Here is a 72,089-nt window from a genome sequence, read left to right on the forward strand (position 1 = left end):
TCAGAGCCATTACAAAACCTTTTACAACTGATTCATCACTGTCATACCTTATAGGGTCCAGAGTTTTCCTGGTTAGGTCAACAGATAAGGACAAACTGTTCCCATCATAGCCCTTACAAAACCTTTTAACCTGTTGGGTCTAGGGGGCAGCATTTGCACGTCTGGATAAAAAAAATGTACCCGATTTAATCTGGTTACTAATCCTACCCAGTAACTAGAATATGCATATACTTATTATATATGGATAGAAAACACTCTAAAGTTTCTAAAACTGTTTGAATGGTGTCTGTGAGTATAACAGAACTCATTTGGCAGGCAAAACCCTGAGACATTTTCTGACAGGAAGTGGATACCTGATGTGTTGTATTGACTTTAAACCTATCCCATTGAAAAACACAGGGGCTTAGGAATATTTTGGCACTTCCTATTGCTTCCACTAGATGTCACCAGCCTTTACAAAGTGTTTTGAGTCTTCTGGAGGGAGATCTGACCGAACAAGAGCCATGGAACGATGATGTCCCATTAGACACCTGGCGCGCGAGTTCATGTTGGGTACCCTCGTTCCAATACGTTATAAAAGAGTATGCATTCGTCCACCTTGAATATTATTCATGTTCTGGTTAAAAAAGGCCCTAATGATTTATGCTATACAACGTTTGACATGTTTGAACGAACGTAAATATATTTTTTCCCCTCGTTCATGACGAGAAGTCCGGCTGGCTTACATCATGTGCTAACGAGACGGAGATTTTTGGACATAAATGATGAGCTTTTTTGAACAAAACTACATTCGTTATGGACCTGTGATACCTGGAAGTGACATCTGATGAAGAGAATCAAAGGTAATGGATTATTTACATAGTATTTTCGATTTTAGATCTCCCCAACATGACGTCTAGTCTGTATCGCAACGCGTATTTTTCTGGGCGCAGTGCTCAGATTATTGCAAAGTGTGATTTCCCAGTAAGGTTATTTTTAAATCTGGCAAGTTGATTGAGTTCAAGAGATGTAAATCTATAATTCTTTAAATGACAATATAATATTTTACCAATGTTTTCTAATTTTAATTATTTAATTTGTGACGCTGACTTGACTGCCGGTTATTGGAGGGAAACGATTTCCTCAACATCAATGCCATAGTAAAACGCTGTTTTTGGATATAAATATGAACTTGATAGAACTAAAAATGCATGCATTGTCTAACATAATGTCCTAGGAGTGTCATCTGATGGAGATTGTAAAAGGTTAGTGCATCATTTTAGCTGGTTTTATGGTTTTGGTGACCCTGTCTTTGACTTGACAAAACATTACACACAACTCTTGTAAATGTACTGTCCTAACATACTCTAAATTTATTCTTTCGCCGTAAAAACCTTTTTTAAATCGTAAAACGTGGTTAGATTAAGGAGATGTTTATCTTTCAAATGGTGTAAAATAGTTGTATTTTTGAAAAATTTGAATTTTGACATTTATTTGGATTCAAATTTGCCGCTCTTGAAATGCACCTGCTGTTTATGGAGTGCACCACGGGTGGCACGCTAGCGTCCCACCTAGCCCCAAGAGGTTAAACTGGTCGATAAACATTGGGCAAGCTAATGCGCTTAGATCTAAAGGATAACTGATCTAGAGTATATTAGTGGGGAGGGGAGTCGAGATCTAACAGGGCGCAAAAATTGGTCTGACTATTCTATGGAAGGTGGAAGCACACACACATAGATTGTGAGAAGTGAAAAGCACATACACAGAGATCGTGTGCATAGAGTGTGAGCACCCACACAGAGAGGAGTGATAAACACATAGATTGTGATACACATAGAAGGTTTAACCTGTTAGGGCTAGGGGGCAGTATTGACACGGCTGGATAAAAAACGTACCCGATTTAATCTGTTTAGTACTCCTGCCCAGAAACTAGAATATGCATATAATTATTGGCTTTGGATAGAAAACACTCCAAAGTTTCTAAAACTGTTTGAATGATGTCTGTGAGTATAACAGAACTCAAATGGCAGGTCAAAACCTGAGAGATTCCTTTACAGGAAGTGGCCTGTCTGACCATTTATTGTCTTTCTTTGACATCTCATTCAATTACAAAGGATCTCTGCGGTAACGTGACACTTCCCACGGCTCCAATAGGCTCTCAGAGCCCGGGAAAAACCTGAATGTCGTCATTCCAGCCCCAGGCTGAAACACATTATCGCCTTTCTCAAGTGGCCGATCAAGGGACTGTGGGCTTAGGCGCGTGCACTGGCCGCCCCCGTCTTTGTGATTTTTCCTCTGTTTCCCGAAAAGGAGATTCCCGCTAACCACACTGTCCGATTTCAAAACGGCTTTACAGCGAAAGCAAAACATTAGATTATGTCAGCAGAGTACCAAGCCAGAAATAATCAGACACCCATTTTACAAGCTAGCATATAATGTCACAAAAACCCAGAAGACAGCTAAATGCAGCACTAACCTTTGATGATCTTCATCAGATGACACACCTAGGACATTATGTTATACAATACATGCATGTTTTGTTCAATCAAGTTCATATTTATATCAAAAAACAGCTTTTTACATTAGCATGTGACGTTCAGAACTAGCATACCCCCCGCAAACTTCCGGGGAATTTGCTAACAATTTACTAAATTTACTCACGATAAACGTTCACAAAAAGCATAACAATTATTTTAAGAATTATAGATACAGAACTCCTCTATGCACTCGATATGTCCGATTTTAAAATAGCTTTTTGGTGAAAGCACATTTTGCAATATTCTAAGTACATAGCCCAGCCATCACGGGCTAGCTATTTAGACACCCGGCAAGTTTAGCCTTCACCAAAATCAGATTTACTATTATAAAAGTTTGATTACCTTTTGTTGTCTTCGTCAGAATGCACTCCCAGGACTGCTACTTCAATAACAAATGTTGGTTTGGTCCAAAATAATCCATCGTTATATCCAAATAGCGGCGTTTTGTTCGTGCGTTCAAGACACTATCTGAAATGGTAAATCAGGGTCGCTCGCATGGCGCAATTCGTGAAAAAAAAAATATAAATATTCCATTACCGTACTTCGAAGCATGTCAACCGCTGTTTAAAATCTATTTTTATGCAATTTATCTCGTAAAAAAGCGATAATATACCGACCGGGAATCTCCTTTTCGGCAATCAGAGGAAAAAACACAAAGACGGGGGCGGCCAGGGCACGCGCCTAAGCCCACAGTCCCTTGATCGGCCACTTGAGAAAGGCGATAATGTGTTTCAGCCTGGGGCTGGGATGACAACATTCAGGTTTTTCCCGGGCTCTGAGCGCCCATGGAAGACGTAGGAAGTGTCACGTTAGAGCAGAGATCCTTTGTAAAAGATAGAGATGGCAAAGAAGTTCAAGAAATGGTCAGACAGGCCACTTCCTGTAAAGAAATCTCTCAGGTTTTGACCTTCCATTTGAGTCCTGTTATACTCACAGACACCATTCAAACAGTTTTAGAAACTTTGGAGTGTTTTCTATCCAAAGTCAATAATTATATGCATATTCTAGTTACTGGGCAGGAGTAGTAACCAGATTAAATCGGGTACGTTTTTTATCCAGCCGTGAAAATACTGTCCCCTAGCCATAACAGGTTAAAAGAGGAAGTAAACATAGACAAAGCTAAATTAAAATTGTCAGTCTAGAGCACCAGTGAAAGGGATTTCGAAATGGGAGAAGTTAGGAGCAATTTATATAAGGACGGTATTTGGTATCATGATAAGTTACCAATACTACCTAAGTCATTGTTTAGAGATGCGGCAAGATTGACACATGGGCAGAGCCATGTGTCAACAGGGGGATAGTAGTGCAGGTTCGGAAACACTTTGTGGCCTATTGGATAAGGAACTACTTAAAAAAACATTTTTTATAATAGATAAGTATATTAAATGGGAAGAAACGGTCCCAACGTACTGGGTGGACACGATTAGGGTAGTTGGTTTACTAGGATCTATCTCTTTAAATAATGGATTACATTTTAGCTGATCAGGTAAACCATATAGAATGCCAGAGTTAGGGAGGCCAGAACAGGTAGACATAGAAGTTGAAGATATACTAACAGAACACATGGTTAACCAAACCCGTATGTCCGAGACTTTGTGTCCAACAGGTGAATTACAGGAGAAGATGATTCACTCAATCCAACCAGGAGACTGGGTGTGGATCCAGTCCCTGAGGAGAAAAGAACTGGAAGCAGCCACGGTGGGAGGGCCCATACCAAGTGTTCCTGGTAATAGCCTTCGCGGTGAGAATAGCTGAAAGAGCTACCTGGGTTCATATCACACATTGCGGGAGGGTAAGACACACTGACACTGTCGAACAATCACAGAGTCAGGAGAAGAACCGAATACCAACAAGGTTCGGGGGTTACCTCTCTAACGAAGATTCCCTAACCCGCCCGATCCTCACTGTGTGCATTCATAGAAGTGAAAGCGTGGATTGGCCTCTAGCCAGTGATATATTCTCCGGGAGGGGGTGGGGCTTTACAGGGGTACTGGTCAGTCTGAGCTGTCTGATTGTAGGAGCCATATTCCTAATACACCATGAACCACTCGAGAAGTCAGAAAGTAGTAACTTGACCCATAGTGTAGAAGATGAGGAGTTTTTATGGCCTAGGTACAAAAGGTCACTCGATCTGGATAAAAAGGAAGTGAGAGTAGAGTTAGGGAAGGATGTCTCAATAGAGTTCTATGCAGACCAAATGGGGTCCCTAACCTCCTGGCAGTCTAGGACTCGGACTTCATGGGGAAGATATCTGTGTAGATCCCGGTGTAGCTCATGGAATCAGGTCATAGCTCACACAGAGAGAGAAGGCTATGTCAATCCACACACCCAATATAGAAACAGATGGAGTATAGTGAAGGCCAGGGTTTTTGACTGCAATCCAGAGCAAGGGAAGTATTGCTTGAAGATAGGAATGACCATTAAAAGCATAAAGAAAGAGGATTTAGGGTTATGGTATGTTGGCCTTGACCAGACCATTGTCGACACTGCGGTACCATTCCGAGTAGTAGAGGTTAGGACAGGAGATAGTTCTACCGCCAGCCAGAATACCAGTAGTACCCCTGATAAAACGGACATTACCCGTGTAGTCATCCAGAACCAAGGACCGGTGAGGATAGTTCAGACGAAAGATCTTAAAACCTCTTACATCTAGACGTTCCGCTAGCGGAACACCTGCTCCAATATCCAATGATAGGCGTGGCGCGAATTACAAATTCCTCAAAAATACAAAAACTTCAATTTTTCAAACATATGACTATTTCACAGCATTTTAAAGACAAGACTCTCGTTAATCTAACCACACTGTCCGATTTCAAAAAGGCTTTACAGCGAAAGCAAAACATTAGATTATGTCAGCAGAGTACCAAGCCAGAAATAATCAGACACCCATTTTTCATGCTAGCATATAATGTCACAAAAACCCAGAAGACAGCTAAATGCAGCACTAACCTTTGATGATCTTCATCAGATGACACACCTAGGACATTATGTTATACAATACATGAATGTTTTGTTCAATCAAGTTCATATTTATATCAAAAAACAGCTTTTTACATTAGCATGTGACGTTCAGAACTAGCATACCCCCCGCAAACTTCCGGGGAATTTGCTAACAATTTACTAAATTACTCACGATAAACGTTCACAAAAAGCATAACAATTATTTTAAGAATTATAGATACAGAACTCCTCTATGCACTCGATATGTCCGATTTTAAAATAGCTTTTTGGTGAAAGCACATTTTGCAATATTCTAAGTACATAGCCCAGCCATCACGGGCTAGCTATTTAGACAACCGAGCTAAGATCCTCACTCTTCAATAAACAGAGACAAGAAGAACGACACCTTGTCAGACAGGCCACTTCCTGCATGAAATCTTCTCAGGTTTTTGCCTGCCATATGAGTTCTGTTATACTCACAGACACCATTCAAACAGTTTAAGAAACGTTAGGGTGTTTTCTATCCAAAGCCAGTAATTATATGCATATTCTAGTTACTGGGCAGGAGTAGTAACCAGATTAAATCGGGTACGTTTTTTTATCCAGCCGTGTCAATACTGCCCCCTAGCCCTAACAGGTTAACCTGTATAAAAAAAACATACCCGATTTAAGGAAGTGATTGAGGTGGAGACTTGGTTTGGGGATTCCAACCTATGGCTGGAATGGATTCAGTATACAGCTAGATCAGTAGCTAAAGAAGAAGGTTATGCCCCCCCGAGAGGGGGAACCTGATCCTAGATCATAATGAATCAGATTACAAGGAGAGGGGGACCTGATCCTAGATCAGAATGAATCAGATTACATGGAGAGGGGGGACCTGATCCTGGATCATAATGAATCAGATTACATGGAGGGGTGGACCTAATCCTAGATCAAAATGAATCAGATTACATGGAGAGGGGGGACCTGATCCTAGATCATAATGCATCAGATTACATGGAGAGGGGGGACATGATCCTAGATTATAATGAATCAGATTAAATGGAGAGGGGGGCCTGATCCTATATCATAATGAATCAGATTACATGGAGAGGGGGAACCTGATCCTATGTCATAATGAATCAGATTACATGGAGAGGGAGGACCTAATCCTAGATCATAATGAATCAGATTACATGGAGAGGGGGGGACCTGATCCTAGATTATGATGAATCAGATTACATGGAGAGGGGGTACCTGATCCTAGATCATAATGAATCAGATTACATGGAGAGGGGGGGACCTGATCCTAGAACATAATGAATCAGATTACATGGATAGGGAGGACCTGATCCTAGATCATAATGAATCAGATTACATGGAGAGGAGGGGACCTGATCCTAGATCATAATGAATCAGATTACATGGAGAGGAGGGGACCTGATCCTAGATCATAATGAATCAGATTACATGGAGAGTGGGGACCTGATCCTAGATCATAATGAATCAGATTACATGGAGAGGGGGGGACCTGATCCTAGATCATAATGAATCAGATTACATGGAGAGGAGGGACCTGATCCTAGATCGTAATGAATCAGATTACATGGAGAGCCGGATATATACACTGCTCAAAAAAATAAAGGGAACACTTAAACAACACAATGTAACTCCAAGTCAATCACACTTCTGTGAAATCAAACTGTCCACTTAGGAAGCAACACTGATTGACAATACATTTCACATGCTGTTGTGCAAATGGAATAGACAACAGGTGTAAATTATAGGCAATTAGCAAGACACCCCCAATAAAGGAGTGGTTCTACAGGTGGTGACCACAGACCACTTCTCAGTTCCTATGCTTCCTGGCTGATGTTTTGGTCACTTTTGAATGCTGGCGGTGCTTTCACTCTAGTGGTAGCATGAGATGGAGTCTACAACCCACACAAGTGGCTCAGGTAGTGCAGCTCATCCAGGATGGCACATCAATGCGAGCTGTGGCAAGAAGGTTTGCTGTGTCTGTCAGCATAGTGTCCAGAGCATGGAGGCGCTACCAGGAGACAGGCCAGTACATCAGGAGACGTGGAGGAGACCGTAGGAGGGCAACAACCCAGCAGCAGGACCGCTACCTCTGCCTTTGTGCAAGGAGGAGCAGGAGAAGCACTGCCAGAGCCCTGCAAAATGACCTCCAGCAGGCCACAAATGTGCATGTGTCTGCTCAAACGGTCAGAAACAGACTCCATGAGGGTGGTATGAGGGCCCGACGTCCACAGGTGGGGGTTGTGCTTACAGCCCAACACCATGCAGGACGTTTGGCATTTGCCAGAGAACCCCAAGATTGGCAAATTCGCCACTGGCGCCCTGTGCTCTTCACAGATGAAAGCAGGTTCACACTGAGCACGTGACAGACGTGACAGAGTCTGGAGACGCCGTGAAGAACGTTCTGCTGCCTGCAACATCCTCCAGCATGACCGGTTTGGCGGTGGGTCAGTCATGGTGTGGGGTGGCATTTCTTTGGGGGGCCGCACAGCCCTCCATGTGCTCGCCAGAGGTAGCCTGACTGCCATTAGGTACCGGGATGAGATCCTCAGACCCCTTGTGAGACCATATGCTGGTGCGGTTGGCCCTGGGTTCCTCCTAATGCAAGACAATGCTAGACCTCATGTGGCTGGAGTGTGTCAGCAGTTCCTGCAAGAGGAAGGCATTGATGCTATGGACTGGCCCGCCCGTTCCCCAGACCTGAATCCAATTGAGCACATCTGGGACGTCATGTCTCGCTCCATCCACCAACGCCACGTTGCACCACAGACTGTCCAGGAGTTGGCGGATGCTTTAGTCCAGGTCTGGGAGGAGATCCCTCAGGAGACCATCCGCCACCTCATCAGGAGCATGCCCAGGCGTTGTAGGGAGGTCATACAGGCACGTGGAGGCCACACACACTACTGAGCCTCATTTTGACTTGTTTTAACCTCTTGGGGCTAGGTGGGACGCTAGCGTGCCACCTGTGGTGCACTCCATCAACAGCAGGTGCATTTCAAGAGCGGCAAATTTGAATCCAAATAAATGTCAAAATTCAAATTTTTCAAAAATACAACTATGTTACACCATTTGAAAGATAAACATCTCCTTAATCTAACCACGTTTTACGATTTCAAAAAGGTTTTACGGCGAAAGCATAAATTTAGAGTATGTTAGGACAGTACATTTACAAGAGTTGTGTGTAATGTTTTGTCAAGTCAAAGACAGGGTCACCAAAACCATAAAACCAGCTAAAATGATACACTAACCTTTTACAATCTCCATCAGATGACACTCCTAGGACATTATGTTAGACAATGCATGCATTTTTAGTTCTATCAAGTTCATATTTATATACAAAAACAGCGTTTTACTATGGCATTGATGTTGAGGAAATCGTTTCCCTCCAATAACCGGCAGTCAAGTCAGCGTCACAAATTAAATAATTAAAATTAGAAAACATTGGTAAAATATTATATTGTCATTTAAAGAATTATAGATTTACATCTTTTGAACGCAATCAACTTGCCAGATTTAAAAATAACCTTACTGGGAAATCACACTTTGCAATAATCTGAGCACTGTGCCCAGAAAAATACGCGTTGCAATACAGACTAGACGTCATGTTGGGGAGATCTAAAATCGAAAATACTATGTAAATAATCCATTACCTTTGATTCTCTTCATCAGATGTCACTTCCAGGTATCACAGGTCCATAACGAATGTAGTTTTGTTCAAAAAAGCTCATCATTTATGTCCAAAAATCTCCGTCTCGTTAGCACATGATGTAAGCCAGCCGGACTTCTCGTCATGAACGAGGGGAAAAAATATATTTCCGTTCGTTCAAACATGTCAAACGTTGTATAGCATAAATCATTAGGGCCTTTTTTAACCAGAACATGAATAATATTCAAGGTGGACGAATGCATAGCCTTTTATAACGTATTGGAACGAGGGTACCCAACATGAAGTAGCGCGCCAGGTGTCTAATGGGACATCACCGTTCCATGGCTCTTGTTCGGTCAGATCTCCCTCCAGAAGACTCAAAACACTTTGTAAAGGCTGGTGACATCTAGTGGAAGCAATAGGAAGTGCCAAAATATTCCTAAACCCCTGTGTTTTTCAATGGGATAGGTTTAAAGTCAATACAACACATCAGGTATCCACTTCCTGTCAGAAAATGTCTCAGGGTTTTGCCTGCCAAATGAGTTCTGTTATACTCACAGACACCATTCAAACAGTTTTGGAAACTTTAGAGTGTTTTCTATCCATATATAATAAGTATATGCATATTCTAGTTACTGGGTAGGATTAGTAACCAGATTAAATCGGGTACATTTTTTTTATCCAGACGTGCAAATGCTGCCCCCTAGACCCAACAGGTTAAGGACATTACATCAAAGTTGGATCAGCCTGTAGTGTGGTTTTCCACTTTAATTTTGAGTGTGACTCCAAATCCAGACCTCCATGGGTTGATACATTGGATTTCCATTGATTATTTTTGTGTGATTTTGTTGTCAGCACATTCAACTATGTAAAGAAAAAAGTATTTCATAAGATTATTTCTTTCATTAAGATCTAGGATGTGTTGTTTAAGTGTTCCCTTTATTTTTTTGAGCAGTATATAATATACCCTACTATTTTTTAATATTTAATATGCCATAAACTATTGTTTTTTTTAAGTTTCATTAATTCATTGTAATTAACTTAATCATTATGACACACCCCTCTCTATTATCATTGGTTGCACTAATTGCACTGTTTGTCTACATAACCTGGTTCAAGTATTGATGACATCACCCTGAAGAAGGCACAGTGATGCTGAAACGTTGGTAAATACCCAATAAATTACTGGGAGTTTATATATGAAGTGTGGGATTCTCTTTATTTTTATAGTTTATAACTCTTATGTATGTGCCACCTTTTTGTGTTTTTCAGGCAGCCTGGGAAAGAACTGAAAAAACTCACTAAAGAGTCAAGACAGAGACACCAGAAAGACCCAAGAAGACTTGGACGCAGCATCTGAGGACAGAGAGGGATGTTCAGAACTCACTCAGTCTGGTAAGTTGGTGAGGGTAGACTTGGAGGCTGCTTACCTGACATGGAGGAAGTCCCCCCCCCCCCCATTATGTTGGAACATCATGTTTATTTGTTTGAATCTTGTCTTTGTTTGTGATCAGGTTAGAAGAGAATGACTCCTCAACCCAAGAGGCCCTGGAGCAGCTGTGATCAGGTTAGAAGAGAATGACTCCTCAACCCAAGAGGCCCTGGAGCAGCTGTGATCAGATTAGAAGAGAATGACTCCTCAACCCAAGAGGCCCTGGAGCAGCTGTGATCTGGTTAGAAGAGAATGACTCCTCAACCCAAGAGGCCCTGGAGCAGCTGTGATCAGGTTAGAAGAGAATGACTCCTCAACCCAAGAGGTCCTGGAGCAGCAGTGATCAGGTTAGAAGAGAATGACTCCTCAACCCAAGAGGCCCTGGAGCAGCTGTGATCAGGTTAGAAGAGAATGACTCCTCAACCCAAGAGGCCCTGGAGCAGCTGTGATCAGGTTAGAAGAGAATGACTCCTCAACCCAGGAGGCCCTGGAGCAGCTGTGATCAGGTTAGAAGAGAATGACTCCTCAACCCAAGAGGCCCTGGAGCAGCTGTGATCAGGTTAGAAGAGAATGACTCCTCAACCCAAGAGGCCCTGGAGCAGCTGTGAGAGAGCATCAGTGTGGAAGCATTTGGGGAAATTTAAAGAAGGTTTCCTGGAAAAGAGGATTGACAGTTACGTAAAGGGTCAGAGCCACTGAGTGGACAAAATATTAAGGATACCTTCCTAATATTGAGTTACGCCTGGTCAGTTTGTCATGGAAAGAAAGGTGTCCTTAATGTTTTGTGTAAATTACATAATAATTATACATTTATGGATTGTTTTATGTAGCCTATTGTTTTCTCTTTATTCAACCTGCCATCTACCCACCTGGGGACTGAGGGTTATGAGAGAACCCCCACATCACTAGCTTCTCTTTATTCAACCTGCCATCTACCCACCTGGGGACTGAGGGTTATGAGAGAACCCCCACATCACTAGCTTCTCTTTATTCAACCTGCCATCTACCCACCTGGGGACTGAGGGTTATGAGAGAACCCCCACATCACTAGCTTCTCTTTATTCAACCTGCCATCTACCCACCTGGGGACTGAGGGTTTTGAGAGAACCCCCACATCACTAGCTTGCAGGTTCTGCAGCCTTGTAAAGATAGGGAGGGGACGACTGGGAGGCAGGTTGGCATTTATTGTCATGAATTACATTTTACATTTACATTTTAGTCATATAGCAGACACTCTTATCCAGAGCAACTTACAGTAGTGAATGCATACATTTCATACATTTTTTTTTTTTTTGTACTGGCCCCCACCTCTGGCGTTGCACACACCATGCTCTACCAACTGAGCCACAGGGAAGACTTGCCCTGGAGGTAGGTTGCCATTTATTGTCATGAATCTTGCCCTGGAGGCAGGTTGGCATTTATTTTCATGAATCTTGCCCTGGAGGCAGTTCAGCAAAGTATTCCCTAGCTGACACAGGCACAAAGTAATACAATCCGATTTTAATCCTAACCTCAACCCTAACCACACTGCTAATCCTTCCCTTAAATTAAGACCTTAAAACAACATTTTCCACAGCCAATTCTGACTTTGCAGCTGACATATCTAGAGGAAATCTCACAGTTCTGCCTCCAGGTCAAGATTCATGACAAACGTCAACATGAGACTGGGAGAAGCAATGTAAAATCAATAACTAAATTGTTTTCACAATTAACATGCTTTTTCTTGTTTCAAGTATGTTTTATTATGAAAAGTACAATATATCCATATATACTTGTACAACTATGGAGCGTATGTCCACATAATTGTACAATTAGTTTTTCCAACATAAAAGACAAGAAATGATCACATTGGTATTTTAACAGTGTTATTGTAAGAGTTTAAATGTTTAAACAGAGGATACATCTAAAACAGGATAAAACAAGTGCAGTATGTTGTGAGAATGTTACTTTAACGTCGACTCATAACGTCACACTATAACTTCATGGGAGTCTTGTGGAAAGACTGCATGTTGTTTTGGGTGGATTGAGTGACGTCTTCATCAACATTTTGCAGAATATTCCGGTAATATTTTCACCTCTTGTCGGCTGCAGACATTCATAAGGAGTTCCAGTAGTTTATTTGCCATTTGCAGGTATTAAAAGTAATACATACATTGTAATTCCTTGTTGGAGCTCTCTCACATACAGGACAGTACATACCAGAGGAGGCTGCTGAGGGGAGGACGGCTCATAATAATGTCTGGAACAGAGTGAATGAAATGGAACACATGGAAACCATGTGTTTGATACCATTCCACTTATTCCACTCCAGCCATTACAAGCCTGTCCTCCCTAAATAAGGTCCCACCAACCTCCTGTGGTACAAACACAAACAGTAAAATATATCATAATAAATGCAAAGTGGTAAAAGATCAGAAAATATTACAAGCCTGTCACGTGTGAGTGTCCAGTGTGTGTTTGTCCATTGTGTGTGTCCAGTGTGTGTGTTTGTATGTGTGTGTCCAGAGTGTGTGTGTGTATCCAGTGTGTGTGTGTGTGTGTGTGTGTGTGTGTATCCAGTGTGTGTGTATCCAGTGTGTGTGTGTATCCAGTGTGTGTGTGTGTGTGTGTGTGTGTGTATCCAGTGTGTGTGTGTGTATCCAGTGTGTGTGTGTATCCAGTGTGTGTGTTTGTGTGTGTGTGTGTGTGTGTATCCAGTGTGTGTGTCAAGCGTGTGTGTGTCAAGCGTGTGTGTGTCAAGCGTGTGTGTGTGTGTCAAGCATGTGTGAGTGTGTGTCAAGCATGTGTGTGTCCAGTGTGTTTGTCCAGTTTGAGTGGGTGGCCAGCGTGTGTGTGTGTGCCTAGTGTGTGTGTCTGTGTCCAGTGTGTGTGTGTTCCAGTGTGTGTGTGTGTGTCCAGTGTGTGTATGTCCAGAGTGTGTGTTTGTTCAGCATGAGTTCAGCGTGTGTGTGTGTGTGTCCAGTGTCTGTGTTCAGTGTGTGTGTGTGTGTTGAGTGTGTGTGTCCAGTGTGTTTGTGTGTCCAGTGTGTGTGTGTGTGTGTATCCAGTATGTGTGTGTGTGAGTCTAGTGTGTCTAGTGTGTGTCCAGTGTGTGTGTGTCCAGTGTGTGTGTGTCCATGTCCATTTTGTTTCCAGTGTGTGTGTGTCCAGTGTGTTTGTAAGTGTGTGTGTAAGTGTGTGTGTACATGTGTGTCCAGTTTGTGTCCAGTGTGTGTGTGTGTGTGTGCGTCCAGTGTGTGTGTGTGTGTGTGTGTGTGTGTGTGTGTGTGTGTGTGTGTGTGTGTGTGTGTGTGTGTGTGTGTGTGTGTGTGTGTGTGTGTGTATGTGTCCAGTTATTATTTCAGGGACACTGAAGAGCCAACATAATCAACCCTAAATCCTGGATAGAGGGGCTCAGTGAATGTGGAGGTGAATGTGATCAGGTGGGTCAGTGTGTCAGAGGAGGCTCTATAGAAGGACAAAGTGCCGGCTGACCAGTCCAGATACACTCCTACTCTGTGGGAGCTGGAGGAGGGGACATCTATGGTAGTGGGATTATTATTGTGCCAGGCTCTGTATCTGTTGTCAGAGCAGAACAGACACCAGGACTTGTCATTGTGTCCAAGCCAACAGTCATTAACCCTTCCTCTCCTGCTGATTCCTTTATATGTCACTCCTATAACAGCCCCCCCACTCCACTCTACCTCCCAGTAACAGCGCCCAGTCAGACCCTCTCTACACAGCACCTGTTCACAGTCCTCAAATCTCTCTGGGTGATCAGGATACGGCTGCTTCTCTGTCCTACATGTCACCTTTCTGTTCTCCTCAGACAGAGAGAGGCGTCTGTTTACTGTGTTTAGGTCCAGTGTGAGATCACAGACATCTGATGGATGAAACCAGACACAATATTAGAAATCATCATCATTCACATTAGAATGTTAACTCACTTTTCACTAATTCATTTAATGTAGATGTTTCTAGGTATCAAAAGGAGAAGTTAAGGTAACTTGAGACTTGTTGAATGATCATATGTTATACTGTATGGTAATATAATACACACTTATTCACAATAATTACACACACACACACTGTCATATCAAGTCTTTGTAAACGTTGGTGTCCCTGATTTCTGCTTCTGTAGAACTACAGATGATATTTAATATGACCAAGTCAGTAATGATGATGGTCTTTGACTTAACTTGAATTAAGACTTATTCTTAGTCATATTCTTCACAGCAGTCAACTTACATTTTCTAATCCCAGGTTTCATTCTGTTCTCTCCACCATGTTCCACACTGTAGCGGTAAGCAGAAAAACAGACAGTCATTGAGGGATACACCTGAACTCACACACACACACACACACACACACACACACACACACACACACACACACACACACACACACACACACACACACACAGTCAGCATATAACTTTGTCCAAGTGGTGGTCAGAATGTTTGTCTTAACTAGCCTGAGAAGTCAAACATGTCTGATATGAACATTGACATAAACCCTCTACATACTTGAGTTTCTCCAGTCTGCAGTGTGGATCCTCCAGTCCAGCAGAGAGCAGTCTGACTCCTGAGTCTCCTGGGTGATTGTAGCTCAGGTCCAGCTCTCTCAGGTGTGAGGGGTTTGACCTCAGAGCTGAGACCAGAGAAGCACAGCCTTCCTCTGTGACTAGACAGCCTGACAGCCTGCAAAGAGTCAAATCATATTAAAATCACACTGCTATTCTTTGGTGGTGAAAATAGTGGCAGTATATTTCTTCAACATATTCAGATACATCAGTGTCCTGAAAACTTCCACATCTATACATACATTAACGTACGTTAATATAAATTACAGATTGTCAAAGTTTTGCCTGCAGATAGAAACATGTAAAATACAAATATTTGAGTAGACTGACCAGACCAGTTTAAAAGCAGTATCAGTCAAAAGACAGACAGTGAGGTATCAGATTTAGATTGTATTGAGTATACAGTCCACACCATATCTATTTTGACAGTGAAGATAACATTTTAACCTCTTACATCTAGACGTTCCGCTAGCGGAACACCTGCTCCAATATCCAATGATAGGCGTGGCGCGAATTACAAATTCCTCAAAAATACAAAAACTTCAATTTTTCAAACATATGACTATTTCACAGCATTTTAAAGACAAGACTCTCCTTTATCTAACGACACTGTCCGATTTCAAAAAGGCTTTACAGCGAAAGCAAAACATTAGATTATGTCAGCAGACTACCCAGCCAGAAATAATCAGACACCCATTTTTCAAGCTAGCATATAATGTCACAAAAACCCAGAAGACAGCTAAATGCAGCACTAACCTTTGATGATCTTCATCAGATGACATACCTAGGACATTATGTTATACAATACATGCATGTTTTGTTCAATCAAGTTCATATTTATATCAAAAAACAGCTTTTTACATTAGCATGTGACGTTCAGAACTAGCATACAATTTACTAAATTACTCACGATAAATGTTCACAAAAAGCATAACAATTATTTTAAGAATTATAGATACAGAACTCCTCTATGTACTCGATATGTCCGATTTTAAAATAGCTTTTTGGTGAAAGCACATTTTGCAATATTCTAAGTACATAGCCCAGCCATCACGGGCTAGCTATTTAGACACCCGGCAAGTTTAGCCTTCACCAAAATCAGATTTACTATTATAAAAGTTTGATTACCTTTTGTTGTCTTCGTCAGAATGCACTCCCAGGACTGCTACTTCAATAACAAATGTTGGTTTGGTCCCAAATAATCCATCGTTATATCCGAATAGCGGCGTTTTGTTCGTGCATTCCAGAAACTATCCGAAATGGTAAATCAGGGTCGCGCGCATGGCGCAATTCGTGACAAATAAATTCTAAATATTCCATTACCGTACTTCGAAGCATGTCAACCGCTGTTTTAAATCAATTTTTATGCAATTTATCTCGTAAAAAAGCGATAATATTCCGACCGGGAATCTCCTTTTCGGCAAACAGAGGAAAATTCACAAAGACGGGGGCGGCCAGGGCACGCGCCTAAGCCCACAGTCCCTTGATCGGCCACTTGAGAAAGGCGATAATGTGTTTCAGCCTGGGGCTGGGATGACGACATTCTGTTTTTTCCCGGGCTCTGAGAGCCTATGGAAGACGTAGGAAGTGTCACGTTAGAGCAGAGATCCTTTGTAAAAGATAGAGATGGCAAAGAAGTTCATGAAATGGTCAGACAGGCCACTTCCTGTAAAGGAATCTCTCAGGTTTTGACCTGCCATTTGAGTTCTGTTATACTCACAGACACCATTCAAACAGTTTTAGAAACTTTGTAGTGTTTTCTATCCAAAGCCAATAATTATATGCATATTCTAGTTACTGGGCAGGAGTAGTAACCAGATTAAATCGGGTACGTTTTTTTATCCAGCCGTGAAAATACTGCCCCCTAGCCATAACAGGTTAAATGTGGCTCTAAACTCCAACATTTTGGATTTCAGATCAAATGTTTCATATGAGGTGACAGTATATAATGTCACCTTTCATTTGAGGATATTTTCATACATATCTGTTTCACCGTTTAGAAAAATGAAAGCACTTCATGTATCTAGTCCCCCTATTTAAAGAAGTCATATGCTTTCTGACCAATTCACTCATAGTGGCTTAAAGTAGTCACAAGTTGCGTATTTGATCCGATATTCCTTGAACGCAGCGACTACATCAAGCTTGTGACTCAAACTCGTTGATTGATTTTGCAGTTTGTTTTGGTTGTGTTTTGGGTTGTGTTTTGCCCAATATTAAAATGGTGGATGGTGTAACGTCTGCTTCCAGCTCACACTCTCAAACACGTAGATCCCCCTGAACGCAGCTCACTCTCCAGATCCCAGTCACCTGAATTCTGATCACCTGTTCACACACCTGTATGTCATTATCAAACTCTATTTAGTTCAGTTCTTTGCACCCCCATCATTGTGAAGTGTTGTTTGTTTTGTGACACAAGGCTGTTCGGAGTGCTGCATTTCCCGTAATTTACTCCTCCCGTGAATGATAGTTTTTGCCTGCCTCACTAATGATGCCTTTTGCCGTTTCCCTGCCTGTACTGTTGCCTTTTTGGACCCCCTGTGTATGACCTTCTGCCTGCCCCTGGACCCAGCTACCTGCCTCCTCCTGTGGTCCTTTACAATAAACACCTGCTGAGCCCTGCGCTTGAAACCAGCTCTCTGTCTCCCATCGTGTTCATTACAGATGGTGACTGGAGTCATTTTATTTACAAGTGAGTAGATAACATGTTTCTAAACACTACTAAAAGCATCCTGATGATGCCATGATTAAGAAAAATCATGAATGAATCATGAATAATAATAATGAGTGAGAAAGTTACAGAAGCTACAACAAAACATGCTAACCTCTCACCATTACCAATAACAGAGGCTACAACAAAACATGCTAACCTCTCACCATTACCAATAACAGAGGCTACAACAAAACATGCTTAACCTCTCACCATTACCAATAACAGGGGATAAAACAAAACATGCTAACCTCTCACCATTACCAATATCAGAGGCTACAAAAAAACATGCTAACCTCTCACCATTACCAATAACAGAGGATACAACAAAACATGCTAACCTCTCACCATTACCAATAACAGAGGCTACAACAAAACATGCTAACCTCTCACCATTACCAATAACAGAGGCTACAACAAAACATGCTAACCTCTCACCATTACCAATAACAGAGGCTGCAACAAAACATGCTAACCTCTCACCATTACCAATTTATTTATTTATTTCACCTTTATTTAACCAGGTAGGCAAGTTGAGAACAAGTTCTCATTTACAATTGCGACCTGGACAAGATAAAGCAAAGCAGTTCGACACATAACAACACAGAGTTACACATGGAGTAAAACAAATGTAACCCTCTCACCAGGCTTGAATATGACTCTCACAATATTAACATATGTAGAGTATCTCAGCAGCATGGGATGTTAGGTGAGAAGGACATCTCCAATAAGAATTCCTATTGTAAACTATCTAGGGTTATGACAATAGGGTATTAACTTCAGATGAAATGATTCTAGGTTTCTGTTATTGAATCAGGATAAACCATCCCATGCATTAAATTGAAACAATTAATGACTCCACCAAGGCAACATACATAACGTTCCATATGTGTATTAAAACATTTTCAAACACAAATACATGTTCAGACACAACATCAAAAGAAATAAAAAATAATAAACCCCAATGAGTCGTGCACAACCAGTGTCCAAATTAAGCACCTCACATTGTGGTTACTCACGACTTGGTAGATATTCCCTCAGCGAAGTATGGCAGTTCCATGCAGGTTTCCTCACAAACTCCAAGGCAAGCACAGCTACACATGCAGACAGTACTCCTTAGCCGTAACCGATATCCCCATGGCAACACGAAGTCGTTAAGCTTCCCAAGCAATTATCTCCCGGTGTCACACGATGCTAGGCTAACCTCTAGGCTGGCTAATACCTCCACGACGAGACGGTAGCTTCAGTCTTTACTAAGTTTTAGCTAAATTATAACAACTCTTTTATTAAATAAAACATGTATTTCCCTTCATGTCTTAGTAGCTATGGGTTTTGTTGTAGTTCTGTCGTCTTCTTTTATAATTTTTCTTCACCAACCGTCCTGAGGTAAAACGTCCATCCTTTCATCAACGTCTTTTTCCCTCCCGTTAACCAGGTCAACTCCCATTGGCCACAACTTAACAAGCGACCTTATTGCTCAAAACTTAAACTTCAAAGTAAAACAAACTATTCACTTATACATTAAATAAATATTTCTTCAAAAAGCATAATGCATTAACAACATTACAGTTTAGGAGCAATTCAATCATCTTTTAAATATAAAACCAATTAATTATAACAAATAAACTCAATACTTGGTTCAAACAAGAGTATTACACAAACATACAGTCAATAATACAGTAGAAAATAAGTCTATATACAATGTGAGCAAATGAAGTGAAATAAGGGAGGTAAAGGCAAAAAAAGGCCATGGTGGCAAAGTAAATACAATATAGCAAGTAAAACACTGGAATGGTAGATATGCAGTGGAAGAAAGTGCAAAGTAGAAATAATTGGGTGCAAAGGAGCTAAATAAATAAATACAGTAGGGGAAGAAGTAGTTGGGCTAAATTATAGATGGGCTATGTACAGGTGCAGTAATCTGTGAGCTGCTCTGGCAGCTGGTGCTTAAAGCTAGTGAGGGAGATAAGTGTTTTGAGTTTTAGAGATTTTTGTAGTTCGTTCCAGTCATTGGCAGCAGAGAACTGGAAGAAGAGGTGGCCGAAGGAGGAATTGGCTTTGGGGGTGACCAGAGAGATATACCTGCTGGAGCGCGTGCTACAGGTGGGTGCTGCTATGGTGACCAGTGAGTGGAGATAAGGGGGGACTTTACCTAGCAGGGTCTTGTAGATGACCTGGAGCCAGTGGGTTTAGCGACGAGTATGAAGTGAGGGCCAGACAACGAGAGCGTACAGGTCGCAGTGGTGGGTAGTACAGTGGGGGAAAAAAGTATTTGATCCCCTGCTGATTTTGTACGTTTGCCCACTGACAAAGAAATGATCAGTCTATAATTTTAATGGTAGGTTTATTTGAACAGTGAGAGACAGAATAACAGCAAAAAAATCAAGAAAAACGCATGTCAAAAATGTTATACAATTATTTGCATTTTAATGAGGGAAATGAGTATTTGACCCCTCTGCAAAACATGACTTAGTACTTGGTGGCAAAACCCTTTCTTGTAGTTGGCCACCAGGTTTGCACACATCTCGGGAGGGATTTTGTCCCACTCCTCTTTGCAGATCTTCTCCAAGTCATTAAGGTTTCGAGGCTGACGTTTGGCAACTCGAACCTTCAGCTCCCTCCACAGATTTTCTATGGGATTAAGGTCTGGAGACTGGCTAGGCCACTCCAGGACCTTAATGTGCTTCTTCTTGAGCCACTCCTTTGTTGCCTTGGCCGTGTGTTTTGGGTCATTGTCATGCTGGAATACCCATCCACAACCCATTTTCAATGCCCTGGCTGAGGGAAGGAGGTTCTCACCCAAGATTTGACGTTACATGGCCCCGTCTATTGTCCCTTTGATGCAGTGAAGTTGTCCTGTCCCCTTAGCAGAAAAACACCCCCAAAGCATAATGTTTCCACCTCCATGTTTGATGGTGGAGATGGTGTTCTTGGGGTCATAGGCAGCAATCCTCCTCCTCCAAACACTGCGAGTTGAGTTGATGTCAAAGAGCTCCATTTTGGTCTCATCTGACCACAACATTTTCACCAGTTGTCCTCTGAATCATTCAGATGTTCATTGGCAAACTTCAGACGGGCATGTATATGTGCTTTCTTGAGCAGGGGGACCTTGCGGGCGCTGCAGGATTTCCGTCCTTCACGGCGTAGTGTGTTACCAATTGTTTTCTTGGTGACTGTGGTCCCAGCTGCCTTAAGATCATTGACAAGATCCTCCCGTGGAGTTCTGGGCTGATTCCTCACCGTTCTCATGATCATTGCAACTCCACGAGGTGAGATCTTGCATGGAGCCCCAGGCCGAGGGATATTGAAAGTTCTTTTGTGTTTCTTCCATTTGCGAATAATCGCACCAAATGTTGTCACCTTCTCACCAAGCTGCTTGGCGATGGTCGTGTAGCCCATTCAAGCCTTGTAGGTCTACAACCTTGTCCCTGACATCCTTGGAGAGCTCTTTGGTCTTGGCCATGGTGGAGAGTTTGGAATCTGATTGATTGATTGCTTCTGTGGACAGGTGTCTTTTTTTAAGTTGCGGTTAGGAGCACTCCCTTTAAGAGTGTGCTCCTAATCTCAGCTCGTTACCTGTATAAAAGACACCTGGGAGCCAGAAATCTGTCGTGTCATTGGGGTACCATTAACCTGTTAGGGCTAGGGGGCAGCATTTGCACGTCTGGATAATTTTTTTTTACCCGATTTAATCTGGTTACTAATCCTACCCAGTAACTAGAATATGCATATACTTATTATATATGGATAGAAAACACTCTAAAGTTTCTAAAACTGTTTGAATGGTGTCTGTGAGTATAACAGAACTCATTTGGCAGGCAAAACCCTGAGACATTTTCTGACAGGAAGTGGATACCTGATGTGTTGTATTACCTTTAAACCTATCCCATTGAAAAACACAGGGGCTGAGGAATATTTTGGCACTTCCTATTGCTTCCACTAGATGTCACCAGCCTTTACAAAGTGTTTTGAGTCTTCTGGAGGGAGATCTGACCGAACAAGAGCCATGGAACGATGATGTCCCATTAGACACCTGGCGCGCGAGTTCATGTTGGGTACCCTCGTTCCAATACGTTATAAAAGAGTATGCATTCGTCCACCTTGAATATTATTCATGTTCTGGTTAAAAAAGGCCCTAATGATTTATGCTATACAACGTTTGACATGTTTGAACGAACGTAAATATATTTTTTCCCCTCGTTCATGACGAGAAGTCCGGCTGGCTTAGATCATGTGCTAACAAGACGGAGATTTTTGGACATAAATGATGAGCTTTTTTGAACAAAACTACATTCGTTATGGACCTGTGATACCTGGAAGTGACATCTGATGAAGAGAATCAAAGGTAATGGATTATTTACATAGTATTTTCGATTTTAGATCTCCCCAACATGACGTCTAGTCTGTATCGCAACGCGTATTTTTCTGGGCGCAGTGCTCAGATTATTGCAAAGTGTGATTTCCCAGTAAGGTTATTTTTAAATCTGGCAAGTTGATTGCGTTCAAGAGATGTAAATCTATAATTCTTTAAATGACAATATAATATTTTACCAATGTTTTCTAATTTTAATTATTTAATTTGTGACGCTGACTTGACTGCCGGTTATTGGAGGGAAACGATTTCCTCAACATCAATGCCATAGTAAAACGCTGTTTTTGGATATAAATATGAACTTGATAGAACTAAAAATGCATGCATTGTCTAACATAATGTCCTAGGAGTGTCATCTGATGGAGATTGTAAAAGGTTAGTGCATCATTTTAGCTGGTTTTATGGTTTTGGTGACCCTGTCTTTGACTTGACAAAACATTACACACAACTCTTGTAAATGTACTGTCCTAACATACTCTAAATTTATGCTTTCGCTGTAAAACCTTTTTGAAATCGTAAAACGTGGTTAGATTAAGGAGATGTTTATCTTTCAAAGGGTGTAAAATAGTTGTATGTTTGAAAAATTTGAATTTTGACATTTATTTGGATTCAAATTTGCCGCTCTTGAAATGCACCTGCTGTTGATGGAGTGCACCACGGGTGGCACGCTAGCGTCCCACCTAGCCCATAGAGGTTAAACTGAAGACATGTTTATCAATTAACTCCCTGTAATTATTATCACACGATTAAACTGATTAATCGTTTAATTGTAATTAACTCGGAGATCGAGGCACCAAGGAGAATATTCAGATTACAAAGCTATAATTGTCCTAATATAACTTTCCTCTACTATAATATTATATTCTATTATAGTATAGGCCGATTATCTTCTGGTTTAAATGGTGTATTTTACCTCGAGTCCAGTCTCATTCCAAACATCGTAAATTGTTGTATCTGCACGAACCCAGTCTTTACTAAAATCATCCATACATCAATTGTCTTAAAATCATTTATTTACTACACTAAGTAATTAACCTCTATGGGCTAGGTGGGACGCTAGCGTGCCACCCGTGGTGCACTCCATCAACAGCAGGTGCATTTCAAGAGCGGCAAATTTGAATCCAAATAAATGTCAAAATTCAAATTTTTCAAACATACAACTATTTTACACCCTTTGAAAGATAAACATCTCCTTAATCTAACCACGTTTTACGATTTCAAAAAGGTTTTACGGCGAAAGCATAAATTTAGAGTATGTTAGGACAGTACATTTACAAGAGTTGTGTGTAATGTTTTGTCAATTCAAAGACAGGGTCACCAAAACCATAAAACCAGCTAAAATGATGCACTAACCTTTTACAATCTCCATCAGATGACACTCCTAGGACATTATGTTAGACAATGCATGCATTTTTAGTTCTATCAAGTTCATATTTATATCCAAATACAACGTTTTACTATGGCATTGATGTTGAGGAAATCGTTTCCCTCCAATAACCGGCAGTCAAGTCAGCGTCACAAATTAAATAATTAAAATTAGAAAACATTGGTAAAATATTATATTGTCATTTAAAGAATTATAGATTTACATCTCTTGAACGCAATCAACTTGCCAGATTTAAAAATAACCTTACTGGGAAATCACACTTTGCAATAATCTGAGCACTGCGCCCAGAAAAATACGCGTTGCGATACAGACTAGACGTCATGTTGGGGAGATCTAAAATCGAAAATACTATGTAAATAATCCATTACCTTTGATTCTCTTCATCAGATGTCACTTCCAGGTATCACAGGTCCATAACGAATGTAGTTTTGTTCAAAAAAGCTAATCATTTATGTCCAAAAATCTCCGTCTTGTTAGCACATGATCTAAGCCAGCCGGACTTCTCGTCATGAACGAGGGGAAAAAATATATTTACGTTCGTTCAAACATGTCAAACGTTGTATAGCATAAATCATTAGGGCCTTTTTTAACCAGAACATGAATAATATTCAGGGTGGACGAATGCATACTCTTTTATAACGTATTGGAACGAGGGTACCCAACATGAACTCGCGCGCCAGGTGTCTAATGGGCCATCATCGTTCCATGGCTCTTGTTCGGTCAGATCTCCCTCCAGAAGACTCAAAACACTTTGTAAAGGCTGGTGACATCTAGTGGAAGCAATAGGAAGTGCCAAAATATTCCTCAGCCCCTGTGTTTTTCAATGGGATAGGTTTAAAGGTAATACAACACATCAGGTATCCACTTCCTGTCAGAAAATGTCTCAGGGTTTTGCCTGCCAAATTAGTTCTGTTATACTCACAGACACCATTCAAACAGTTTTAGAAAATTTAGGGTGTTTTCTATCCATATGTAATAAGTATATGCATATTCTAGTTACTGGGTAGGAGTGGTAACCAGATTAAATCGGGTATGTTTTTTTATCCAGCCGTGTCAATACTGCCCCCTAGCCCTAACAGGTTAACAGAAAACATACAAACAGTAATTATCGTCACAAAGGATTGGTATAGTAATGTGCCCTAATGGCTAACAGGCATGGCTGGTCTGTTAGACAATGGGTCATAAACGGTCAGCTGAGAATGTACACAGAGTTCATTAATATTAACAATTGACAATTGAAGGCTCGCTCATTCGGGAACAATTGCAATCAATATATATTAACGCTCATGTGTCGTCGTCGGGATCCTTGTTGGAGCGTCGTTCTGTGGAGAGTTTTGTCTCTCTCTCTCTCTCGGTTAGAATGGATCTTTCAAAGCGACATTCATTAATGTTGTTATAGAATGGATGTTTCGTTGGTCTTCGCGTTCGATGATATAATTTACTTAGCTGCAGACTAATAATTAATATCAAAGACTTGTTCTTATTCTGTCGGTATCAATAGTCTAAAAGTTAACCACATGGTATGGTTCACTTTCAGTAAAGGAATTGGATGGTAAAACCTATTGGCCATGGAGTGGAGGCCTGGTCTGAAGAAATGTAAATCAGGGTGGGTTTTATAGTGACCCTTGAACAGGCTTGTGAAATGACGCCTGGTCCTGTCTGTGTCCCTTGGGGGGCGTGCCAATGGCTGAGTGAAGCTTGGTACAGAAATCCAATTCTATCACATTAACATCAGTACATAGCATCTCAATGTATTACAAATAGCTTTATCCTTATTAATACATTTTATACAACCATTATGATGCAAGTCTTAAGCTGAGGCTATTATATAAACAGTTTTATGGTAATATGGCTATATTGTCTCTTCTGAGTATCACAAAATTGTACCAAGCGGACCAGTTCGTAGCTGGATTCTTCACCAATCTTCCATACCTTCTCCAGAACACAAATGTCGCTTGGCTCCCCAATTCTGTGAGTTGGAAGAATTTCCTGTGTCTCTCTATGGGCCATGTGGCCAGAGACTCCTCTTAGAGTTTTTACAACCCTTTCACACAGGGCCTGGGTGGTTGGGAAGGTAGGTTGGGGGATGATACAAAGGGGAGGGGGTCAACTGTCCTTCCTGTACCCAAAGAGGCCAACGTCATGACAAATCTTTCTGATTGAGACAAAACGGATGGCACTGTGATAGACTGCATCTAATTTATTGAGTAGGGTATTGGAGGCTATTTTGTAAATGACATCGCCGAAGTCGAGGATCGGTAGGATGGTCAGTTTTATAAGGGTATGTTTGCAGCATGAGTGAAGGATGCTATGTTGCGAAATAGGAAGCCAATTCTAGATTTAATTTTGGATTGGAGATGTTTAATATAAGTCTGGAAGGAGAGTTTAAAGTCTAACCAGACACCTAGGTATTTGTAGTTGTCCACATATTCTAAGTCAGAACCGTCCAGAGTAGTGATGCTGAACAGGCAGGCAGGTGCAGGCAGCGATCAGTTGAAGAGCATGCATTTAGTTTTACTTGTATTTAAGAGCAGTTGGAGGCCACGGAAGGAGAGCTGTATGGCATTGAAGCTCGTCTAGAGGTTAGTTAACACAGTGTCCAAAGAAGGGCCAGAAGTATACAGAATAACACCAATAACAGAGGGGGTCTGATCTTTGTGCCTCTGTAAATTTCTCATTCATCATCATTAATGATTCATTCCTGATTATTCATAATCATGGTAGCATCCACATGAATGTAGAAGTGTTCAGAAACATGTTCTATTCTTACTGACAATACAAGTGAAGTGACTCCAAAATGACAGGACATTATTCACCATTCAGTTTCTATTAGGAAAAACATCATCCAAAACACAACCAAGACAAACTGCAAATGCATTCAACAGGTTTGTAGAATCACAATTGATGTAATCACTGCAGGCATGGATCATGGGACTAAATACTAAACTTATGACAACTTTAATACAATATAAGTGAATTTGTCCGAATATGTACAACTTTTTCAAATGGGAGAACTAAATACATAAAGTGCTTTCCTTTCTTAACAGTAACACAGCTATGTATGAAAATACCCTCAAATAAAAGGTGACATTCTGTACTGTCACCTAATATGAAACATTCTATCTCAAATCCAAAATGCTGGATCATAGCACCACATTTAAAACTGTAAGCTTCACTGTCAGAACACATATGGTGTGGACTATGTGTGCCTGGTAAACACATGTGGATCTGGTGAACAGTTATCACTTGTTGACCAACTACAGGAATACTGACCTCAGCGTCTCCAGTTTACAGTGTGGATCCTCCAGTCCAGCAGAGAGCAGCTTCACTCCTGAATCCTTCAGGTCATTGTTACTCAGGTCCAGCTCTCTCAGGTGTGAGGGGTTTGACTTCAGAGCTGAGACCAGAGAAGCACAGCCTTTCTTTGTGACTCCACAGCCTGACAGCCTGCAACGAGATCATCATGACTTCACAAACACACTGGTAATTTAACACCAGTAGTGTAGAAGGACAAGGGTAGATGCATTTGGTTCATATTCCCAAACAACACATAGATTCATCTTCCATCAATGCATTTATTCAATATGTTTTTCAATATACATATTATAATACATATTTTTCTCTAAACATAATATTTCTTCCTGATGAATACTTCTTATATGTCATTTTATTTACTCACAGAGCAGCTCTGGAGGCTTTGACCACTGGCAGCAGCCTCAGAAGAGTTTCCTCTGATCTGGAGAATTTCTTCAGGTCAAACACATCCAGCTCCTTTTCTGAAGTCAGCAATACAAAGGCCAGAGCTGACCACTGTGCAGGTGACAGGTTGGGTTCTGAGAGACTTCCTGATCTCAGGTAGCTTTGGATCTCCTCCACTAGAGAATGGTCATTCAGTTCATTCAGACAGTGGAACATATTGATGCTCCTCTCTGGAGAAGGATTCTCCCTGATCTTCTTCTTGATGTACTTGACTGTTTCTTCATGGCTCTGTGAGCTGCTTCTTGTCTTTGTCAGTAGACCTCGTAAGTGCTTCTGATTGGATTCCAGTGAGAGGCCCAGAAGGAAGCGGAGGAACAGGTCCAGGTTTCCTGTCTCACTTTGTAAGGCTTTATCCAGGGCACTCTTGTAGACAGTAACTTCAGTAACTTCAGGCTTGTCTCTGAACAGCGAGAAAACGTATCTGAACATTGATTGAGGTTCATCCATTAGATTCTCATTGTTGTTGATGAATGAGAGGAACACATATACAGCAGCCAGAAACTCCTGAATGCTCAGATGAACAAAGCAGTACACCTTGTTCTGGTACAGCCCACATTCCTCTTTAAAGAGCTGTGTGCACAATCCTGAGTACACTGAGGCTTCATTGACATCAATGCCAGCCTCTTTCAGGTCTTTTTCATAGAAAATCAGATTGCCCTTCACTAGCTGTTGAAAAGCCAGTTTTCCCAGTGACAGAATGCTCTCTTTATTCCAGTGTGGACCTGTCTCTTCTTTCCCAAGATACTTTTCATTCTTCTGTTTGGTATGAAACACCACAAGGTGTGTGTACATCTCAGTCAGAGTCTTGGGCATCTCTTCTCTCTTATGTTCCAGCATGTGTTCGAGGACTGTTGCAGAAATCCAACAGAAGACTGGAATGTGGCACATGATGTGGAGGCTCCTTGATGTCTTTATGTGTGAGATGATTCTGCTGGCCAGGTCCTCATCACTGAATCTCTTCCTGAAGTACTCCTCCTTCTGTGGGTCATTGAACCCTCGTACCTCTGTCACCTGGTCAACACACCCTGAAGGGATCTTATTGGCTGCTGCAGGTCGGGTAGTTATCCAGAGGAGAGCAGAGGGAAGCAGATTTCCCTTGATGAGATTTGTCAGCAGAACATCCACTGAGGTTGACTCTGTGACGTCACAACAGATCTTGTTCTTCTGGAAGTCTAGGGGCAGTCGGCACTCATCCAGACCATCAAAGACGAACAGAACTTTGTACTTGTCGTAGTTGGAGATTCTTGATTGTTTTGTTTCCATTGAGAAGTGATTGAGAAGTTCAATCAAAGTGTTTTTGTCCCCTTTCATCAAATTCAGCTCCCGAAAAGGGAATGAAAATACAAATTGGACATCCTGATTTGCTTTTCCTTCAGCCCAGTCCAGAATGAACTTCTGCACAGAGACTGTTTTTCCAATGCCAGCGACTCCCTTTGTCAGCACAGTTCTGATACGTTTGTCTTGTCCAGTTAAGGGTTTGAAGATGTCGTTACATTTGATTGCAGTCTCTGGTCTTGCTTGTTTCCTGGTTGTTGTCTCAATCTGTCTCAGCTCATGTTCATTATTGACCTGTCCTGTTCCTCCCTCTGTGATGTAGAGCTCTGTGTAGATCTTATTGAGAAGTGTTGGGTTTCCTTGTTTAGCGATCCCCTCAAATACACATTGAAACTTCTTCTTTAGATTAGATTTGAGTTCACGTTGGCAAATCACGGCAGGATCATCTGAATCTAGAAATAACACAGAGGATATTAATATTACATCTGTTTTAATGTCTACAGTATTGTAGGACTGTTATAACATTTTAAATTATAATCATTTATTCTCTTAACTGACTGTATAAATGTTTTCATAATGCATTCCAGACTGGTGTGACTGATTATATTATTATTGGTATTATTGATGGTATTATTAATGTTGTCTCTCTCTCTCTCTCTAAATTAATCAACACAACACATCCCTGCTGCTACTTGATGAGGTCACTAGGTGTTGTGTTAAGGCTGCTACAATATCATTGAGTTACACAGCTACTTTAGCTGTACTTTAGCCACAGCTTTTAAATGTTATAAAACAGCATTCAACATGAGGCAGACAGATCTTACTTTTCTCCAGTGTGTCAGCAAGCTCCTTCTGGTTCATTTTCCTCAGGATGTGCAGTGTGATCTTCAGAGCCCCCTCTCTGGCACTGCTCTCCTGCTTCTCATCTTCAGCATCCACCACTTCCTCATCCTGCTTCTGACTCTCAAAGCCTTCTGGGAGTTCTGGACTAAGAATCCTCTTGAACATCTTCAGCTCGTTCTTCACAAATATCATCATTTTCTTTTCAAGCAACTGAAATAAATCAAGTAAATAAGTTAAGCAAGAGAAGAAATGCTTTCTCATTAACACATTAATGAATAATTGACAGATCAACTTTACTTGAGGTAAACAAAAACAAATGTACATAACAGGAACACATACACTGAATATAGAGTCCAGGTCTGTTTGATGACTCTGGGAAGACTGACCACTGAGAATCTCTGACTCTGATCTCTCCTGTTGGTTTCTGTGGACAAAACATGAGATTACATCTCCTCATCCAGGGAGTGAGTGAGTACGGACAGACAAACAGACATAGACAGAAAGCGGGACAGACAGTCAGAGACAGACAGAGACAGACAGACAGACAGACAGAAAGACACAGACAGAGAGACAAACAGACAGACAGACAGAGACAGACAGACAAACAGAGACACAGACAGAAAGCGGGACAGACAGTCAGAGACAGACAGAGACAGACAGACAGACAGACAGACAGACAGACAGACAGACAGACAGACAGACAGACAGACAGACAGACAGACAGACAGACAGACAGACAGACAGACAGACAGAAAGCGGGACAGACAAACAGAGATAGACAGAGACAGACAGAGACAGAGACAGACAGACAGAGACAGACACAGACAGACACATACAGACAAAGAGAGACAGACAGACTGAAAGCGGGACAGACAGTCAGAGACAGGCAAAGACAGACAAACAGACAGACAGAGACACAGACAGAAAGCGGGACAGACAGTCAGAGACAGACAGACAAACAGACAGACAGAGACACAGACAGAAAGCGGGACAGACAGTCAGAGACAGACAGACAGAAAGATACAGACAGACAGACAGACAGACAGACAGAAAGATACAGACAGACAGACAGACAGACAGACAGACAGACAGACAGACAGACAGACAGACAGACAGACAGACACACAGACAGAAACAGACATACAGACAGAGAAAGACACACAGACAGACAGAGACAGACAGAGACAGACAGACAGAAACAGACACAGAGAGACACAGAGACACAGACAGACAGACAGACAGACAGACAGACAGACAGACAGACAGACAGACAGACAGACAGACAGACAGACAGACAGACAGACAGACAGACAGACAGACAGACAGACAGACAGCGAAATACACACAGACAGAGAGACAGGCAAAGAGGCAGAGAGACAGATAGACAGACAGAGAGACACACACACACAGGGAGGGAATATTGTGTTTGTTTAATTAATATTGTTTTAGGACTATGAAAATGGACAAAAGTATTAGCCTATGGATTATGAAAACAACCAAAATAAATGTGAAAATGGGAGAGGAGAAATGACTAGAGACAGTGTTGTTTAACTCACTGACCATGACCCATGAGTTCTTCTTACCTTTGTTCAGTAGAAAAGTCTCCCTCTCTAAAGTATATAGGTGTACACATGGACCAGTCACTCTTCATGGACACACAGCTGGGTACACGGGAGGCTGGTCTCTCCTGTTTGATTAGACTTTAACACAACAGAGACAAACATTACATCTCTCATCTACTCTGAGCTCAGATGGGAAACATAAGAAGAGCTCTGGATCAGACAGACAGACAGACAGACAGACAGACAGACAGACAGACAGACAGACAGACAGACAGACAGACAGACAGACAGACAGACAGACAGACAGACAGACAGACAGACAGACAGACAGACAGAAAGCGGGACAGACAAACAGAGATAGACAGAGACAGAGACAGAGACAGACAGACACAGACAGACACATACAGAACAAGAGAGACAGACAGACTGAAAGCGGGACAGACAGTCAGAGACAGGCAAAGACAGACAAACAGACAGACAGAGACACAGACAGAAAGATACAGACAGACAGACAGAGACACAGACAGAAAGATACAGACAGACAGAGACACAGACAGAAAGCGGGACAGACAGTCAGAGACAGACAGACAGAAAGAGACAGACAGACAGACAGACAGACAGACAGACAGACAGACAGACAGACAGACAGACAGACAGACAGACAGACAGACAGAAAGCGGGACAGACAGAAAGCGGGACAGACAAACAGAGATAGACAGAGACAGAGACAGAGACAGACAGACACAGACAGACACATACAGAACAAGAGAGACAGACAGACTGAAAGCGGGACAGACAGTCAGAGACAGGCAAAGACAGACAAACAGACAGACAGAGACACAGACAGAAAGATACAGACAGACAGACAGAGACACAGACAGAAAGATACAGACAGACAGAGACACAGACAGAAAGCGGGACAGACAGTCAGAGACAGACAGACAGAAAGAGACAGACAGACAGACAGACAGACAGACAGACAGACAGACAGACAGACAGACAGACAGAAAGCGGGACAGACAGAAAGCGGGACAGACAAACAGAGATAGACAGAGACAGACAGAGACAGAGACAGACAGGGGAGGCTGGTGTCTCCTGCTTTATTGGACTTCAACACAACAGAGACAAACATTACATCTTTCATCTACTCTGAGCTTGGTGTGTTTTTCACTATCTAATCATGACATTGTGTTGTTCAATGACAGACATGTATTTGTTTAAAAATCTATAACTTAATGATTTCATTTCAGAGAAGACAAATAATAATATTTTTTTACAAAATTTTATATATCTGCCTGCCTCTCAACTGTGACCGTTTCAATTCGTCATATGTAGCAACATTTGAAATTGTGTTTTTTACGTTGGATAAAAGTAGAGACTCAGAGCTAGAAAATGGTATATCAGACACTGCAGTTGAGGAACAATGGGAAAGTAATTCTGCTTTGAATGATGATAAACTTGTAACCTCACTTTTGAGAAAAAGGTCCTTTGAATGTTTTGGTACCTACTGGAGAGCTCTTCTTTGTCTACAGGGCTGTTACTTTGGCAGATAATGTCACCCATCTAAATAAATAGTTTTATATATATAATTAACTAAATGTATGGTGTTTTTGTTTTATGTCAGTTTAATTGTTTGTTATGCTATAAACTTTTTATTTTATTATAAGTGGTAAAATGAACTAGAAAATGTTATATTTTTTTCAATTCTGAGTAATTACTACTTTAGTAAGGAATAACACATTACTCAGTACTACTGCAGTTGCTAAATAATTCCAATAGATGGCAGCATAAGACCACAAATGACATTTCAGAATATTAGTTTAGTTTTCTCCCTGGATACACCACCACTCCCCCTCACAGGAAAACTCCTGTGTGGCTTCTTTCTGTCCCTTTACACACTGCTAACACAAGAGGAAGGACTGAAAAAGCATTTAACAGACTACTGTGAAGTAATATAATGATGATTCATGTTTATTATTACCTGTTTTTATGCTCATGTTTTGAAATTATACTTCATTAATATAACGATTATCAATAAGTCTGAACATTAATTCAGTCACCTCTAGTTGAGAAAAACGTATTTTCCAGGTACATTCATTGTCAAATTCATCAACCAGCATCGAGCCACTCTGCCTTCTCTCTCTAGTAGTCAACTCAGCCCCGGTAAAAAGCTGGTGTCATCACTCTGCCTTCTCTCTCTAGTAGTCAACTCAGCCCCGCTAAAAAGCTGGTGTCGTCGCTCTGCCTTCTCTCTCTAGTAGTCAACTCAGCCCCAGTAAAAAGCTGGTGTCGTCGCTCTGCCTTCTCTCTCTAGTAGTCAACTCAGCCCCGGTAAAAAGCTGGTGTCGTCGCTCTGCCTTCTCTCTCTAGTAGTCAACTCAGCCCCGGTAAAAAGCTGGTGTCGTCGCTCTGCCTTCTCTCTCTAGTAGTCAACTCAGCCCCGGTAAAAAGCTGGTGTCGTCACTCTGCCTTCTCTCTCTAGTAGTCAACTCAGCCCCGGTAAAAAGCTGGTGTCGTCGCTCTGCCTTCTCTCTCTAGTAGTCAACTCAGCCCCGGTAAAAAGCTGGTGTCGTCGCTCTGCCTTCTCTCTCTAGTAGTCAACTCAGCCCCGGTAAAAAGCTGGTGTCTTCACTCTACCTTCTCTCTCTAGAAGTCAACTCAGCCCCAGTAAAAAGCTGGTGTCGTCACTCTGCCTTCAATCTCTAGTAGTCAACTCAGCCCCGGTAAAAAGCTGGTGTCGTCACTCTGCCTTCTCTCTCTAGTAGTCAACTCAGCCCTGGTAAAAAGCTGGTGTCGTCGCTCTGCCTTCTCCAGGGGCATGTTGAGGTAAATTTACTAACCGGTAGGGTTTAATGATGTAATTTATTGGCGGGCTGGAAGACGCACTCTTGTCTTTTCTATTCCGAGGTTGTTTACTCGCAATATCAGATATTAAGATTACTTTTTATAATGCATGTATACTGAGGTTGAGGTTTTGACTAGCGATTATTTACCCGGTGTTCAATACCTGCTATAATCACTATTTTGTTGCTCTCCCGAAAGCAATACAGGCCCATTACGAGATATATAGCTAACTAAAGTAATGAGTGACCATTTTAGAAAATCATGGGACATATAGTCTGTGGTTGCATGCTATTTTATGTCAATCCTATTGCTGCCTGTAGCCTATAACTGATGCTTCGTGGTCTTATGCTGCCATCTATTGGAAATCTTTAGCAATTAAAAGTTATTAATGCACATTCAGACGTTGGTGAGGCAGCTAAAAAAATGTTTAAAAAATTGAATGTGTCCAGCCTACTTTAGGCGCCCCGAAAATAATATTCAAAAGATTGGTCCTTGGATACAGAGGGGTTAAACACTAAAGTTACCGTCCATCTAGTGAAGAGAGGAGAACCGGACAGAGGTAGCCAGCATCCGTCAACGAGAGAGGGAGGATAGGATAACTAGGATGCTGCTGGTAGAGTAGCGAGCTAGCTTACCTAGCTGTACCGACTAGCTAGGATAACTAGGATGCTGCTGGTAGAGTAGCTAGCTAGCTTACCTAGCTGTACCGACTAGCTAGGATAACTAGGATGCTGCTGGTAGAGTAGCTAGCTAGCTTACCTAGCTGTACCGACTAGCTTGGCTAGCTAGCAGAACGTTCGTCTGTCGTTTGTCTCGATGATGATGACGAATCCGGTGAACCACAAAATGAAACAAGGATAGAGAGTGAAAAGGATCTGGCTACACTCATACTGTCCCTGACCGTAAAGCAAAAAGCAAATTCAACAATAAACTTCGGCGTCTCAACACTGTAGTGAACTCTGTAGTTATTCCCCAAGATCACCTCAGCCCACTCTGCTCGTAACCAGACAATATCCTTGGCGCCACACCGTACGGGGACGCGGACAGTTCTTTACGGGGACGGGGACAGATCCAGAACGCGGACATAAGCAGTGCCACACAATCAACTAAACCCAGTCTTTACAGTGGGTTACATTAGTGATATTCATTTTTTATTATTATGTTAAACAAACATTTATTATAACAATATTTTGAGATCTAGGCCCATATCCACAAAGCGTCTCAGAGTAGAGAATTGGTCATATAAGTGCTGAGAATAAAGACATTTGACACTTATGGGTATAAATTAAAGCTATGCATGAAGTCTCTAGTCCTACCTAGTCGGCAGATATTTAGGACACCTCGTGAGCTGTCCTAAGTAGTTAAGAGTTAACAGCAGGTATCTTGATAATACTATAGAATAATGCAGCGAGTCAGTGGTTCCTGCACCACATGTAAATACTTTGGAGTCGTAAAAATAATGTTTTATATTTCTATATGATCAATCCATAAAACAGTGTCCGGGTGCTGGAAAAAACATGAGGAATTGATCTGACCACTGGAGGGCTGCTGGGTTCACATCCTCAAAACATTCACCTTTCGTTGATCAGAACTCTAGAGGTTCTTCTTCACTGAACCCAAATATATATATAACTTTTAGTGGTTCCATATATTAAGGAAGTGATAGAAGCCTTTTTGGTTCTATAAGGAACCTTCTTTTCTAAGAGTGTAAAATTAACAAGTTTTTCTTTTGATTATTTAATTATCTACATCATGTTATTTCAAGATATCCCTTTGGAGCGCAACATCACGTTGTTAAGAAATTATCCTAAATTGGGCATGGCTTTAAAATGGGCAATTGAATGCATCTAGGGTGTTCCAGCAAAACAATGGATATATAGAGTTTTGCAATAAAACATTTTTTATACACAATCTAAAGAAATTCATAAATAATCTGAGAACAGTAATATTGAAGGTACCCATTAGCAACCATTTCTGATTAAAAAACAAATGTGAACATTTTTGGAAATATCATTTTTGAAATAAACTATTAATAATTCTTAAACAAAATTGTCATCTCACCTCTTAGATTTGGTGTCATGTTCCCCAGAGAGACTCATTTTAGAGAACTGACCCCTAAACAGAGATCCAGCATGTTGGTTGTGGTCAACACAGTGACAACTAAACAGAGATCCAGCATGTTGGTTGTGGTTAACACAGTAACTAAACAGAGATCCAGCATGTTGGTTGTGGTTAACACAGTAACAACTAAACAGAGATCCAGCATGTTGGTTGTGGTTAACACAGTGACGTCCTAAACAGAGATCCAGCATGTTGGTTGTGATTAACACAGGGCCAACTAATTATTGAAGGTCAATTGTTCTCTTTTATTCATTATCTCTTAGAAATAAAACATTTACTAACAGACATAGAAAGACACATCCAAACAGTTAGGTGATTTAATATTTTTCACAATTTCTCCATGTAGTGGAACTAATAATAATAAAACAATTTAACAACAACAATATGATATTAATAAGTCACTTTCTCTTTTAATAATTTCTCTCATTCTAGTGTGTTGCTTTGTTCAACAGGTATGATATAATTATGCTGTTACTGAATTCAGTTCATAATAACAATGTTAAGAAAAGTATGTTCAGTGGTTTCATACCAAATTACACAGGAAGCAGGAGCTCATTGTAGTTTAGAAAACAACAAATGTTCTGATATTCTGAAAGATGATTTAGAACTATGATACATTAAAATTTTTACAAATTGTAAAATAATCACGATAAACAAATCGTATAATACGATATATGAACAATATGTTTTTGAATTTGACTTGCCTACGCCCAGTTAGCGCCATTTTGTATGATTGAACTGTCACATAACTGTCCCAGGTGAAATGGACTTTTAGATCTGAGTGTTTTACTGTCAGTCACTATACTAAAAAAAACACCATACATTTAATTTCTCTACACACTTTACAATAATCACTGGGAAGATTCTTACCTTGTAGCCTGAATTCACAACCAGAACATGTCAAGTCATTGAGATATTTTCCGTTGTTCTGAGAGAGCACCTTCCTGATAACAAGTGTCTCTGTATCTATGTTCTAGGTACAGTTGATCTTTGGATGCAATAATATCTGGTCAAAGTCTAGTGACACAACACCATAGTATATCATAAACATAACAGCAGTTGGCCAGAAAAGGCCATGACATACTATAAAACAGGGTTTGTCAACTAGATTTGGCTTCGGGTGTCACGGTTGTCATAGAGAGGAGCGGACCAAAGTGCAGCGTGATTATCGTTCCACATATTTTATTGAACTGTGAAACTATGCAATACATACACATAAACTAAAGAACAAAAAAACAACAAACCGTGATGCAGAGGTGAAACATACACTACTCAAAAACAATCTCCCACAAACAAAGGTGGGAAAAACACCTACTTAAGTATGATCTCCAATTAGAGACAACGATGACCAGCTGCCTCTAATTGGAGATCATCCCAAACAAAACCAAACATAGAAACTAGAACTAGAAACTAGAAAACAACATAGAAAAACGAAACTAGAAAACCCCCCTGTCACGCCCTGACCTACTCTACCATAGAAAATAACAGCTTTCTATGGTCAGGACGTGACATCGGGAGAATTTTTTTCTGAGTTAAAGTCGGAGGGCCAGAACATAATTAGCATATAATATTAGCACAATTAATACGCCTACACTACAAATTTAACAACACGTTTAACACATTTGATTAGTACATAGTACATTGAGTGACAATAAAATAATTTAGATCTGATTAAGTTCATAAAATCACCAATATCTCTATTCAATTATATTTTTTTGTTTATATCTCTGTGTGTTGATTGTTGGGGAAAAACATGTCTACGTAGCCTACTGTAGTCTACACTACTTTATTAATATCAACATTCATTCAGAACAATTAGCTTGATAGCAAGAGAACATGTCGCTCTCAAAAAGTAGCAAAAGAAAGGTGGATAATGAAAATAAAGTTTCAGGGAAGAACGGACAGAGAGATATCCATTCATCTTACCATCTTTCTCCAATGCCAAGCCAGAGTGTCTTGTTTGCAATGAAAATGTCATTGTTTGCAAATAATTCAATCTCAGATGGCATTATGAATCTAAACATGGTACTTTGAAAGTGGCCTTCCCGCCCCAGACAGAGGCCTGAAGCAGAAACACTGAAGCATTAACTACAAGCTACAAACACGGCATTAGAATCCTCCTTCGTGGCCTGACCCAACAACAGAAGGTCACAAGTGCTTCCTAAAAGCATCCTGGGTTCTAACCAAACACAACATGCCCTTCACAGACGCAGAGCTGTTTAAAAAATGCATGGTGACAGTTTTGGAGGAATTGGCTACAGACAAGTCTATGGATAGCATAATCGCGTCTGTCAAACAGGTGCCCCTGTCTGTGACATCAGCCGGACGCCGTGTCTGTGCTCTGGCGGATGATGTGCATAGGATTGTTCTGGAGGGGCTCAGTCAGGCTGAGCATTTTCCCCTGGCTATTGATGAGAGTACTGACAACACCGATGTAGCACAGTTGTGTGTATATGTCCGTTATTTTCATGGGAAGGACACACCACCGGGGACGTTCCCCTGGATGGACACACCACCGGGGACGTTCCCTGGAAGGACACACCGCCGGGGACGTTCCCCTGGAAGGACACACCGCCGGGGACATCCTATTCACAAAGCTGGAACAATTGTTTACGTAGCATGGCCTGTCATTCGAAAAAGTCAACTTTGTGATCACCGTCAGGGCTCCTGCTATGGTGGACAGACACAGGGGCCTGGTCAGCAGGTTGAAGGAAATCGCCCCACAAATGAATGGCTTGCATTGTCTCATCCATCAGAGTGTGAAACCCTCTCTCTATACTGCACGAGGGAGAGAGTCTCCTCCAGGAATTTATGACCTGAGATAACAGAACCTGGGTGAGAGAGAGGGGGATGGAGGGAGAGAGAGGGGAATGGAGGGAGAGAGAGGGGGATGGAGGGGGAGAGAGGGGGATGGAGGGAGAGAGAGGGGGATGGAGGGAGAGAGAGTGGGAAGGAGGGAGAGAGAGGGGGATGGAGGGAGAGAGAGGGGGATGGAGGGGGAGAGAGGGGGATGGAGGGAGACAGAGGGGGATGGAGGGAGAGAGAGTGGGAAGGAGGGAGAGAGAGGGGGATGGAGGGGGAGAGAGGGGGATGGAGGGAGAGAGAGGGGGATGGAGGGAGAGAGAGGGGGATGGGGGAGAGAGAGGGGGATAGAGGGAGAGAGAGGGGGAAGGAGGGAGAGAGAGGGGGATGGTGCTCGCTATACCCAATGAGGGCAGCAGCTGACCACCATCGTTGTTGTAGTCATCACCATTCCTTTTATGTGCTAACTATGTTTGGATCAACTTCCACCTGTGAGTCCTCCTTTTCCTCTATGAATGCAATCGACTCACGACAGGAACCGGCTTTCACATAAGGCAACCGAGGACTGCCTGCTCATCAACATCACATCCCTCTCACCTGACATCCACAAGATCGTGTCCAAGGGGAAATGCAACTTTTCCCATTAAGTAAATAACTTAGTTTTTAATAAATAGTCATATAGGCTGCTAACATTATTATTATTATTATTATTATTATTATTATAATTGTTATTATTGTTATTATTATTATTGTGATTATTAGTGCTGATCAATGGCTATTTTAGGTGTCATGCTGACAGTATTTTCTGTTTGTTTTATCGTTACAGGAGCAGGTCATCCCAGACTCCTGATACAGGGCTACAGACACTCAGGTTATCCCAGACTCCTGATACAGGGCTACAGACACTCAGGTTATCCCCAGACTCCTGATACAGGGCTATAGACACTCAGGTTATCCCAGACTCCTGATACAGGGCTATAGACACTCAGGTTACTCTGGTCACTCTGATACAGGGCTACAGACTCTCAGGTTACTATGGTCACTCTGGTACAGGGCTACAGACACTCAGGTTATCCCAGACTCCTGATACAGGGCTACAGACACTCAGGTTATCCCAGACTCCTGATACAGGGCTACAGACACTCAGGTTACTCTGGTCACTCCTGATACAGGGCTACAGACACTCAGGTTACTCTGATACAGGGCTACAGACACTCAGGTTACTCTGGTCACTCTGATACAGGGCTACAGACACTCAGGTTATCCCCAGACTCCTGATACAGGGCTACAGACACTCAGGTTACTCTGGTCACTCTGATACAGGGCTACAGACACTCAGGTTACTCTGATACAGGGCTACAGACACTCAGGTTATCCCAGACTCCTGATACAGGGCTACAGACACTCAGGTTATCCCCAGACTCCTGGTACAGGGCTACAGACACTCAGGTTATCCCCAGACTCCTGGTACAGGGCTACAGACACTCAGGTTACTCTGGTCACTCTGATACAGGGCTACAGACACTCAGGTTACTCTGGTACAGGGCTACAGACACTCAGGTTACTCTGATACAGGGCTACAGACACTCAGGTTACTATGATCACTCTGGTACAGGGCTACAGACACTCAGGTTACTCTGGTCACTCTGATACAGGGATACAGACACTCAGGTTACTCTGGTCACTCTGGTACAGGGCTACAGACACTCAGGTTATCCCAGACTCCTGATACAGGGCTACAGACACTCAGGTTACTCTGGTCACTCTGGTACAGGGCTACAGACACTCAGGTTACTCTGGTCACTCTGATACAGGGCTACAGACACTCAGGTTATCCCCAGACTCCTGATACAGGGCTACAGACACTCAGGTTACTATGGTCACTCTGATACAGGGCTACAGACACTCAGGTTACTCTGGTCACTCTGATACAGGGCTACAGACACTCAGGTTACTCTGGTCACTCTGATACAGGGCTACAGACACTCAGGTTACTCTGGTCACTCTGATACAGGGCTACAGACACTCAGGTTACTCTGGTCACTCTGATACAGGGCTACAGACACTCAGGTTACTCTGATACAGGGCTACAGACACTCAGGTTACTCTGGTCACTCTGGTACAGGGCTACAGACACTCAGGTTACTCTGGTCACTCTGGTACAGGGCTACAGACACTCAGGTTACTCTGGTCACTCTGGTACAGGGCTACAGACACTCAGGTTACTCTGGTCACTCTGATACAGGGCTACAGACACTCAGGTTACTCTGGTCACTCTGATACAGGGCTACAGACACTCAGGTTACTCTGGTCACTCTGATACAGGGCTACAGACACTCAGGTTATCCCAGACTCCTGATACAGGGCTACAGACACTCAGGTTATCCCAGACTCCTGATACAGGGCTACAGACACTCAGGTTATCCCAGACTCCTGGTACAGGGCTACAGACACTCAGGTTACTCTGGTCACTCTGATACAGGGCTACAGACACTCAGGTTATCCCAGACTCCTGATACAGGGCTACAGACACTCAGGTTACTCTGGTCACTCTGATACAGGGCTACAGACACTCAGGTTATCCCAGACTCCTGATACAGGGCTACAGACACTCAGGTTATCCCAGACTCCTGATACAGGGCTACAGACACTCAGGTTATCCCAGACTCCTGGTACAGGGCTACAGACACTCAGGTTACTATGGTCACTCTGGTACAGGGCTACAGACACTCAGGTTACTCTGGTCACTCTGATACAGGGCTACAGACACTCAGGTTATCCCAGACTCCTGATACAGGGCTACAGACACTCAGACACAGACATCACCTGTTTTTCTTAAATTATTGTTTTATGTAGGATGCTGCCTTTTTGGCCATGTTGCAGTTGTAAGTCGGCCTAATAAATAAATACAAATCCCTCTTCTATCAGGCCATTTTATTTTCTTGTGAAAGATGCTGTTAAGCCACACAGCCTAGCACAGCCAGTTAAGTTATTTATATGGGCCTTCGCCCCCACACAGCCTAGCTCAGCCAGTTAAGTTATTTATATGGGCCTTCGGCACCACATAGCCTAGCTCAGACAGTTAAGTTATTTATATGGGCCTGCGCCCCCACACAGCCTAGCTCAGACAGTTAAGTTATTTATATGGGCCTTCGCCCCCACACAGCCTAGCTCAGCCAGTTAAGTTATTTATATGGGCCTGCGCCCCCACACAGCCTAGCTCAGACAGTTAAGTTATTTATATGGGCCTTCGCCCCCACATAGCCTAGCTCAGCCAGTTAAGTTATTTATATGGGCCTTCGCCCCCACATAGCCTAGCTCAGACAGTTAAGTTATTTATATGGGCCTTCGCTTCCACACAGCCTAGCTCAGACAGTTAACCTGTTGGGGCTCGGGGGCAGTATTGAGAAATTTTGAAAAAAATATGTGCCCAAATGTATTTTTACTGTTGTTTTATTTCTTTACTTACCTACACACACACACACACACACACATACCCTTTTTTCGCACTATTGGTTAGAGCCTGTAAGGAAGCATTTCACTCTAAGGTCTGTTGCTTTCGGCGCACGTGACAAATAAACTTTGATTTGATTTGAGACCTATTTATTAACATAAAGTCCACCACTGTAAGAGTCCTCAGTTGTAGTGAGAACATTGTGTCATATGTTTAAGGGGGGTTTCATGACTGTGATTCCAAAATGTTCCAATGCTGAGGAACTGTGTGTCATTTTTTTCCCAGTACGGGAAAATAAAAATGTATGAAATGTATGCATTCACTACTGTAAGTCGCTCTGGATAAGAGCATCTGCTAAATGACTAAAATGTAAATGTAAAACTGTAATGGTTTAAATACACCTGGGCTTTCTGTGAAGAACTACAACTCCCTGTTTCACGTTGCATCGCGTCCAGCGACGGCAACCGGAAATGGCGCCGGAATTGTAGTTCTAACCCCTTTGTGGTTTAGTAGAAAGAGGAGGAAGGGAAGCGCTACTAAGGTACACAATAGTAAATGTTGGTAGACAGAAGGTGCTCTTTGGTAAAAGGGGTGAGTAGGTCATCAAAAAGAAAGGAGGACCAAGACACTCTTCATATAATTGATTAAAATGCCTTTATTAGTATGGCATGTTCAATAGAAACAATGTTTTTGTTTAGAATAATTATTTATTAAATGTACTACTTTGACCCCACCATGGCCTCCAGTCTCCCCTCTCCTGCAAAGTGAATTTATCTGAAATGACAAGGCTTGATCTCTGAATGTGTTTCTCTGTAGGCTACATACTGAAACCTTAAAGCTACAATCCTTAGTTCCTAAACCCATTATTGGACCATTAAATGTTGCAGGAGGGTCACGACTTCCGCCGAAGTTCGGGCAGCGTTCGACGTCACCGATCCACTTTTCATTTTCCATTTGCTTTGTCTTTTTCTTACACACCTGGTTTCAATTCCCCAATCAAATCAAATCAAATCAAATTTATTTATAAAGCCCTTCGTACATCAGCTGATATCTCAAAGTGCTGTACAGAAACCCAGCCTAAAACCCCAAACAGCAAGCAATGCAGGTGTAGAAGCACGGTGGCTAGGAAAAACTCCCTAGAAAGGCCAGAACCTAGGAAGAAACCTGGAGAGGAACCAGGCTATGAGGGGTGGCTAGGAAAAACTCCCTAGAAAGGCCAGAACCTAGGAAGAAACCTAGAGAGGAACCAGGCTATGAGGGGTGGCTAGGAAAAACTCCCTAGAAAGGCCAGAACCTAGGAAGAAACCTAGAGAGGAACCAGGCTATGAGGGGTGGCTAGGAAAAACTCCCTAGAAAGGCCAAAACCTAGGAAGAAACCTAGAGAGGAACCAGGCTATGAGGGGTGGTCAGTCCTCTGCTGGCTGTGCCGGGTGGAGATTATAACAGAACATGGCAAAGATGTTCAAATGTTCATAGATGACCAGCAGGGTCAGATAATAATAATCACAGTGGTTGTCGAGGGTGCAGCAACAGGTCAGCACCTCAGGAGTAAATGTCAGTTGGCTTTTCATAGCAGATCACTGAGAGTATCTCTAGTATCTCAATGACTTGTTCATTATTTAACCCTCTGTTCCCCCATGTTGGTTTGTGAGTGATTGTTTGTTTGTAATACGGTCCGTTATTGTGGGCTCGTTTATTGCATTGTGTTTGTGATGATTTTGAGTAAATTACGTTTTATTACTCACATCTGCTGTCCTGCGCCTGACTCCTCTACACCAGCTACACACAGGCCATATTACAAGGAGCCAGGCGGCATCAGCTGCAGAAGTTATTAATTTATTTAAAGATGACAATGGTGATCTAGATATTCACATGACAATATTTACACAATAATCTACATTGATAATGGTGATCTAGATATTCACATGACAATATTTACACAATAATCTACATTGAGTTGCCTAGTTAAATAAAGGTTAAATAAAATATATTTACAAACTCCACAACTAACAGGTCAATAAAAAGCCAATACTTTAGAGGAAGCAAACCTGTCTATTCCATTAGACTCTTGGGGTATATCAGGCTCAAGTCAGGTTCTCCTCACCATGACACCAATAGTAAATGACCTGCAACAATGGCCTGTATCACATCTAACAATTAAACAGAAATGTGCTTCTTTCAACCCCAAAAGAGCAATAAAACATACCATTATAAACAAAGGTTCAGGAATACAATGACATCAATTAAAAAGCAATGGACATGTTAAAAACAACACACCATCAGCCTCATTCATCTATTCCTCCATCAATATCACCATCGTTGTTGTAGTCATCACCCTCAGCCTCATTAATCTATTCCTCCATCAATATCACCATCGTTGTTGTAGTCATCACCCTCAGCCTCATTCATCTATTCCTCCATCAATATCACCATCGTTGTTGTAGTCATCACCCTCAGCCTCATTCATCTGTTCCTCCATCAATATCACCATCGTTGTTGTAGTCATCACCCTCAGCCTCATTCATCTGTTCCTCCATCAATATCACTTTCTACTTTTAAACTCGGACAAAACAGAGATGCTTGTTCTAGGTCCCAAGAAACAAAGAGATCTTCTGTTGAATCTGACAATTAATCTGGATGGTTGTACAGTCGTCTCAAATAAAACTGTGAAGGACCTCGGCGTTACTCTGGACCCTGATCTCTCTTTTGAAGAACATATCAAGACTGTTTCAAGGACAGCTTTTTTCCATCTACGTAACATTGCAAAAATCAGAAATTTTCTGTCCAAAAATGACGCAGAAAAATTAATCCATGCTTTTGTTACTTCTAGGCTGGACTACTGCAATGCTCTACTTTCCGGCTACCCGGATAAAGCACTAAATAAACTTCAGTTAGTGCTAAATACGGCTGCTAGAATCCTGACTAGAACCAAAAAGTTTGATCATATTACTCCAGTGCTAGCCTCCCTACACTGGCTTCCTGTTAAGGCAAGGGCTGATTTCAAGGTTTTACTGCTAACCTACAAAGCATTACATGGGCTTGCTCCTACCTATCTTTCCGATTTGGTCCTGCCGTACATACCTACACGTACGCTACGGTCACAAGACGCAGGCCTCCTAATTGTCCCTAGAATTTCGAAGCAAACGGCTGGAGGTAGGGCTTTCTCCTATAGAGCTCCATTTTTATGGAATGGTCTGCCTACCCATGTGAGAGACGCAGACTCAGTCTCAACCTTTAAGTCTTTACTGAAGACTTATCTCTTCAGTAGGTCCTATGATTAAGTATAGTCTGGCCCAGGAGTGTGAAGGTGAACGGAAAGGCTGGAGCAACGAACCGCCCTTGCTGTCTCTGCCTTGCCGGTTCCTCTCTTTCCACTGGGATTCTCTGCCTCTAACCCTTTTACAGGGGCTGAGTCACTGGCCTACTGGCCTAAAATTCCTAAAACATAACAACAGTGACAGATGTGACAACATTTCTAATCAATACTGAAATTCTATGCTTAGATTATTGATACAATGGTTTACCTGGAAGAGACTGTGCAATTTCTTCCATTTCCCTTTTTGCCTCTGTTGCAACTTCTGTTGCTGGGGAAACCCTCTATGGCAGAGAGTCCACTACATCAAAACAACAGGAAATGTTAGGAACATCACTAGAGTCAACCAGCATCAAGTAAATGAATAACAATTCCAAGTGTACTAACGTAGCCTCTGGCGTTTTCCCATGGTGGAGAAGTGCATCAGTCAGGAGGTCAATAAGATGGGACGGCCTCATTTCTTTGGTGACCTTCCCAAAGCGCCTCAGATACGACCACAGCCTCTCCATCTGCTCCCCATCTGCCAGTCCAGGACCTTACACATATCGGGTGTTGAATTTCATCTAGAAATATAAAATCATGTCATACCATGGTAAAAGGGTTATTTGGTTAAAACCTTATAAAATATGAATTAATACCTACTGATAATATTAATGATCCTGTTCAAGTACCTGACATGGCAAGTCATGTCCATCAGCATGGAAACCTGGAACAACCAATTTGGTCCCATGATTCAATTCAGGAAAGTTTCTCTAAAAAGTTCTGGACAAAATGTTCATGTTAAAACTATTGTTGGAGAAACTGCTTTTCAAATGTTAAAGTCAATGAGATCTTGAATAAAAAAGATGAATTACTTGCACATGTGGCTGCATCTGGCATCAATGTCCTCCATGAAGATGAGGTTGATGTTCTGGCCTCTCATCCCCTCCTTCATCTCTCAGCAGGTTCACTGCATCTGGCATCAATGTCCTCCATGAAGATGAGGTTGATGTTCTGGCCTCTCATCCCCTCCTTCATCTCTCAGCAGGTTCACTGCATCTGGCATCAATGTCCTCCATGAAGATGAGATTGATGTTCTGGCCTCTCATCCCCTCCTTCATCTCTCAGCAGGTTCACTGCATCTGGCATCAATGTCCTCCATGAAGATGAGGTTGATGTTCTGGCCTCTCATCCCCTCCTTCATCTCTCAGCAGGTTCACTGCATCTGGCATCAATGTCCTCCATGAAGATGAGATTGATGTTCTGGCCTCTCATCCCCTCCTTCATCTCTCAGCAGGTTCACTGCATCTGGCATCAATGTCCTCCATGAAGATGAGGTTGATGTTCTGGCCTCTCATCCCCTCCTTCATCTCTCAGCAGGTTCACTGCATCTGGCATCAATGTCCTCCATGAAGATGAGATTGATGTTCTGGCCTCTCATCCCCTCCTTCATCTCTCAGCAGGTTCACTGCATTTGACAAACTACAGAAGAAGTACATCATTATCTGCACTAAATAACTAAATACAATTTACTAAATTAACTAAATTAATCAACACTGAAATAAAATACTGAAAAAGAAACTGAAAAAAACTCCTTATTACTGCATCCCACCTTTCAGCCTTTTTCATGTTCAGGAAGTGAAGCGGGTGGTCATGCTGGCAGGGAACCCCAACACGCCTGTCTCCTACAATTTCCTTGTTTTGGGTTTGGACCTGATGGCATTGCCTGCTTGAAATCCATGGCAACCCTAAAATATCTATAATAATATAAAGTACAATACAAGTATTATGTACTGAAATGCTTCCTTGCAGGTTAACCTCTTGACAATGCAACAACAATAGAACAAGTCAGTAGCTAAGTTAATAAAAAGAGTACTACAATAGTAATAAACCCTTCATTCATCAGTACCCTGAACATAGCTGGGTGTTTCTGGGGTAGAGGGTTGATATTAAAGTCAGTACTACAATAGTAATAAACCCTTCATTCATCAGTATCCTGAACATAGCTGGGTGTTTCTGGGATAGAGGGTTGATATTAAAGTCAGTACCACAATAGTAATAAACCCTTCATTCATCAGTACCCTGAACATAGCTGGGTGTTTCTGGGATAGAGGGTTGATATTAAAGTCAGTACTACAATAGTAATTAACCCTTCATTCATCAGTATCCTGAACATAGCTGGGTGTTTCTGGGATAGAGGGTTGATATTAAAGTCAGTACTACAATAGTAATAAAACCTTCATTCATCAGTACCTTGAACATAGCTGGGTGTTTCTGGGATAGAGGGTTGATATAAAAGTCTGTATATTCAGCAATAAAAGTCTATATATTCAGCAATACAGTAAGATTCTGAGACACAATCACTTCCTATTGGTCAGCTGCAGGGAACCGCCCACGTCTCTGAGACACAATCACTTCCTATTGGTCAGCCGCAGGGAACCGCCCACGTCTCTGAGACACAATCACTTCCTATTGGTCAGCTGCAGGGAACCACTCACGTCTCTGAGACACAATCACTTTCTATTGGTCAGCTGCAGGGAACCACTCACGTCTCTGAGACACAATCACTTCCTATTGGTCAGCTGCAGGGAACCACCCACGTCTCTGAGACACAATCACTTCCTATTGGTCAGCTGCAGGGAACCGCCCACGTCTCTGAGACACAATCACTTCCTATTGGTCAGCCGCAGGGAACCGTAAACGTCTCTGAGACACAATCACTTCCTATTGGGCAGCTGCAGGGAACCGCCCACGTCTCAGGAGATATGTATTTTAGGCAGTAAGTAAAACTGCCTAGGCCTTAGTGAATCTGGCCCAAAAAGACAGACCATCTGTTTATCTGTAATGTACTTATCCTCATACAGTTTATCTCCTGGATTAATCTTTGTGTTTTCCGGTTGTGTTGAGTGGGACAATGGAACATAGTGTTTAACATGATCCTATTGTCTATTGGCTTCAAGAAGATATTCACTTTATCCATTACAACAATCTGAGCCCCCTTATCTACTGGTTTAATCACTATATTTCTAGAGCTTGATTTTTAACCATTTGTAAGGTTAAGGTGATAAAAAAGGTCTGGTTCTGAATTGTGAAAAGGAAGCCACATCCCTACGTATCAGAGTCTGTATAGTTTCTGACTCCAACTGAGGTTCCCAATGTGAGGGGTTTGGAAATAGTATCTGAGGAAAATCTGTTTCATATTCACAATGATCTGATAACTTCAATCTTCTATGATAGACGTGTAGATCCCCTCCGGAGCTCCTCCCAGTCCACCTGTTTAGGAGTTGGTATGAAAGTCAGTCCACCTGTTTAGGAGTCGGTATGGAAGTCAGTCCACCTGTTTAGGAGTCGGTATGAAAGTCAGTCCACCTGTTTAGGAGTCGGTATGGAAGTCAGTCCACCTGTTTAGGAGTTGGTATGAAAGTCAGTCCACCTGTTTAGGAGTCGGTATGGAAGTCAGTCCACCTGTTTAGGAGTTGGTATGAATGTCAGTCCACCTGTTTAGGAGTTGGTATGAAAGTCAGTCCACCTGTTTAGGAGTTGGTATGAAAGTCAGTCCACCTGTTTAGGAGTTGGTATGAAAGTCAGTCCACCTGTTTAGGAGTTGGTATGAAAGTCAGTCCACCTGTTTAGGAGTTGGTATGAAAGTCAGTCCACCTGTTTAGGAGTTGGTATGAAAGTCAGTCCACCTGTTTAGGAGTTGGTATGAAAGTCAGTCCATCTGTTTAGGAGTTGGTATGAAAGTCAGTCCACCTGTTTAGGAGTTGGTATGAAAGTCAGTCCTCTTTCTAGAACCTCACTCTCGGCTTGGTTGAGCCCAATGGGACATTGCTGGTCAAGACCTCAAATGGGTTGTGAAGTAGTATGGACATATTGATGGAACAAGGTCACTAAACTGGTGGATAGACAGGGTAGATCCAAGAGCCTCTGCTGCCATCTAGAGGGGGTTTCTCTGTACTGCTTGACACATGGAGACTCAGTGGAGGCCCAGTGCAAGTGCTCAAAGTAGACTAGTGATTAGAGTGGTGGGTCAGTAACTGGTATGGTCTGATAGACTAGTGGTTAGAGTGGTGGGTCAGTACCTGGTATAGTCAGATAGACTAGTGGTTAGAGTGGTGGGTCAGTAACTGGTATGGTCAGATAGACTAGTGGTTAGAGTGGTGGGTCAGTAACTGGTATGGTCAGATAGACTAGTGGTTAGAGTGGTGGGTCAGTAACTGGTATGGTCAGATAGACTAGTGGTTAGAGTGGTGGGTCAGTAACTGGTATGGTCAGATAGACTAGTGGTTAGAGTGGTGGGTCAGTAACTGGTATGGTCAGATAGACTAGTGGTTAGAGTGGTGGGTCAGTAACTGGTATGGTCAGGTAGACTAGTGGTTAGAGTGGTGGGTCAGTAACTGGTATGGTCAGATTGACTAGTGGTTAGAGTGGTGGGTCAGTAACTGGTATGGTCAGGTAGACTAGTGGTTAGAGTGGTGGGTCAGTAACTGGTATGGTCAGATAGACTAGTGGTTAGAGTGGTGGGTCAGTAACTGGTATGGTCAGATAGACTAGTGGTTAGAGTGGTGGGTCAGTAACTGGTATAGTCAGATAGACTAGTGGTTAGAGTGGTGGGTCAGTAACTGGTATGGTCAGATAGACTAGTGGTTAGAGTGGTGGGTCAGTAACTGGTATGGTCAGATAGACTAGTGGTTAGAGTGGTGGGTCAGTAACTGGTATGGTCAGATAGACTAGTGGTTAGAGTGGTGGGTCAGTAACTGTTATGGTCAGATAGACTAGTGGTTAGAGTGGTGGGTCAGTAACTGGTATGGTCAGATAGACTAGTGGTTAGAGTGGTGGGTCAGTAACTGAAATGTTGCTGGTTTGAATACCTGAGCCGTCAAGGTAAAAATCTGTTGGTGCCCTTAAGCAAGGCACTTACACCTAATTTGCTCCAGGGGCGCCGTATGGTTGACCCTGTAAAACAACACATTTCTCTGCATCTATCTGGTGTCTGTGACAATAAAACATTTTAAAAGCTAGCTAACATAAAGAAAATGACAGCATTGATTTTTTTATATAACAACAGTTAATTTAACAATGCTGGTTATAAATCTTGTTGACATACATCCAAGGACAGCTTGACTTGCATTACACTCTCACTGCAGAAAAAAATTCTCATTAAATCACATGACTTCTAGTTAGAGAAAAGGATTCCGGTAAACACGGCCTGCTACAAGCAGGAAACAATTTATGGACGAACCAGAAATGTAACATATATGTTTGATAGTAACCCTGGATGATGAATGTGTGAACTATCTTGTTATCTTTGTGGGTAACCACAATGGAACATTCTAGTCTTTAAGGACATGATCTGGCAGAACAGGTTTCAGCAAAGTATGGAGTCATTGTTTTCAGGAAGGTGTACCCGTGGCCAGTGGTATAAAGTACTTCAGTAAAAATACTATAAAGTACTACATACGTAGTTTTGTGGGGTATCTGTACTTTACCTTTGAATTTATATTTTTTGATAATTTTACATCCCTACATTCCCAAAGAAAATAATGTACTTTTTAATCTATACAGGAAGGTGTACCCATGGTGGTAGGAGAGACAGGAGGCAGACTAAGGTACAAGGGAAGCCAACTACTGCCCTAGAAAAGACAAGGAGCAGTCTACACAAACAGCCACCTGAACTACTGCCCTAGAAAAGACAAGGAGCAGTCTACACACACAGCCACCTGCACTACTGCCCTAGAAAAGACAAGGAGCAGTCTACACAAACAGGCCACCTGAACTACTGCCCTAGAAAAGACAAGGAGCAGTCTACACACACAGCCACCTGAACTACTGCCCTAGAAAAGACAAGGAGCAGTCTACACACACAGCCACCTGAACTACTGCCCTAGAAAAGACAAGGAGCAGTCTACACAAACAGCCACCTGAACTACTGCCCTAGAAAAGACAAGGAGCAGTCTACACACACAGCCACCTGAACTACTGCCCTAGAAAAGACAAGGGGCAGTCTACACAAACAGCCACGTGAACTACTGCCCTAGAAAAGACAAGGAGCAGTCTACACACACAGCCACCTGAACTACTGCCCTAGAAAAGACAAGGAGCAGTCTACACACACAGCCACCTGAACTACTGCCCTAGAAAAGACAAGGAGCAGTCTACACACACAGCCACCTGAACTACTCCCCTAGAAAAGACAAGGAGCAGTCTACACACACAGTGAATCTGAGAAAAATGGTTTCAAGTTTGTTTTTTAGTCCATGCATATCAACCATGACCACTGATCTGACCTATGACCCCTAAAACGCAAAAGAAAAGTGTAATATCTAGAAATCTGAATGTGTTTATCCAGATTTCTTGTTGTTTTTCTGTTTGATGGAACTAGTTGAGAGTTCTGTGTTATTTCTTATTTTATGTACCTTTATTTAACCAGGTAGGCCAGTTGAGAACAAGTTCTCATTTACAACTGCGACCTGGCCAAGATAGAGCAAAGCAGTGTGACAGAAAAAACACAGTTACACATGGGATAAATGTCACGTCCTGACCAGTAAAAGGGGTTATTTGTTATTGTAGTTTGGTCAGGGCGTGGCAGGGGGAAGTTTGTTTTGTGTGTTTCGGGGTTTTGATGTATGTTCTATATTTTCTATTTCTATGTTTATTCTAGGTTTCTCTTTCTATGTTGTGTTTTTTCAATGACCTCCAATTAGAGGCAGCTGGTGGTTGTTGTCTCTAATTGGAGGCCATATTTAGTGTGTTCGTTTTCACTTGTGTTTGTGGGTGGTTGTTTCCGGTTTAGTCTGTGCACCTTACTGGACTGTTATCGTCGTTATTTTGTTTGAGTGTGTTTACCTTCAATAAATACGAAGATGAGCAATATACCCGCTGCATATTGGTCCGATGATTTCTCCTCTTCAGACGACAAAGTTTATGACAATAAACCAACGTACAGTCAATAACACAATAGAAAGGTCTATATACAGTGTGTGCAAATGTAGTAAGATTAGGGAGGTAAGGCAATAAATAGGCCAGAGTGGAGAAATAATTACAATTTAGCAATTAAACACTGGAATGATAGATGTGCAGAAGATGAATGTGCAAGTAAAGATACTGGGGTGCAAAGGATAAAGGAAATTACAAAATGGGGATGAGGTAGTTGGTTGGGCAATGTACAGATGGGCTATGTACAGGTGCAATGATCGGTAAGCTGCTCTGACAGCTGATGCTTGAAGTTAATGAGGGAGATATAAGATTCCAGCTTCAGTGATTTTTGCAGTTCGTTCCAGTCATTGGCAGCAGGGAACTGGAAGGAAAGGCAGCCAAATGAGGAATTGGCTTTGGGGGTGACCAGTGAGATATACCTGCTGGAGCGCGTGCTACTGGTGGGTGCTGCTATTGTGACCAGTGAGCTGAGATAAGGCAGGGCTTTACCTAGCAAAGGCTTATAGATGACCTGGAGCCAGTGGGTTTGGCGATGAATATGAAGTGAGGGCCAGCCAACGAGAGCATACAGGTCGCAGTGATGGGTAGTATATCGGGCTTTGGTGACAAAACGGATGGCACTGTGGTAGACTACATCCAATTTGCTGAGTAGAGTGTTGGAGGCTATATTGTAAATGACATCGCCGAAGTCAAGGATCGGTAGGATAGTCAGTTCTACGAGGGTATGTTTCACAGCATGAGTAAAGGATGCTTTGTTGCGAAATAGGACGCCGATTCTAGATTTAACTTTGGATTGGAGATGCTTAATGTGAGTCTGGAAGGAGAGTTTACAGTCTAACCAGACACCCAGGTATTTGTAGTTGTCCACATATTCTAAGTCAGAACCATCCAGAGTAGTGATGCTGGACAGGCGGGCGGTGCAGGCAGCGATCGGTTGAAGAGCATGCGTTTAGTTTTACTTACATTTAAGAGCAGTTGGAGGCCTCAGAAGGAGAGTTGTACGGCATTGAAGCTCGTCTGGAGGGTTGTTAACACAGTGTCCAAAGAAGGGCCAGAAGTATACAGAATGGTGTCGTCTGCGTAGAGGTGGATCAGAGAATCACCAGCAGCAAGAGCAACATCATTGATGTATACAGAGAAAAGAGTCGGCCCGAGAATTGAACCCTGTGGCACCCCCATAGAGATTGCCAGAGGCCCGGACAACAGGCCCTCCGATTTCACACACTGAACTCTATCTGAAAAGTAGTTGGTGAACCAGGCAAGGCAATCATTTGAGAAACCAAGGCTGTTGAGTATGCTGATAAGAATACGGTGATTGACAGAGTCGAAAGCCTTGGCCAGGTCGATGAAGATGGCTGCACAGTATTGTCTTTTATCAATGGCGGTTATGATATCGTTGAGGACCTTGAGCGTTGCTGAGGTGCACCCATGATCAGCTCTGAAACCAGATTGCATAGCGGAGAAGGTACGGTGGAATTCTAGATGGTCGGTGATCTGTTTATTAACTTGGCTTTCGAAGACTTTAGAAAGGCAAGGTCGGATAGATATAGGTCTGTAACAGTTTGGGTCTAGAGTGTCACCCCCTTTGAAGAGGGGGATGACCGCGGCAGCTTTCCAGTCTTTAGCGATCTCAGACGATACGAAAGAGAGGTTGGACAGGCTAGTTATGTAGTTGTGTTTTCATGTTTTGAATGTTGTATTGTAGTAGGCCTAACCCTCACCAATTATTCTGGTGATGGAGAGAGACACCAGACAAGACACAGAGACAGCAACAGACGACACAGAGAAAGTGATGGAGAGAGGCAGAGGAGGGGAGTGTACAGTAGACTGTATTACTTATAGCTGCTATAGGGGTTCTAATTACTGCACTGTTTGTGAGTCGGTGTGTGTGTGTGTGTGTGTGTGTGTGTGTGTGTGTGTGTGTGTGTGTGTGTGTGTGTGTGTGTGTGTGCGTGTGTGCGTGTGTGCGTGTGTGTGTGTGTGTGTGTGTGTGTGTGTGTGTGTGTGTGTGTGTGAGTGAGAGGGTGTTTAAGTACTGTAGGATTCTTTAATCAATGTGGCTCATTGGACAGGTCAGAGTCTCAACACAATTGAAAACTTACCATCAATAAAACACCAAATTATGTAATTTCTTGTGGAAGAATGGTTTCACATCCCTCCAATAGACTTCCAGACAGTTGTAGAATGTTTGCCAAGGCTCATTGTAAGAGCTGTAAAGAGAGAGGGACTCGGAGAGAGAACAGGTAGAACCTGATATGTAAATGAGCAGAGCAAACGAAAGTAACTTTCAACGACCGAATTATCATTCAGACTCTGTTTCTATTGAGAGATAAAAGGTAAGATGACGATTGTTATGTGTATTAATATAGTTGATGATATTGTTATGTGTATTAATATAGTTGATGATATTGTTATGTGTATTAATATAGTTGATGATATTGTTATGTGTATTAATATAGTTGATGATATTGTTATGTGTATTAATATAGTTGGTGATATTGTTGTGTGTATTAATATAGTTGATGATATTGTCATGTGTATTAATATAGTTGATGATATTGTTGTGTGTATTCATATAGTTGATGATATTGTTATGTGTATTAATATAGTTGATGATATTGTTGTGTGTATTCATATAGTTGATGGTATTGTTATGTGTATTCATATAGTTGATGGTATTGTTATGTGTATTCATATAGTTGATGATATTGTTATGTGTATTAATATAGTTGATGATATTGTTATGTGTATTAATATAGTTGATGATATTGTTATGTGTATTAATATAGTTGATGATATTGTTATGTGTATTAATATAGTTGATGATATTGTTATGTGTATTAATATAGTTGATGATATTGTTGTGTGTATTAATATAGTTGATGATATTGTTATGTGTATTAATATAGTTGGTGATATTGTTGTGTGTATTAATATAGTTGATGATATTGTTATGTGTATTAATATAGTTGATGATATTGTTGTGTGTATTCATATAGATGATGACATTGTTATGTGTATTCATATAGTTGATGGTATTGTTGTGTGTATTCATATAGTTGATGGTATTGTTGTGTGTATTAATATAGTGATGACATTGTTATGTGTATTAATATAGTTGAGGATATTGTTGTGTGTATTAATATAGTTGATGATATTGTTATGTGTATTCATATAGTTGATGATATTGTTATGTGTATTAATATAGTTAATTATATTTTTGGTGGACAGTGTTATAATAGTCCTTCTCTCCTTAAAATGTTTTGATATAAATTAGATGCGTGGGGTGAATTCGTTCTGTACCCATCTGTGTGCCCCAGGGTGATCGCTCCTACACTATCTACAATCTAAAAGGGTTCTTTGGCTGTCCCCATAGGAGAACCCTTTGTAGAACCCTTTTTGGTACTAGGTAGAACCCTTCTGGGTTCCGTGAAGAACCCTTTCCACAGAGGGTTCTACATGGAAGCCAGAAGGGTTCTACCTGGAACCCAAAAGCGTTCTCCTATGGGGACGGCCGGAGGACCCGTTTGGAACCCTTTATTCTAAGAGTGTACTGTATCATAGGTCTATAGACTTGTCTTCTCAAAACAGGCTTAAAACACAACAAGCAACAAACAAACATGTTCTCTTTATAATCTACAGTTAACTCCTTTCACTCAGGAAGGTATGTTGTGTGAAAGAGAGACTAATAAATATTGTTTGAGAGACTAACAACAACTTACACTTCCTCAAAACAGGCTGAGTGTATTCATTAGTGCCCACCGTAGCAAAACGTTTGGCAACAGAAACCGTTTAGGTCACATTGTACAGCGTTTAGAGTAAACGGTTTATGTTTTATTTAACATCTTAAAACTGTTGGCTGTGGAGTAAACTAATGAATACAACCCAGGTTGTAGCCTACGACTCGGCATGTTGATACCTGCCTCTTGCTGAAACCTGAACGTAGCCTGAAGGGTATACTATGATACAGGCTTGATATACTGGTTTTCTAAAGCTAGCCAGCTTCAGTTAGCTTCACATTCCAGCTCAGGCCTCATCCATCAGAATATACACAACAGAACAGAAAAAAATCTCAATGAAGTTTCAAGGTGAGAATCCTGCCTGGGATTATTGTAAAGTGTGTAGATAAATAAATTTACATTTACATTTAAGTCATTTAGCAGACGCTCTTATCCAGAGCGACTTACAAATTGGTGCATTCACCTTATGATATCCAGTGGAACAACCACTTTACAATAGTGCATCTAAATCTTTTAAGGGGGGTTAGAAGGATTACTTTATCCTATCCTAGGTATTCCTTAAAGAGGTGGGGTTTCAGGTGTCTCCGGAAGGTGGTGATTGACTCCGCTGTCCTGGTGTCGTGAGGGAGCTTGTTCCACCATTGGGGTGCCAGAGCAGCGAACAGTTTTGACTGGGCTGAGCGGGAACTGTGCTTCCTCAGAGGTAGGGGGGCCAGCAGGCCAGAGGTGGATGAACGCAGTGCCCTTGTTTGGGTGTAGGGCCTGATCAGAGCCTGAAGGTACGGAGGTGCCGTTCCCCTCACAGCTCCGTAGGCAAGCACCATGGTCTTGTAGCGGATGCGAGCTTCGACTGGAAGCCAGTGGAGAGAGCGGAGGAGCGGGGTGACGTGAGAGAACTTGGGAAGGTTGAACACCAGACGGGCTGCGGCGTTCTGGATGAGTTGTAGGGGTTTAATGGCACAGGCAGGGAGCCCAGCCAACAACGATTTGCAGTAATCCAGACGGGAGATGACAAGTGCCTGGATTAGGACCTGCGCCGCTTCCTGTGTGAGGCAGGGTCGTACTCTGCGAATGTTGTAGAGCATGAACCTACAGGATCGGGTCACCGCTATGATGTTAGTGGAGAACGACAGGGTGTTGTCCAGGGTCACGCCGAGGCTCTTAGCACTCTGGGAGGAGGACACAAGGGAGTTGTCAACCGTGATGGCGAGATCATGGAACGGGCAGTCCTTCCCCGGGAGGAAGAGCAGCTCCGTCTTGCCGAGGTTCAGCTTGAGGTGGTGATCCGTCATCCACACTGATATGTCTGCCAGACATGCAGAGATGCGATTCGCCACCTGGTTGTCAGAAGCGGGAAAGGAGAAGATTAATTGTGTGTCATCTGCATAGCAATGATAGGAGAGACCATGTGAGGATATGACAGAGCCAAGTGACTTGGTGTATAGCGAGAATAGGAGAGGGCCTAGAACAGAGCCCTGGGGGACACCAGTGGTGAGAGCACGTGGTGCGGAGACAGATTCTCGCCACACCACCTGGTAGGAGCGACCTGTCAGGTAGGACGCAATCCAGGCGTGGGCCGCGCCGGAGATGCCCAGCTCGGAGAGGGTGGAGAGGAGGATCTGATGGTACACAGTATCAAAGGCAGCAGATAGGTCTAGAAGGATGAGAGCAGAGGAGAGAGAGTTAGCTTTAGCAGTGCGGAGAGCCTCCGTGACACAGAGAAGAGCAGTCTCAGTTGAATGCCCAGTCTTGAAATGTAATGTTAGTATAGTGAATGAAAGTAAAACTCTCCTAACAGTCTACTACTACTGAGACAGGTTGGTGTAATGTTAGTATAGTGAATGACAGTAAAACACTCCTAAGAGTCTACTACTACTGAGACAGGTTGGTGTAATGTTAGTATAGTGAATGACAGTAAAACACTCCTAACAGTCTACTACTACTGAGACAGAAAACTCAAGTCTGAAATTTCTAAGTGGAAATTACAGACTTCAGAAGCCTTTTTAAACCTCAAATACACTACAAGTTTTACATTTCCTGCATTGCTGGAAAGTTCTTCTGCAGTGGGGGGTGATCAAATTAAGATCCTACATCTGTACACATAATTGTACATGGGGATATGTATGGGGGTCTATAACATCCAATCACAGAGGTTTACATCAGCTGACAGTTGCAATGTTATTCCTAATAACTCAAACTGCCCTTTTCAGATAAAGACATAAAATCTGTACAGATGTAGGATCTTAATTTGATCACCCTGTTGCAGAAAAACTAAACTTGTAGTATATTTGAGTGTAATTAAACTTTAGAAAAGGTTTCTGAAGATGATAAATTCCACTTTTCCATTTTAAAACTGTTCATTAATTATAATCCACACAATAATTCAAATGTCCTGTTTCTGCAGGATTATTTTCCTGGTGTAGCAAACTGGCTCAAATTAAGATCCAACATCTGCAGCAATATACCTCTCTAATGAATATGGCTCTATTGAGATTCACTTTTGACCATTTGACATCTTGTATTTCCTGTTGTTTAGGCTGGTTGAATGAGCTGCCTGTGAAAGCTACTTCATCTGCAAGAAAACAGGCGGCTGCACCAGTGACTGTCAGAAGTTTTGTGATTTCCTCATATGAACGTGAAAGTAAGTGTGTTGTCTACGCAGTTACAAAAATGGCTGTTGAAACTGTGGCACATATTTCTCGGTAACATTGAATAAATGTGTTGGTATGTAGGAAAGACGGGCAGACTCTCGTACTGTTGGTCTAGACTACCTACAAACTATTATAAGGCTATGATCACTTATCATGCAGACAAACCTGATGTTCTCTGTGAACTGATCTGAACAGGTTTAGGCTGGTCATCTATGATATGTAGGTTATATACAGTACATTCTCTGTCCTGCTACTGGTAGGACTATAACATTATGTTGATCTGAACAAGTTTAGACTGGTCATCTATGATATGTAGGTTATATACAGTACATTCTCTGTCCTGCTACTGGTAGGACTATAACATTATGTTGATCTGAACAGGTTTAGGCTGGTCATCTATGATATGTAGGCTATAGCCGAGGTATAGACCTTGATCTGCATATCACAAACAAACTGCTATTATACATTATAACCTAGTCTACTTTACATAATATAACCTCTCTCACTTGATGCAAAAAACCTTTCTGAATGGATCAACAATTTCCTCCTCGGATCAATCATGTCCGTTTTAGCCCTTCTGTCTACATTCTCAGATACGTTTAGAAAAGAACAGATTGAAAGACAATAAATAGCCTACTGTTAGTGAATACAAATACGTGTGAGACATGGCCTTGTGTTGCTGTACTGTCTATAACTACCTTAACAAACAGTGACTTATTATTATTATTATTATTATTGTTGCTGTTCTGTCTATAACTAACAAACAGTGACTTATTATTATTGTTATTATTATTATTATTATTATTGTTGCTGTACTGTCTATTACTACCTTAACAAACAGTGACTTATTATTATTATTATTATTATTATTATTATTATTATAATTGTTGCTGTACTGTCTATAACTAACAAACAGTGACTTATTATTATTGTTATTATTATTATTATTATTATTGTTGCTGTTCTGTCTATAACTACCTTAACAAACAGTGACTTAATATTATTATTATTATTATTATTATTATTGTTGTTGTTCTGTCTATAACTACCTTAACAAACAGTGACTTATTATTATTATTATTATTATTATTATTATTGTTGCTGTACTGTCTATAACTACCATAACAAACAGTGACTTAATATTATTATTATTATTATTATTGTTATTGTTGTTGTTCTGTCTATAACTACCTTAACAAACAGAGATTTATTATTATTATTATTATTATTGTTGTTGTACTGTCTATAACTACCTTAACAAACAGTGACTTATTATTATTATTATTATTATTATTATTATTATTATTATTATTGTTGTTGTTCTGTCTATAACTACCTTAACAAACAGTGACTTATTATTATTATTATTATTATTGTTGCTGTACTGTCTATAACTACCTTAACAAACAGTGACTTAATATTATTATTATTATTATTGTTATTGTTGTTGTTATTGTTGTTGTTCTGTCTATTACTACCTTAACAAACAGTGACTTATTATTATTATTGACAGTTACCATGAAGATGAAATGTCACAACTACATGTTCATGTGATGCATTAAATCACCTGACTGTTTCTATGTGTCTGTTAGTAAATGTTTTATTTCTCTAAGAAATAATGAATACATGAGAACAATTGACAGTCAAGAACTAGTTGTCACTGTGTTAACCACAACCAACATGCTGGATCTCTGTTTAGTTGTCACTGTGTTAACCACAACCAACATGCTGGATCTCTGTTTACAGGGGTCAGTGCTCTAAAATGAGTCTCTCTGGGGAGAGAGAGGAGGGGGGCCCTGCCTCTAAAATGAGTCTCTCTGGGGAGAGAGAGGAGGGGGGCCCTGCCTCTAAAATGAGTCTCTCTGGGGACAGAGAGGAGGGGGGCCCTGCCTCTAAAATGCATCTCTCTGTGGAGAGAGAGGAGAGGGGCCCTGCCTCCAAAATGCATCTCTCTGGGGGACATAACACCAAAGCTAAGAGGTGAGATAACAATTTTATGAATAATTCATTAAGTTTATTTCCTAAATAAATATCTATCTTAATAAGGTGAATGCACTTACTGTAAATCTCTCTGGATAAGAGCATCTGCTAAATCAGGGGTTCTCAATCCGGGGTCTGCGGAGGTACTGCAGGGGTTCTGCAGGAAGCGTCGGGAGTGGTGGTGTATCCAGGGAGAAAACTAAACTAATATTCTGAAATGTCATTGTGGTCTTATGTTCCCATCTATTGGAATTATTTAGCAACTGCAGTAGTACTGAAAAAATGTGTTATTCCTTACTAAAGTAGTAATTACTGAGAATTGAAAAATATACCATGTTCTTGTTAATTTTATCACTTACAACCATAAAAAAACAATTTATAGCATAACAAACAATTAAACTTACATAAACCAAAAACACTATATATGTAGTTATTCAGTTAATTACCAAATTGAGCCGGTCGGTCACATTTGAGAGTGAGGGAGATATATAGCATTTTGCATAAAAAAACATGATTTTTGTCTCTCTGCAATGAAACCATCAAGTGATAGATTTTAAACAAATCCTTGTCTGTGAGAGATGTAATAATTAATACATAATTTCTTTAAACAATAAAAGCTCATTTCTGTAAAGAGATATGTAGCGTTTTGGAACTCTTCTTATGTTTCCCCATCTGAGATCAGAGTAGATGAGAGATGTAATGTTTGTCTCTGTTGTGTTGAAGACCAATCAAGCAGGAGAGACCAGCCTCCCCTGTACCCAGCTGTGTGTCCATGAAGAGTGACAAGTCTATGGAGCCTCCTATATCCTTTAGAGAGGGAGACGTTTCTACTGAACAAAGGTAAGAAGAACTCATGGGTCATGGTCAGTGAGTTAAACAACACTGTCTCTAGTCATTTCTCCTCTCCCATTTTCACAATTCTTTTTGTTGTTTTCATAATCCATAGGCTAATCCTTTAGTCCATTTTCATAGTCCTAAAACAATATTAAACAAACACAACGTTCCCTCCCTGCGTGTGTGTGTGTGTGTGTGTGTGTGTGTGTGTGTGTGTGTGTGTGTGTGTGTGTGTGTGTGTGTGTGTGTGTGTGTGTGTGTGTGTGTACTCCCTGGTTGAGGAGATGTAATCTCATGTTTTGTCCACAGAAACCAACAGGAGAGATCAGAGTCAGAGATTCTCAGTGGTCAGTCTTCCCAGAGTCATCAAACAGACCTGGACTCTATATTCAGTGTATGTGGTCCTGTTATGTACATTTGTTTTTGTTTACCTCAAGTAAAGTTTATCTGTCAATTATTCATGAATGTGTTAATGAGAAAGCATTTCTTCTCTTGCTTAACTTATTTACTTTATTTATTTCAGATGCTTGAAGAGAAAATGATGACATTTGTGAAGAACGAGCTGAAGATGTTCAAGAGGATTCTTAGTCCAGAACTCCCAGAAGGCTTTGAGAGTCAGAAGCAGGATGAGGAAGTGGTGGATGCTGAAGATGAGAAGCAGGAGAGCAGTGCCAGAGAGGGGGCTCTGAAGATCACACTGCACATCCTGAGGAAAATGAACCAGAAGGAGCTTGCTGACACACTGGAGAAATGTAAGATCTGTCTGCCTCATGTTGAATGATGTTTTATAACATTTAAAAGCTGTAGCTAAAGTAGCTGTGAAACACAATGATATTGTAGCAGCCTTAACGCAACACCTTGTGACCTCATCAAGTAGCAGCAGGGATGTGTTGTGGTGATTAATTTAGAGAGAGAGAAGAGGAGAGACAGAGGACAGAGAGACAATTAGAGAGGGAAAGAGAGAGAGAGAGGAGGGAGGGACAACACTAATAATATCATCAATAATACCAATAATAACATAATGGAAACATTTATACAATCAGTTAAGAGAAGAAATTATTATAATTTAAACTTTATAACAGTCCTACAATACTGTAGGCATGAAAACAGATGTAATATTAATATCCTCTGTGGTATTTCTTTATTCAGATGAGCTTGCTGTGATTTGCCAACGTGAACTCAAATCTAATCTAAAGAAGAAGTTTCAATGTGTATTTGAGGGGATCGCTAAACAAGGAAACCCAACACTTCTCAATAAGATCTACACAGAGCTCTACATCACAGAGGGAGGAACAGGAGAGGTCAATAATGAACATGAGCTGAGACAGATTGAGACAACAACCAGGAAACAAGCAAGACCAGAGACTGCAATCAAATGTAACGACATCTTCAAACCCTTAACTGGACAAGACAAACTTATCAGAACTGTGCTGACAAAGGGAGTCGCTGGCATTGGAAAAACAGTCTCTGTGCAGAAGTTCATTCTGGACTGGGCTGAAGGAAAAGCAAATCAGGATGTCCAATTTGTGTTTTCATTCCCTTTCCGGGAGCTGAATTTGATGAAAGGGGACAAAAACACTTTGATTGAACTTCTCAATCACTTCTCAATGGAAACCAAACAATCAAGAATCTCCAACTACGGCAAGTACAAAGTTCTGTTCATCTTTGATGGTCTGGATGAGTGCCGACTGCCCCTAGACTTCCAGAAGAACAAGATCTGTTGGGACGTCACAGAGTCAACCTCAGTGGATGTTCTGCTGACAAATCTCATCAATGGAAACCTGCTTCCCTCTGCTCTCCTCTGGATAACTACCCGACCTGCAGCAGCCAATAAGATCCCTTCAGGGTGTGTTGACCAGGTGACAGAGGTACGAGGGTTCAATGACCCACAGAAGGAGGAGTACTTCAGGAAGAGATTCAGTGATGAGGAGCTGGCCAGCAGAATCATCTCACACATAAAGACATCAAGGAGCCTCCACATCATGTGCCACATTCCAGTCTTCTGTTGGATTTCTGCAACAGTCCTTGAACACATGCTGAAACATAAGAGAGAAGAGATGCCCAAGACTCTGACTGAGATGTACACACACCTTGTGGAGTTTTATACCAAACAGAAGAATGAAAAGTATCTTGGGAAAGAAGAGACAGGTCCACACTGGAATAAAGAGAGCATTCTGTCACTGGGAAAACTGGCTTTTCAACAGCTTGTGAATGGCAATCTGATTTTCTATGAAGAAGACCTGAAAGAGGCTGGCATTGATGTCAATGAAGCCTCAGTGTACTCAGGATTGTGCACACAGCTCTTTAAAGAGGAATGTGTTCTGTACCAAGACAAGGTGTACTGCTTCGTGCATCTGAGCATTCAGGAGTTTCTGGCTGCTGTATATGTGTTCCTCTCATTCATCAACAACAATGAGAATCTAATGGCCGAACCGCAATCAACGTCCAGGAACCTTTCTGTGATGTTCAGAGACAAGCCTAAAGTTTCTTTCTACAAGAGTGCTGTGGATAAAGCCTTACACAGTGAGATGGGAAACCTGGACCTGTTCCTCCGCTTCCTTCTGGGCCTCTCACTGGAGTCCAATCAGAAGCACTTACGAGATCTACTGACAAAGACAAGAAGCAGCTCAAAGACCCATGAAAAAACAGTCAAGTACATCAAGGAGAAGATCAGGGAGAATCCCTCTCCAGAGAGGAGCATCAATCTGTTCCACTGTCTGAATGAACTGAATGACCATTCTCTAGTGGAGGAGATCCAAAGCTTCCTGAGATCAGGAAGTCTCTCAGAACCCAACCTGTCACCTGCACAGTGGTCAGCTCTGGTCTTTGTGTTGCTGACTTCAGAAAAGGAGCTGGATGTGTTTGACCTGAAGAAATACTCCAGATCAGAGGAAGGTCTTCTGAGGCTGCTGCCAGTGTTCAAAGCCTCCAGTGCATTTCTGTGAGTACATAAAATGACATATAAAAACTAATCATCAGGAAGAAATATTCAGGTTAAAGAAAAATATGCATTATAATATGTGTTTAATATTATATTGAAAACATTGAATAAACGCATTGATTTTCACATTAGTATAACAATATGACCATACAACTCTAGGAGACAGAAGAAGAATCTATATGTTGTTTGGGAGAATTAACCAAATGCATCTGCCATTGTCCTTCTACACTAAATTAACAATGTGTTTGAAGTCATGATCTCTTTGTCAGGCTGTGGAGTCACAGAGGAAGGCTGTGCTTCTCTGGTCTCAGCTCTGAGGTCAAACCCAACACATTATTTGTAAATGGGTAACAGCGTAAACAGAGAAAGCTAAGCGTATCATTTTAATACAACCTGTCTGTCATTGTATTTCTTCTGTGTTTGCAGACTCACTGGCTGTAAACTCACAGACACATCCTGTAAAGTGTTGGCCTCAGTTCTCAGTTCAAACCCCTCACACCTGAGAGATCTGGACCTAAGTAACAATGACCTGAAGCATTCAGGCGTGAAGCTGCTCTCTGCTGGACTGGGGAATCCCCACTGTAAACTGAAGACTCTGAGGTCAGTATTATCAGATATGAAAGTACTTTATGCATGTAGTTCTCCCATTTGAAAAAGTCGTAATTATTCGGACATATTACTTATAGTGTATTAAAATAGTCATAAGTTTAGCATGTTGTCCCATATTCCATGCCTGCTGTCACGTTTCTCTAAGACAGAACCCAGAAGCAGACCAGGACAAGGTGAGTAAAATGAAGGTGAGTATTTATTGGTGGTCTTGATGTGTAATTTGAGTGATCCAGGAGACGGAGCGGCAGCGGAGGTGAGTTGATGAGAGTAGATGGGTGGATTCAATGACGTCACTGTATCCACCGACGGCCAGGCAAGGGAGTTGAATGTTCCGGGAGGATGACTGTAGACAGAGTAAACGGGGGGGGAGTAACCAGTAACAAGAACAAAACAACAAGACTAGCTCAGGAAACATGAGGCTGTTCATTGCTAACGATCCAGCAGGGAATGGATGTCAGCTCAGGGCTTATGAAGAGGTGATGATCAGGACCAGGTGTGCAGAAGGTTGATGAGATGCAGGTGTAGGGTAATCACTAGATCTCCCGCCTAACTTCGTTGCCTGGCAACCAGACAGGGTAATAATATCACTAGATCTCCCGCCTAACTTCGTTGCCTGGCAACCAGACAGGTTTCTGAACGAAACCTTAGACACCAAACAAAAAACAGTCAGCTCAGGCAGAAACAGACTCAGGAAGCGGGATTCCTGACACCTGCAGTGAGGCTTGTGATTCTACTAACTTGTTGAATTCATTTGCAGTTGGTCTTGGTTGTGTTTTGGATGATGTTTTTCCTAATAGATACTGAATAGTAAATAATGTCTCTTGTCATTTTGGCGTCACTTCACTTTTATTGTCAGTGACTTCTACATTCATGTGGATGCTACCATGATTATGAATAACCATGAATGAATCGTGAATGATGATAAATGAGAAACGGAGGCACAAAGATCAAACCCCCTCTGTTATTGGTAATGGTGAGAGGTTAGCATGTTTTGTTGTAGCCTCTGTTATTGGTAATGGTGAGAGGTTAGCATGTTTTGTTGTATCCTCTGTTATTGGTAATGGTGAGAGGTTAGCATGTTCTGTTGTAGCCTCTGTTATTGGTAATGGTGAGAGGTTAGCATGTTTTGTTGTAGCCTCTGTTATTGGTAATGGTGAGAGGTTAGCATGTTCTGTTGTGGCTTCTGTAACTTTCTCACTCATTCTGATTCATGATTTATTCATGATTTTTCTTAATCATGGCATCATCAGAATTTAATTTTTAATCGTCAATCACATACAGTTGAAGTCGGAAGTGTACATACACTTAGGTTGGAGTCATTAAAACGTGTTTTTGAACCTCTCCACAAATTTCTTGTTAACAAACTATATAGTTTTGGCAAGTCGGTTAGGACATCTACTTTGTGCATGACACAAGTAATTTTTGAAACAATTGATTACAGACAGATTATTTCACTTATAATTCACTGTATCACAATTCCAGTGGGTCAGAAGTTTACATACACTAAGTTGACTGTGCCTTTAAACAGCTTGGAAAATTCCAGAAAATTATGTCATGGCTTTAGAAGCATCTGATAGACTAATTGACATAATTTGGATGTATTTCAAGGCCTACCTTCAAACTCAGTGCCTCTTTGCTTGACATCATGGGAAAATGAAAAGGAATCAGCCAAAATCTCAGAAAAAAAAATTGTAGACCTCCACAAGTCTGCTTCATCCTTGGGAGCAATTTCCAAACGCCTGAAGATAATACGTTCAATCAATAGTATGCAAGTCTAAACACCATGGATCCACACAGCCATCATACCATCCCAACTGTGAAGCACGACGGTGGCAGCATCATGTTGTGGGGGTGCTTTGCTGCAGGAGGGACTGGTGCACTTCACAAAATAGATGGCATCATGAGGCAGGAAAATTGTGGATATATTGAAGCAACATCTCGAGACATCAGTCAGGAAGTTAAAGCTTGGTCACAAATGGGTCTTCCAAATGGACAATGACCCCAAGCATACTTCCAAAGTTGTGGCAAAATGGATTAAGGACAACAAAGTCAAGGTATTGGAGTGGCCATCACAAAAGCCTGACCTCAATCCTATAGAAAATTTGTGGGCAGAACTGAAAAAGCGTGTGCGAGCAAGAGGCCTACAAACCTGACTCAGTTACACCAGCTCTGTCAGGAGGAATGGGCCAAAATTCACCCAACTTATTGTGGGAAGCTTGTGGAAGGCTACCCAAAACGTTTAACCCAAGTTAAACCATTTAAAGGCAATGCTACCAAATACTAATTGAGTGTATGTAAACTTCTGACCCACTGGGAATGTGATGAAAGAAATAAAAGCTGAAATAAATCATTCTCTCTACTATTATTCTGACATTTCACATTCTTAAAATAAAGTGGTGATCCTAACTGACCTAAGACAGGGGACTTTTACTAGGATTAAATGTCAGGAATTGTAAAAATTGAGTTTAAATGCATTTGGCTAAGGTATATGTAAACTTCTGACTTTACTGTATGTATTAAAATATCCTCAAATAAAAGGTGACATTATATACTGTCACCTCATATGAAACATTTGATGTGAAATCCAAAATGTTGGAGTTTAGAGCCACATTTAAAATGTCATCTTCACTGTCAAAATAGATATGTGTGGACTGTATACTCAATACAATCTAAATCTGATACCTCACTGTCTGTCTTTTGACTGATACTGCTTTTAAACTGGTCTGGTCAGTCTACTCAAATATTTGTATTATACATGTTTCTATCTGCAGGCAAAACTTTGATAATTTGTAATTTTTAATGATGATACATTCATTTACGAATAGATATGAAAGGTTTTAGGACACTGATATCTGAATATGTTGAAAAATGATACTGCCACTATTTTCACCACCAAAGCATAGCAGTGTGATTTTAATATGATTTGACTCTTTGCAGGCTGTCAGGCTGTGGAGTCACAGAGGAAGGCTGTGATTCTCTGGTCTCAGCTCTGAGGTCAAACCCCTCACACCTGAGAGAGCTGGACCTGAGTAACAATGACCTGAAGGATTCAGGAGTGAAGCTGCTCTCTGCTGGACTGGGGAATCCCCACTGTAAACTGGAGACTCTGAGGTCAGTATTCCTGTAGTTGGTCAACAAGTGATAACTGTTCACCAGATCCACATGTGTTTACCAGACACACATAGTCCACACCATATGTGTTTGGACAGTGAAGCTTACAGTTTTACATTTGGTGCTATGCTCCAGCATTTTGGATTTGAGATAGAATGTTGGATATTAGGTGACTGTACAGAATGTCACCTTTTGTTTAAAGGTATTCATACATATACAGTCGTGGCCACAAGTTTTGAGAATGACACAAATATTAATTTTCACAAAGTCTGCTGCTTCAGTGTCTTTAGATATTTTTGTCAGATGTTACTATGGAATACTGAAGTATAATTACAAGCATTTCATAAGTGTCAAAGGCTTTTATTGACAATCACATGAAGTTGAAGCAATGAGTCAATATTTGCAGTGCTGACCATTCTTTTCCAAGACCTCTGCAATCTGCCCTGGCATGCTGTCAATTAACCTCTGGGCCACATCCTGACTGATGGCAGCCCATTCTTGCATAATCAATGCTTGGAGTTTGTCGGAATTTGTGGGTTTTTGTTTGTCCACCTGCCTCTTGAGGATTGACCACAAGTTCTCAATGGGATTAAGGTCTGGGGAGTTTCCTGGCCATGGACCCAAAATATCAATGTTTTGTTCCCAGAGCCACTTAGTTATCACTTTTGCCTTATGGCAAAGTGCTCCATCATGCTGGAAAAGGCATTGTTCGTCACCAAACTGTTCCTGGATGGTTAGGAGAAGTTGCTCTCGGAGGATGTGTTGGTACCATTCTTTATTCATGCTGTGTTCTTTGGCAAAATTGTGAGTGAGCCCACTCCCTTGGCTGAGAAGCAACCCCACACATGAATGGTCTCAGGATGCTTTACTGTTGGCATGACACAGGACTGATGGTAGTGCTCACCTTGCCTTCTCCAGACAAGCTTTTTTCCGGATGCCTCAAACAATCAGAAAGGGGATTCATCAGAGAAAATGACTTTACCCCAGTCCTCAGCAATCCAATCCCTGTACCTTTTGCAGAATATCAGTCTGTCCCTGATGTTTTTCCTGGAGAGAAGTTGCTTCCTTGCTGCCCTTCTTGACACCAGGCCATCCTCCGAAAGTCTTCGCCTCACTGTGCGTGCAGATGCACTCACACCTGCCTGCTGCCATTCTTGAGCAAGCTCTGTACTGGTGGTGCCCCTATCCCGCAGCTGAATCAACTTTAGGAGACGGTCCTGGCGTTTGCTGGACTTTCTTGGGCGCCCTGAAGCCTTCTTCACAACAATTGAACCGCTCTCCTTGAAGTTCTTGATGATCCGATAAATGGTTGATTTAGGTGCAATCTTACTGGCAGCAATATCCTTGCCTGTGAAGCCCTTTTTGTGCAAAGCAATGATGATGACACGTGTTTCCTTGCAGGTAACCATGTTGACAGAGGAAGAACAATGATTCCAAGCACCACCCTCCTTTTGAAGCTTCCAGTCTGTTATGCAAACACAATCAGCATGACAGAGTGATCTCCAGCCTTGTCCTCGTCAACACTCACACCTGTGTTACCGAGAGAATCACTGACATGATGTCAGCTGGTCCTTTTGTGGCAGGGCTGAAATGCAGTGGAAATGTTTTTTGGGGATTCAGTTCATTTGCATGGCAAAGAGGGACTTGGCAATTATTTGCAATTTATCTGATCACTCTTCATAACATTCTGGAGTATATGCAAATTGCCATCATACAAACTGAGGCAGCAGACTTTGTGAAAATTAATATTTGTGTCATTCTCAAAACTTTTGGCCAAGACTGTATTTTTTACCGTTTAGATATGAAAGCACTTTATGCATCTAAACTCAACAAAAAAAGAAACATCCCTTTTTCAGGACCCTGTCTTTCAAAGATAATTCATAAAAATCCAAATAACTTCACAGATCTTCATTGTAAAGGGTTTAAGCACTGTTTCCCCATGCTTGTTCAATGAACCATAACCAATTAATGAACATGCACCTGTGGAACGGTCGTTAAGACACTAACAGCTTACAGATGGTAGGCAATGAAGGTCACAGTTATGAAATCTTAGGACACGAAAGTGGCCTTTCTACTGACTCTGAAAAACACCAAAAGAAAGATGCCCAGGGTCCCTGCTCATCTGCGTGAACGTGCCTTAGGCATGCTGCAAGGAGGCACAAGGACTGCAGATGTGGCCAGGGCAATAAATTGCAATGTTCGTACTATGAGACGCCTTAGACAGCGCTACAGGGAGACAGGACGGACAGCTGATCGTCCTCACAGTGGCAGGGTCACGTGTAACAACACCTGCGCAGGATCGGTACATCCGAACATCACACCTGCGGGACAGGTACAGGATGGCAACAACTGCCCGAGTTACACCAGGAATGCACAATCCCTCCATCAGTCCTCAGACTGTCCGCAACAGGCTGAGATAGACTGGACTGAGGGCTTGTAGACCTGTTGTAAGGCAGGTCCTCACCAGACATCACCGGCAACAACGTCACCTATGGGCACAAACCCACCATCGCTGGACCAGACAGGACTGGCAAAAAGTGCTCTTCACTGACGAGTCGAGGTTTTGGCTCACCAGGGGTGATGGTCGGATTCGCGTTTATCGTCGAAGGAATGAGCGTTACACCGAGGCCTGTACTCTGGAGCGGGATCGATTTGGAGGTGGAGGGTCCGTCATGGTCTGGGGCAGTGTGTTACAGCATCACCGGACTGAGCTTGTTGTCATTGCAGGCAATCTCAACGATGTGCGTTACAGGGAAGACATCCTCCTCTCTCATGTGGTACCCTTCCTGCAGGCTCATCCTGACATGACCCTCCAGCCACCAGCCATACAGCTTGTTCTGTGCGTGATTTCCTGCAAGACAGGAATGTCAGTGTTCTGCCATGGCCAGCGAAGAGCCCGGATCTCAATCCCATTGAGCACATCTGGGACCTGTTGGATCGGAGGGTGAGGGCTAAGGCCATTCCCCCCCAAAATGTCCAGGAACTTGCAGGTGTCTTGGTGGAAGAGTGGGGTAACATCTCACATCAAGAACTGGCAAATCTGGTGCAGTCCATGAGGAGGAGATGCACTGCAGTACTTAATGCAGCTGGTGGCCACACCAGATACTGACTGTTACTTTTGATTTTGACCCCCCTTTGTTCAGGGACACATTATTCCATTTCTGTTAGTCACATGTCTGTGGAACTTGTTCAGTTTATGTCTCAGTTGTTGAATCTTGTTATGTTCATACAAATATTTACACATGTTAAGTTTGATGAAAATAAACGCAAATGACAGTGAGAGGACGTTTCTTTTTTTGCTGAGTTTAGTTCTCCTATTTGAAGAAGTCTTAATTATTTGGACAAATTAATTTAGTCAAAAGTTTAGTGTTGGGTCCAATATTCCATACCTGCAGTGATTACATCAAGCGTGTGATTCTACTAACTTGTTGAATTCATTTCCAGTTTGTCTTGGTTGTGTTTAGGATTATATTTTTCCTAATAGAAACTGAATGGTGAATAATGTCCTGTCATTTTGGAGTCACTTCACTTGTATTGTCAGTAAGAATAGAAGATGTTTCTGAACACTTCTACATTCATGTGGATGCTACCATGATTATGAATAATCAGGAATTAGTCGTGAATAATGAGGAATGAGAAATTTACAGAGGTACAAAGATCATACCCCCTCTGTCATTGGTAATGGTGAGATGTTAGCATGTTTTGTTGTAGCCTCTGTTATTGGTAATGGTGAGAGGTTAGCATGTTTTTTTGTAG

The 72,089-nt window shown here is 41.7% G+C and overlaps 2 protein-coding genes and 1 long non-coding RNA gene across 4 annotated transcripts; 1 reads left to right on the forward strand and 2 right to left on the reverse strand.

Annotated features, from left to right (window-relative positions):
• Positions 1-11,716: 11,716 nt before the first annotated feature.
• On the reverse strand, positions 11,717-21,885 carry LOC145867074 (uncharacterized). Its single transcript, XR_014383207.1, has 2 exons — positions 14,780-21,885; positions 11,717-14,414 (listed from the first exon to the last, which is right to left on the reverse strand). It is a non-coding gene; the product is annotated as an uncharacterized LOC145867074 (long non-coding RNA).
• Positions 21,886-24,415: 2,530 nt separating this feature from the next.
• Positions 24,416-37,062, reverse strand: LOC123733144 (NLR family CARD domain-containing protein 3-like). 2 transcript variants are annotated; one of them, XM_082971119.1, is made up of 7 exons: positions 36,513-36,807; positions 35,924-35,977; positions 31,040-31,156; positions 29,796-29,880; positions 29,438-29,666; positions 27,259-29,065; positions 24,416-27,026 (listed from the first exon to the last, which is right to left on the reverse strand). In XM_082971119.1, exons 2-7 carry the CDS (start codon positions 35,959-35,961, stop codon positions 26,837-26,839), a joined length of 2,466 nt encoding a protein of 821 aa, XP_082827245.1. In that variant the 5' UTR covers positions 35,962-35,977; positions 36,513-36,807; the 3' UTR covers positions 24,416-26,836. The 2 variants fall into 2 exon arrangements, with proteins under 2 accessions (XP_082827245.1, XP_082827244.1); XM_082971118.1 differs by lacking the exon at positions 36,513-36,807 and adding an exon at positions 36,854-37,062 and having other exon boundaries at positions 24,417-27,026.
• A 26,041-nt stretch (positions 37,063-63,103) lies between these two features.
• On the forward strand, positions 63,104-65,766 carry LOC123741577 (NLR family CARD domain-containing protein 3). The gene is made up of 2 exons (XM_082971120.1): positions 63,104-64,613; positions 65,040-65,766. The coding sequence occupies exons 1-2, from the start codon at positions 63,232-63,234 to the stop codon at positions 65,263-65,265; spliced, it is 1,608 nt and encodes a 535-aa protein (XP_082827246.1). The 5' UTR covers positions 63,104-63,231; the 3' UTR covers positions 65,266-65,766.
• Positions 65,767-72,089: the final 6,323 nt, after the last annotated feature.

The sequence above is a fragment of the Salmo salar genome, unplaced genomic scaffold (genome assembly GCF_965601325.2).
Source record: "Salmo salar unplaced genomic scaffold, fSalSal1 ptg000177l, whole genome shotgun sequence".
Taxonomy (NCBI): Eukaryota; Metazoa; Chordata; class Actinopteri; order Salmoniformes; family Salmonidae; genus Salmo; species Salmo salar.

What these genes read in the sequence shown, in the direction of transcription:
- LOC123733144 (XM_082971119.1), bottom strand. Translation starts at nt 35,961, where the DNA reads ATGAGTCTCTCTGGGGAACATGACACCAAATCTAAGAG. An exon ending in GACTTTTCTACTGAACAAAG is followed by an intron (nt 29,881 to 31,039) that starts GTAAGAAGAACT and finishes TTTTGTCCACAG; the next exon opens with AAACCAACAGGAGAGATCAG. An exon ending in AAAGCCTCCAGAGCTGCTCT is followed by an intron (nt 27,027 to 27,258) that starts GTGAGTAAATAA and finishes ATCTCGTTGCAG; the next exon opens with GCTGTCAGGCTGTGGAGTCA.
- LOC123741577 (XM_082971120.1), top strand. Translation starts at nt 63,232, where the DNA reads ATGAAAGGGGACAAAAACACTTTGATTGAACTTCTCAATCACTTCTCA. An exon ending in AAAGCCTCCAGTGCATTTCT is followed by an intron (nt 64,614 to 65,039) that starts GTGAGTACATAA and finishes CTGTGTTTGCAG; the next exon opens with ACTCACTGGCTGTAAACTCA.